The 72,089-nt window shown below is 43.3% G+C and overlaps 2 protein-coding genes across 6 annotated transcripts; both read right to left on the bottom strand.

Annotated features, from left to right (window-relative positions):
* Window positions 1–5,611: 5,611 nt before the first annotated feature.
* EXOSC9 (exosome component 9) lies at window positions 5,612–24,422 on the bottom strand. Of its 3 annotated transcripts, XM_085864146.1 has the most exons (13): window positions 22,849–24,422; window positions 22,532–22,611; window positions 22,232–22,326; window positions 20,058–20,177; window positions 19,080–19,182; window positions 18,849–18,986; window positions 18,640–18,722; window positions 15,516–15,648; window positions 15,318–15,406; window positions 12,689–12,835; window positions 8,168–8,379; window positions 6,897–6,981; window positions 5,612–6,785 (listed from the first exon to the last, which is right to left on the bottom strand). In XM_085864146.1, the coding sequence occupies exons 2-13, from the start codon at window positions 22,595–22,597 to the stop codon at window positions 6,665–6,667; spliced, it is 1,392 nt and encodes a 463-aa protein (XP_085720272.1). In that variant the 5' UTR covers window positions 22,598–22,611; window positions 22,849–24,422; the 3' UTR covers window positions 5,612–6,664. The 3 variants fall into 3 exon arrangements, with proteins under 3 accessions (XP_085720272.1, XP_085720271.1, XP_085720273.1); XM_085864145.1 differs by lacking the exon at window positions 22,849–24,422 and having other exon boundaries at window positions 22,532–22,796; XM_085864147.1 differs by lacking the exon at window positions 22,849–24,422 and having other exon boundaries at window positions 5,612–6,755; window positions 22,532–22,781.
* A 17,467-nt stretch (window positions 24,423–41,889) lies between these two features.
* On the bottom strand, window positions 41,890–64,852 carry MMAA (metabolism of cobalamin associated A). Of its 3 annotated transcripts, XM_085864415.1 has the most exons (8): window positions 64,546–64,832; window positions 60,145–60,279; window positions 52,315–52,542; window positions 50,793–50,915; window positions 47,163–47,333; window positions 45,579–45,664; window positions 45,313–45,462; window positions 41,890–45,062 (listed from the first exon to the last, which is right to left on the bottom strand). In XM_085864415.1, the coding sequence occupies exons 3-8, from the start codon at window positions 52,487–52,489 to the stop codon at window positions 44,712–44,714; spliced, it is 1,056 nt and encodes a 351-aa protein (XP_085720541.1). In that variant the 5' UTR covers window positions 52,490–52,542; window positions 60,145–60,279; window positions 64,546–64,832; the 3' UTR covers window positions 41,890–44,711. The 3 variants fall into 3 exon arrangements, with proteins under 3 accessions (XP_085720541.1, XP_085720539.1, XP_085720540.1); XM_085864413.1 differs by lacking the exon at window positions 60,145–60,279 and having other exon boundaries at window positions 64,546–64,852; XM_085864414.1 differs by lacking the exon at window positions 60,145–60,279 and having other exon boundaries at window positions 47,205–47,333; window positions 64,546–64,852.
* Between the last annotated feature and the right edge of the window lie 7,237 nt (window positions 64,853–72,089).

Below are 72,089 nucleotides of genomic sequence, written 5' to 3'. Positions count from 1 at the left end.
GCGGAGCAGTCGTGGCCAGGCATGCAGTACATATCGTGGTCGTAAAGTCGATCACTTACTGTATATATATTGTTGCAGGCCAGGGTCCGGTTCGGCCCACAGCCCACAGTGCCCGTGGAGGAACCCGAGCGGAGCAGTCGGAGTCCCAGGGCAGAGATCAGGGTCATGGACGGGACCCAACAAAACTCCAACGAACGTCAGCCAAATGCAGAACCCCACTCGAACGCCCCAGACTCCAGCTCAAACCGCACGACGCACACCAACCAACTCAACTCCCCCAAAAAACTTTTTTCTCAGGATCGCGTCGTATTTTTATTGACCTCCCCGAACGGGGCGGGGGCTCGGTGAAACAGACGTCACCCCCGCCCCAATTGGACAGGGTCTTCATGGGGCCCGCCCTTTCTGGGTGGGGCCTCGGCCAAACCGGGAGGTCGGCCAACCCCCCCCCCCCGTCCCCTCCACACGTGTGGACTCATCAAGGGGAAGATCCAACGTTGAAAAGGAACGTTTGTAGAAGGGCAAAGGAACGGCAGACTGGACGTTTTTGCCCCGTATGCTGTGGCCAGCGAGGCGAGGGTTGCAAGCGCTGGAAGGTACCATGGTTGGTTTTTGGATGGTCTGTTGGATGGTTGTTAGATGGTTATTAGATGGTTTGTTGGATGGTCGTTAGATGTAATAACCAACCTAAAAGGACATCGCAACGCACACCTTTGATTCTCTCATTAGACAAAAGGAAGGGACCTGTCTCACATGTACTTAACGGAATAGCTGACTCTTGGAACATCTATATGTTTGAATGCATATGGTTTCCAGATCCGTAACAATATATATATATATACACACACATATATACATATATAAACAAACATATACACTGATGAGCCAAAACATTATGACCACCTGCCTCATATGCTGTTGGTTCTCAGTGTGCCGCCAAAACAGCACTGACCCGCCGATGCATGGACTCCATAAGACCCCTGAAGGTGGCCTGTGGTATCTGGCACCAAAACATTAGCAGCAGAACCTTCAAGTCCTGTAAGTTGCTAGGTGGAGCCGCCGTGAATCAGACTTGTCGGTCCAGCACATCTCACAGATGCTCAATCGGATTAAGATCTGGAGAATTTTGAGGCCAGGGCAACACCGTGGACACTTCATCATGTTCCTCAAACCATTCCCGAACAATGTGTGCAGTGTGGCAGGGCGCATTATCCTGCTGAAAGAGCCCACTGCCATCAGGGAATACCATTGCCATGAAGGGGTGTACCTGGTCTGCAATGATGTTTAGGTAGGTGACACGTGTCAAATTTGCATCCACGAATGGCCGGATCCAGGGTTTCCCAGCAGAACATTGCCCAGAGCATCACATTCCCTCCACCGGCTTGTCGTCTTCCCACCGTGCATCCTGGTGCCATCACTTCGCCAGGTAAAGGGCACACACGGACACGGCCATCCATGTGATCTAAAATAAAACAGGACTCATCGGACAGGGCGACCTTCTTCCACTGCTCCAAGGTCCTGTTCTGACGCTCGCGTGCCTATTGTTGGCGCTTTCGACGGTGGACAGGGGTAATCATGGGCACTCTGACCAGTCTGCGGCTATGCAGCCCCATATGCAGCAGGGTGCGATGCACTGTGGATTGTGACACATTCCTCCTGTGACCACCATTAAATTTTTCTGTGACTTGTGCCACAGTAGACCTTCTGTCGGTTCGGACCAGATGGGATAGCCTTCATTGTCCTCCGGCATCGATGAGCCTTGGGCGCCCAACACCCTGTCGCCAGTTTGTGGTTTGTCCCTCCTCAGAACACTGTCGGTAGGTACTCACCACTGCTGACTGGGAGCACCCCACAAGCATTGCCGTTTCAGAGATGCTCTGACCCAGTCATCTGTCCATAACAATTTGGCCCTTGTCAAAGTTGCTCAGGTCTTTACTCCTGCCCATTTCTCCTGCATCCAACACATCAACTTCAAGAACTGACTGTTCACTTGCTGCCTAATATTGTTGTGGGGCCGGGTCTCGGTGGCAAGCACGACAGCTAGGTGGAGCAGTAGAGTCGGCTCCACCGAACACCCAGAATTTAGGTTGTACCTTTCAGATAAATCCGAAAGGTCACGGGTCCCTTATCGGACCGAAGATCACCAATAGGTTGACCACGTGGGATAGGGTCAATTGCCAATTTCAATATACCTAAATACCCACGTCGTCCAAACTACCGGGGAAATTCACCCTCGGCAGGATCTGCGCGATCCGGGCCGTTACCGAGCCGGATCCGAATCATACCCCGAGCGGAAAGTACCAGATTCCTGCTGGGCCGATTGCACGATTACGGCAACAATGAAGCCTCCTAATTCCCGTTCGCAGAGCGGCAAACCAATGATCGAAAGGACAAGGACGAGCTAGGACATTCAACAAAAGGGGAATTTATTAACAAGAGGGGGAAGGGAACACACAAAGAGCAGAGTCATCCGAATAAGAAATGTGAATAATGTACAACAAAAAGCACTCAACAATTCTACTTATAGACGGGGCCCACAGACACACACACACACACAAATACCCAGAAGTTATGATGGCCGCGGCCTTTATTGATACCGCCAGCTCAGAGGGAAGGTGAGCTGGAGGTAAGGATAACGTGCTGGCTACCTGGCTGCGTTCGCGCGGCTCGATGTCCGCTCCTTCCCGGAGCACCAGTCGCCAAAGGACGGACCAGGGTAGCCGAATCCAGAGGAGGCGAGACGACGTGATCTCCCTTGATGAAATGGTCGACCGCTTGCTGTAATGAGTCAGACGAGACACCTCTGAAGCGCGGGATGCAGTCCGCCACAAACCCAGGCAGACGTGCTTCAAGACACATGGGACGCAATCTCTCCACACTGGTCCCGACAACCACTCCTCACACTCGTCCCGACCACCACTTTTTAGGAGGGAGCCGCTTCTTCTCCTGGCCACTCGCTTCCTGATAGGTTGGACCCATCGCACAATTCCCTGGCAGTCTCCCATTGGACAGGTCCACGATAGGCGGGGCAACTCCCACCCTTCTGGGTGGAGTCCCGATCGGAGGTGTTTGTAGCTCCGCCTACCTCCTCATCTCCGACCACGTGCGTAATGGCGATGGTGTTGAGTGGGAGACGGGGCGGGTGAGACGCCCACTCCTTGCCGATTGGCCAAAGAGGGACGCCATGCCTACGTTAAACTCCGCCCACGCACGCGCTCGCTCGCCGACGAGCACACGAAGAATGCCACGAGCAGCGTGTTGTTGTTGTGAAAGCGAAGATGGGCGTTGTTGTCGTTGTTGGAAGTGATGTAAAAAATCCTATCTATAAAATAATCCACAGCGCATGTACACTTAATTCCCATTAGACACAGGGGACGGGACCCTAACTAGAAACACATACTTACTGATACAACTGATCTATAGGACCTGGTTGTTGTGTGCTCATGGCTGCCAGATTCGTAACAATATATCCCACCCCTTGATCGGTGCTATTGTAACAAGATAATAACACTGGTCAACAACAAATTTGTTGTCTGCATTTTTTAAGCTGATTTAGGACGAATCTGATGCGCTGAATCCAAAACTCACATTAGTTTTGTTCAATCAGGTCAAGTTTTTGAGATATGGCCACATGTCGTTTTTTACATTTTTGTTCACATGTACGCATGTGTGGAGCATTTTAGAAGAAGTTGGTGGGGGTAAAATGTCATGTCAAATAATTGTTTTGATTGGAAATAATTATTTTAATGACAAGAAGTATTCAGGTACGATAGTTCTGGGTGATTATGTCGAAAAGGGATCAGTTTGAAGTCATAAAACCTCAAAATCTTCCAAAAATTGGTGAGGCAAAGCATAAAGTTCGTGGATCAAAACTAAAGTTAATGGGGCAGATTTTGTAATAATGTGATACAAAAAAGTTGTATTTTGGTGACCAAAAAGATGGTGACTGCTTCACTTACTTGTGCCAGGCTTTTCTAGGATTGACCATGGAGAAGTTGAAAGCTGGCATCTTTGATGGTTCTCAGATCCGTCAGCTCATCAGAGATCCAGAGTTCAAAAACTCAATGAATGAAGTGGAACTGGAAGCGTGGAAGACATTTGTTTTGGTAGTGAAGAACTTTCTTGGCAACAATAAGGCCAGAAACTACGCAGAACTTGTCAACAACATGCTGACTGCTTTCAGAAACCTGGGCTGCAACATGAGCATCAAGATGCACTACCTATTTTCACATATGAACCGGTTTCCTGAGAACCTGGGTTCAATGAGTGACGAGCAGGGGGAGAGATTCCATCAGGACATGAAGGAGATGGAGACCAGGTATCAGGGTCGCTGGGACGCAGTCATGATGGCTGACTACTGTTGGAATCTGAAGAGAGACCTCCCTGCCGCTGAACATTCCAGGAGTTCGAAGAAACGGAAGTTCAAGCCCTGAAGTTTGAACAGTGGTGACGCAACATGCAATTTACTTGTACTTACCTTTATCAATGCCCACCATTCAGATGACAGTAATCTATGTTTCTATCATGTAATCAATAAATGTTGTTGGCAAAACATTTTTTTTTTCTTAAAAACATGTTTAGGATGATATGTGTTGACAAAAATCAGCTGATAATGCCACAAAAATGTAATTGATTTTGTCACAAGATCTGATTTTTTCAAATCAACTTAGCACAAAAACCTGACCTGATGGAGAGAAACGGATGCCATTTCCTGATTCAGCAGTGCCAGAATACCCTAATTCACTTGTAGAAATCTAGACAACATTCAGAAAGTAAAAAAATTGTTGACCAGTGTAATCAATGTTATTCACTTCACCTATCAGTGGTCATAATATGTTTGCTCATCAGTGTATGTATATATATATATACAAACACATATACATATTTATATATACATACTCTGATTCTTCATTTAACAGCAGCTTTAGTTCCTGCAATTTCCTTTTGCTTGGATAATCTTGTCAAGTAATGCAATTTTATTGCTCCTGACAGCAAGAAATCTACAGTCCTGTCTGATCAAAGACAATGGTAGCCGAAAGGGGGAGGAAAGCAAGCTGCTCGGACATGGGACAAAATGGCTTGACGCCATTTTGGGCGCATTTTCCCACGCAGTGATGACGCAGTTTGACGAACCAAGCTGCAGAAACTCATCTCTGGGCACACAGCTAAGTGCTGGGAGAAAGGGAGGATTTTTATTTTATTTATTCTGTTCCCTTGTCTGCATTTGAAGTCTGTATGGAGGTGCGTCAAATAGAAATTTAATTTTACCACAAGTTATGTTTTTATTTATTTCACTTTGAATTATTACCATTGTAAATATTTGATATATTTTCATTAAACCCCCGCATTTATTAAAGTGACTTGTGTTGTCTATTTGTCGTGGGTTCGAGTATAAACCCGTGTGCCTCCCGTGCCTCGCGGTCCAGTCGGCCATCATTATGAATGGAAAAATAAAACCATTCGTCTTGGGATTAACAACGCTGAATGAAGCCAACCGGGAGAATAAGGTTTTGTTGAACCTTTCCACCAGGCCATCACATTGGGGCCGAAGCAGAATCGTGCTCGTCTTATTCATATCCATGGGCCTGTGTCTTACATCCAGTCTTTAGATCAATGAAGCACCAAGCACTTACATTTTATTACAAACATTCATCTTAAAAAAACCAAAAAAACACTTACAATGAATGAAACACGCCATTTTAAAGTGGCCAGTTGAATTTATCGAAGCTTGTGGTTTGAATACACAACTACGTCTAATTTTGCATGGTGAGGTGGTCATAAAATCATAATAATGAAGACATCAACAATAGCAGCTTTTCCTCACAGTTATACGGTTGTAGTTATCCTGCACAGCTGCCTTCAAATCCTTTGGTTTTCGACAAACTCACATTCTCAAGCCATTTCCATAGGTGAGGGACAATGACATATTAAACATTCAGTGGGAAAGAATGGAGAGAAAGAATAGGGGAGTAAAGTCAGGGTCGGGGATGTCCAAGATAAGATGTTCATGTTGTCCTCATGGGATATTTAACATCGTCTAATCGGTGTGGGTCTTGTTAAGCTTGAACACGACTTGTGTGTTCATGTAACTCCACCCACCAACTCCCACTCACCCCTTTCCCCCCAAAAACATATAAAAATAAAAATTAAAACAGTGGTATCTTGTATGTTATGTACCTCGTCACACTTCCTTTCCTTCCTCTCCACCACCTCCTTTCTACACTTCTCCCCAACACAACCACGTTGCGCACATGTCAGAGAAGATCGCTCGAGTATCAAGAGTGCTGGCACGTGGTGCAACACAGACAAGATGGATTTAATGGCCTTTTCCGGTGCTCAGTTAACTGTGCAAGTCCAGGTTGGGGGAGTAAATCACTCATTCTGACAAATCTGAGTATGTAATAAGTGCATGGCACCAAATGTGGAAATAACTAATGCCGATCGTATCAGACATCCAATAAAATAATTGAAGGTTCCTCCAAGCTGTTTGTGCTGATATAATACCCCCAGACAAACGCCTCGTTACATCAACAAAAACCTCACCCTCCCAACATCCTTGGAATGGGAACTCTTCCCAATGACTTCACCTGCTTGAAGAATCACAATGAAACACTGCAGGCAGGCGCACTGTACTCATACTACATCCATCAAAGGCATCGTCTACACTTCACTTGCTCCTCTTCCTCGGCTTTTTGGTTTCCGTTATGATCACCTCCATGACATCATCACTACTGTTTGTTTCTTTTGTACAACCCTTGCTGTAACAAGGAGGGAGGGAGGGAGAGTGGCTAAGAGCAACAGGTAAAGTAATTTAGTTCACAAATTAACACTATAAACTGAAAGGTACACCACAAACTATTTATTATGGGGGGGGGGAACATGCTGATGTGGTAACTCACCTGGAAACATTCATGAGGTCTTTCCCAGACAGTATTATCACCTCATCCTCCTCGCTCCCATCCGAGAGCTGCACCACGTTGGGAGCTGTGTAACCACAGTAACATAGAAAACCTTTTTAATCTATATACTCTACAAGAGCTGTGTGTGTGTGTGTGTGTGTGTGTGTGTGTGTGTGTGTGTGTGTGTGTGTGTGTGTGTGTGTGTGTGTGTGTGTGTGTGTGTGTGTGTGTGTGTGTGTGTGTGTGTGTGTGTCCATTTTTCTCTCAGATGGTTGAACGGATCTGCATTAAACTTTCAAAGGTTCATGTTTGAGCGCTGGGAAGTGTTTTAAGGCAACAAAAGAAATGTTCTATTTAAATTTTTTTTTTTAATAATCTCTATCGAACTGAAGCCTTTGCAGCTTTGTGAAAGGTAATAATAAATGATCCCTGACGCCATTCCTTTGCAGGGAAGCGTTTTAGGCCCCCACAAAAAATATAGACCGGGCAACGCCGGGTACCCCTGCTAGTACAAAATAAAACCGATGTCTTACAGTTCCCTCTTACCCATAGTTTCCTCATATCGATAGTTTGTAAGGCCAAATTTTATTACCTTCGCATTCTGCGAAAGGTTATGTATTGGTCGCTGTGTATTTACTTATTTATTTATTTATGAATATGTGTGTGTGTGTGTGTGTGTTTGTTTGTTATTCGCATAACTCAGAAAGTATTAAACCAAATCGCTTGAAATTTGGTGGGATGATGGGTTATTATCCAAGGAACATTTGATTAGATTTTGGGAGCGATCGGGTCAAAGGTCAAGGAAAGGTCAAATTCGTATTTTTACCATAGCGCGGTCAATTTTGATCTCATTGGCATGCAACCGATGCCAAAATGTTCAGAATTCATTGCCCAATCTTGTGATGGGCGACATGACACAATTACGTCATTACCCTTGTTAGCGGTTGGGGGTCAAAGGTCAGTGGGGTCACGACCTTTCAAAATATGCGGTTTTTGTCATAACACGGTCAAAAAATAAATACACAGCGACCAATACATAACCTTTCGCAGAATGCGAAGGTAATCAAAACCGATTTGCATGAAACCAACACCAAAATGTTCACTGTTCTGTTCCCCCCGCTCTCATGCCAAGAACAAAAAAGTAGCGGAGGCAAAGGTATGTGCTCTACCGAGTGCCCATTCTAGTTTTAGTAGTGTGTGTGTGTAACAATGATCACTTCATCAAAACCAAACACTTTATAAAACCACAACTTATAACGTGACCCACCAACCTCTGTGCTGCGTTTCCAAAATGACCACAGAATCGTCGCTCAGCTCCTCAACCTCTTCATTCTCCACCTTTACTCCTTCCAAGTCACCGTCATCCATTGCCTCTTCCTGCTCTTCCTCAGATTTGGGCTCATTGTCGTCGACTACCCATGAATTGACCAGGCCTTCACCGACTTGGGCTGTGTGAGGTCCTCTATGATAGACAGCCCCCTCACTGTGTGCACCACAACACATGGGCTGTTTATTCAGACTATCGAGTCAGATAAAGCATTACAACAAAGCACAAGCAAATCAATTGTCAGAAATGGTGGCGTGGAACTGTAACCAATAACGCAAACCTATTGCACCACCTGCATGAACACCGCACTGCACCTCCAAACCCACAACAAACAATTCACCCGTGCACGTCCCCACACATTCTGGAATGGTTAGATTGGCTCGTGGGCAGACGATATGCATAGACCGAATTGAAGGCAACCCTGTGACCGAAAAGCTGAACCCGAACCTCGTTGTTTGACAGTTTTCTGATCGGTTTTGTGTGTGGTTTCACCGCATTTCCTCATTTGTTATAGGTGGCAATAGTAACAGTTGTATAAAGATGTCTACGTTTGAGGTGGTTGTAGATTTGTAGTGAGGGTTGGTGTAATTGTGTGCAGTGCAGTGTTTTATTGAATTATGAATAGGATTTATTCTAACCAGTTGTTATTGCCAAATCTTCCTTCGATATCCTCCCGATCATCATGAACGCCGAGAATTTCATCGCCAGTTTCCTCTGCTTGTTCTGCTTCGGGCTCAAACTGGTAAGGCCGTATTCCATTTCCAGCTGCCCGAACTTCACCTCCCGTGACTACGTTATCCGACAATTCTCCATCTGATTCAGACCAAAATCCTTCATTTCTCTCACACTCACTGTCGCTACCAGACAAATCAAAGTCCATGTCATCCATTATTCAAAACCAAATGTTTGATTTTTTTTAAAGCAGAAATGAATGAAGCGTTTGAGTCGACAAATCGAATGTGGAAACGCACAGGAAGCCAATACAATCACGTAGACCACCAACCCGAGTAATTTACGTGCAGCCTTTGTTGTTCTGGAGATGACGTCATGTGGGCGACGCGTCGTTCAGTAGATTTCGGCAGAATTTTTAGGGGCGTTCCCCAAGAGGTTTTTTTTTTTAATTTTACATTTTACAGAACGAGTATTGTGAAAAAAAAAATTGTCAGATCAGAAATCACGATGAAAAACTCCTATAGGACATATATATATATATATATATATATATATATATATATATATATATATATATATATATATATATATATATATATATATATATATATATATATATATATATATATGCAATTTCAGTACTTTTGTGTGTCATGGGACCTTTAAGTGAGGAAAACCTTGAGCTTACGTTTGTTACATGTCACCACACAGGGGGTGGTGCTATGTTAACTAGGTCGGGTCTATTGCTCGTTCTCCCAGAATGTGATGACCCCGTCAACTTTTCCTACATTTTTGCATTTACAAAGCAGACTATAAAAAAGGAACCACATTCTTTCAACAACAGAGCCGAACATTTCCAAGCAGGCAAAAAACCCCGCCTTCCCGGCTTCATACCGGCAGGCCACGCTGATGATTGGTCGGAGTGACGTCAGAGAGGGAAGAAAGGGGCAAGAGAGACAAGATGGCGGTTGGAAGCAAAGTGTGAGGCTCTGGTCCCTCTCGGCACAACAAAACAGCAGCGCAATTCTCGTTGTTTGTGCTAATGTAAATGTGCTCGTGTGCTGGAGCAAAATACTAGCCATTGTCTATTTGGCTGTGTCATGAAGTTTGTGCGCTTTGGGAGGAGAAGAAGAGCATGTGTCTCAGCAATATCCTTTTGTATGTTTGAGGAAGAAGGTGGCGCCATTTGCTGTGAGCGGGCCTAGTGCTGAGAGAGGAGCGGTATGGCAATCTCGATCATGAGAAGAAACTGTATGGTTGTTTGTGGGCTCCTGGCGTTGAAGACTGCCGCACGCATTACCTCATGGACGTGGCTGCGAGGAGCGACCTGGCGCTATTTTGCTGCGTTTTCCTGCACAGTGGCTTCAAGGCTCAACGACTGTGAGGCTCCAAAAGTTCGTCTCTGCATACAAAGCTGAGTGCCGGCATGAAGGGAGGAATTTCATTTATTTCTTATCTTTCCCCTTGTCTGTTTTTGTGATTGAGTGGAGACGTCTCAAAATAGGATTTAGTTTTACTTAACTTTTCATTATCTCGCTTTGGTTTATTTTGATTGCAACTCGTTGATTTTATGTTCGTTAAACCATCATTTGTTAGATTTACTTGTGTTCGTCTATTCATTGTGGTTTTGAGAATAAACCCATGTGCTTCTGTTCTGGTAAACACTCCATGGTGGGCGCGCCTCTGCTGTTTCCCATCCCGCGTGTGCCATAATCTCCAAGGGTTTTGTGCCTCCAAGGTAAAACCATTCGACTATCCGTCCAGGTCGGTGTTATCCGCTGTGGACACGACAATATTATCATTATCCTCTTTCTCTATATTGTTATGTTTGTGGGGTAGATGGAGGAATTTAATATTCAACGTAGGATTGTATAGTGTAGCATGGTCCGTGGACGAACAGGAGACATCTCGATGTAATTTAAATGTAAGAAAACTGTCAGCTTAAGATTGTTACATGTCACCACACTGAGGGGGGTGCTGTGTTAATTCGGTGGGGATTAAGGCTAATTTCTCGCACTTTGTGACCCCCCCCCCCCCCCGTGACCTTTTCCTATGTTTTTGCATTTACCAAGCCGGCGATAAAAGAAATAATGCTTTAACAACCAGCAGGCCACACCTCCAAGTCTGATTGGTTGATGTGACGTGAGAGATGAAGGCATGATCGGAGAGCAGATAGTTGGTGTGAGGAACACGGTTGAGACAGAGGGTCTTGTTTTTTGCTCTCCCCTCGGCACGACAAAATAGCAGCAAGATTCTCGTTGTTCACGTGGGGGTGAATTTATTCAAACAATGGCGAGCGTCTCATTTCAGCACGTGATCGGCTGAGTCACAAAGTTTGTTCGCTTGATGAGAGAAGAGGGCATGATCGGAGAGCAGATAGTTGGGAAGGTACGTGTTGGAGATGGAGGGTCTCACTCGCTGACTTTGCCTCGACATGACGAAGAAGGCTGCGCAATTTTCGTGTTCATGCTGTGTGAATTTGCCCATGTGCTGGAGCAAGATGTGAACTATTACTGTTCGGCTGAGTCACGAAGTTGCACGTTTTTGAGAGAGAGAAAGAGGAAGAGGACGAAGAAAAGAAGGCATCTCAGCAATAACTCGGCATTATCTTGTGTGTTTGAGGAGGAAGGTGGGCCATCGTTGTGAGCGGACCTGGAGTAAGAGAGGAGCGGGATCAGCATACTCGTTTGAGAGAAGAGACTGTATGGCGGTTGGTGAGCTCTGGTGCTGAAGACCACTGCACAAATTACCTCGTGTACGTTTGCCATGCAGAGAGCGGTTTGGCGCCATTTTGGGTGCGGTTTCCTGTGCAGAACGACGCGGTTCAATCGCCAAGCTCATAAAAGATCATTTCTGGACACCCAGCGAAGTGCCAGCATAAAGGGAGGGATTTTCTTACATTTTATCTTTCCCCTTGTCTGTATTCAAGTCCGTGTGGACACGTCTCCAAATTAGCTCAAATTTACCTCGTGTTTTTATGATCATGTTTTGATATATTTCCATTACAAACATTTCACCTTTGTTCATTAAACCCTTATTTATTAAATTTGCTTATGTCTGTCTATTCATCGTGGATTCGAGTATAAACCCTTGTGCTTCCATCTGGTACACGCCTTTGCCACCCTCCATTCCACACGCACTATAAGCTCCAAGGATCACATGCTCGCCTCCAAGGTAGAACCATTCGGCTCTCCGTCCAGGTCGGTGTTAGCCGCCCCCTCCACGACAATTGGGTCAGGGTAATTAGCTCAACCGATGTGCACACGACAATATGTTATCATCTAACCAAACATATTGTGGGACAACCCCTCTCACTCTTTCCTACCCCCCCCTCATATATCCAAGTATCCCCCTCCATTACCTCCTCATCCACAATAAAAACTTGCATCACAGAAAAAAAAAAAAACATTATTCTATTATGGTGTTCTAAATCATTCTTAATCATTCCCTTTGGTGTGTACCACTAAAAAGATTATTCCATTCTGGTGTTCTAAATCATTCTTAATCATTCCCTTTGGTGTGTACCACTAAAAAAAGATTATTCCATTCTGGCGTTCTCAACCACTCATTTAATCATTCCCTTTGGTGTGTACCACTAAAAAAAGATTATTCCATTATGGTGTTCTAAATCATTCTTAATCATTCCCTTTGGTGTGTACCACTAAAAAGATTATTCCATTATGGTGTTCTCAATATAATTAACAATACTTTTGCCTCCCCAAACAGGACAAGGTTTCATTTTTTCCTCCAAAACTCAGCCAAATCGATTGGAATTTTATGGAAGTGGACATACGTATCTGCCGGCTCTTCGGCACACTTCACCACTTCGTCTGCACGCCGTCGTGCCTCCTCGTTATTCACCACTGCGTCGTGCGCACATGCTACAGTCACACGTTGTACAGGTAGAGATTCGGCGAGTCCACAGCAACGACCCTCCTTTCTGTGGGACATATTGATAAACTGAGACATTGCATCTCATCTTTCTGCACTGTGGGGAGAGAGGGGAGAGTTAGGAGAGAGGGTGGGGAGAATGGGGAGAGAGAGCAAGAGCACCCATCTACATACATTATATGTGCAAAAAGGGTCGAGTTTTTGACATCTCTCCAACAGACCGAACCATGAATGACATAACATGGTGCTGTGTTTAATTTGGTGAGAACTATTGTTATGGATATGGTTTGGGAGTTAAATAGGGTCTAATAAATAACAAGTGTCTGACTATAATAGCATGTAATAAATGAATGACCAAGCAGTGTTGAGTGTTTTTAGGAGCTCCCCTTGTCGGCCATCCCAAAATGTTCATGTCCAAGACCCAACCTTCATACATTTGTGTTTTATGTGGTTCTACCCATTGTGATCTGTCATGAAGTGGTTTCCTTTTCGATGAAATACCAGCGCCAAGGTTCCTCTTGACGTACAGGTGCCTCCACATCGCCCAGATACAGCAAGGGTATGTATGGGCTTGTGATGCCCGACAGTCATATGCGAGAGAAGCGTCGATAATAAAGGTAGGTCCACATGGCTGGCAGGGGCACTGGCAGTACAGGACCACGAGGCTCCGAGAAGATGGGGGCAATTCCCTCAAGAGGGCGGCCAATAAGCATGCAATCGGCGGTCCAAAGCTCAACCTCATCAAGAACTATAAAAGGTAGTTTACAGCTTGTAGCTGTTCCCCCTCATGTCCGAATCAAAGTCCCGACACTAGTGTAACGGTCGTAAGGTCTGTAATCCTGACACGCCCGCCGGGTGGGAATGGGTCAAATGTGTCCCTCTTCTGCCCTTAATTTGCACACGTTCTGGCGATCGCGAGTCATGCAGCCATGCTGAAACTGCCCCTCCAAGTCGGCCGAGAGAAGCCGAAGTGCAGTTTGGGTTCAAATAATTACATATAAAATGCACACAGTACCAATCGACCCACGTATGGGTTTATTGTGCCAAACAATGACGCACTCAGAATTCTGCATCCTGAAAATGGCCACAGCACATAGAATTGCATCAACAGAAGGCTTTGATTTACAATGAAGGGGTGGGGGAGAGTGGAAGAGAAATGGCCACAAGTGGCAATCACAGACATAAACCATTGAATGAAAATAATTCCTTGAGCCCACGGTGCTAACAACACACTTTTTTACGTAACTTATTTCACTCAGACCAAGATTCACAAGACAGATGGAGAGAAAGCTGCGACAGAACGAACATGAGGTGCAAGCAAGTCCTGCTCGCGCCCGATTTTGGCGCCAAAACGACCCCGAGGCACAGCATGAGGGCTTGTCTGCTTGCCTGGAACCACAGCATGCCTCAAGCAGTAGAGCGAGGAACTTCCAGTGATGGGGAACACGTTCGCCCACAGAAAGGGCAGCCCAGATGGTATGATGACGGTCAATATCCCTGGGTGAGGATCAAGAGGACTGCGAGGATTACAGAGAGCGCTTGCAGAAGAGGGCTTCAAGGACACAGAGATTGAGAGTGAGATTTTCGCTCGTAGAGGCCCATTGCAGTTTTTCATGGTTTGGCACTTTGGACCACCAGTTGACCACTTGCTGGCCACTCTCCAAGGGAGCCTCATGATCCTGAATGGCCATTGCCCATGCCAGTCACATGTGGCTGCCTGGCACAACAAACACATGCGTGCCGTTGCGGTCTCTGGGCCACGTGAAACCTTGGCACTGGTATTCAAGAGAAAAGGGAAACAATGACAGATCACAACGGCGAAAACCACATAAAACACAAAGGGGGGGAGGTGATTGCTTAGACATGAACATTCTGGGAGGGGAGACAAAGTGAGCTCCAGAAAACAGATTTGACACTACATGGTCATACACTTATCATGTACTATTGAAATAACTATTTGTAAACCAAGCACCACTTAATCCCTAAACCATATCCATAACAATATATTTGACTTAAATTCTTGGTTGAAATATAACAAAAAAAAATTTGAATACTCTGAATTTTTTTTTATCCCATGAGGTCACCCGTTATAATTACATTGTAATAACTTTTTAAAACCCTTTAACAACAACATCCATGAGCTTTGGAAGCGAGGCAGTCAAATCACATCCATTTTTTGAAGTCATCATTCATAATCATCCAACTGATTGTTGGCAATCACAAAACATGGTAAAAGAGCACCACTGATAACAAACTCTCCTTTAAAACAAGTCAAACATCCACCATATTTATATAAACCGACCACAGCTGCATCCGATAATCGAGCTAAACATGTCATGAGGTCAGTATGTCGATGGGCCATTCACACCATCATACCCTGACCTGTCCCTCCTCTCAAACTGCTTCACCTACTGCCCTCTTCTTGCATTTTTGTTAATGGAATAAACATCTCGCTTTCCATCAGTGTGACCGAAAATACATAGAAGAGATGATGTTGCACCTTTGGATGAGGTGAGTTGTGTTCATAGTACCTGGCCTGTACATCATTCTCGAGAGCACGCTGGATTATCTCCGTTAACTCCAACACCTTGACGCTCGCCACGTGACTGCAGCGAAGGACCTGGTACCACAGTTGTCAAAAAAAAAATAAATCTAATTTTTTTTTTTTTAACAATGACATCATACGATGGCTAAAATGGGCCATGCGAGGTCATGGTAATAACGATTACCTGATCTTGCAGCAAACGAATACCGCCAGAGGCTTGGAGAGCACACAACTCTCGATGTTTGTTCATGGCAACCAGAAGCCGGCCTTCCATGACCCTCTCCTCCAGCCTTGTAGGGTCCACCAGAAGCCGAGAACTTCGGAAGGGCAGTTTGGGAGAGGAAGAAAAAAAATATATACGCTTAATTTTTTTCCCGTCTGTGGAACTGTGTGCAATGCTAAATAGATCGACAGATCCAGACGTTCCAGAAATCGACACCAGCGGTACAACTTACCATGAAAACAACGCCTCTTCGTGCATTACCAGGCGATGTCGGTCATCCAACAGACATTTTCGGCTATCAGTGGTGACGTGTACAGCATTTAGCTAATACCTTCTGGTCACGATGGCGCAAAGAACATCATGCGACCTTGCAGCCCCATACGCGATAGTAAGTCAAGAAACGCAACCTTCGGGTCAGTTGCATTATTCTGCTGATTGTGGATGCGCACAGGAACGACTGTCCTTATGGACGTGTGGTTGGGACATTGCCAATGCAGACGGTCAGGTTCGAAAAGTGCAAATACACACCGTGAAGGATGGTAAACCCATATCTACCTGTGACCAGTACCTCAGGTTGTACTGCTTATACCAGCGGGGAAAGAGCGAATTATTTCATTGTTTCTATCGATTGAGTTATGTATTCTCATGTTATTTTCCACTATGTCCTGATCCGTTTGCCATAATCTGGTCTATCGATTTCATGACTGTATATGTACTATGTAATCAGCTTATTTCATTTTTGACAAATGTTCAACATTTTTCATAATGTTCAATAACAGTTTGAAAAATGTTTCGAGCAATCAGGGCTACCCTGGTTTTCGTGTTCACGTAATTGTTTTTGCTCAATCTATTGCTGTGGTTTCTCTCCAGGCGATGAGTGCGATGCAACCAAGTTTGAATGTAAAATGTCTGTTCATGCTCCGTCCATGTTTTGCCTCATGCATATTCATGAATATGCCTGGTATTGGCTTAATGGTTAGGGTGGTGGGCTTGTGATCATAGGATCCTATGTTCAAATCCTCCTCGGCTGTTGAATTAATACCAGGTGGGGTTGACTGCCTGTCATCCTCCTGATGTCCGCAAAATGAGTGCCAGCTTGCTGCTATCCTGTGTCGGAGTGACGACCAATCCAGGATTGTGCTCAATAAGCAAGGAGACTGCTGAGGCAGCACCAACGCTATGCACAGAGTATTGTCCAAATGGATGGATGCACATTCATGTTTTTCCTCATACATATTTATGCTCTGCCCATGTGTCGTGTCATCTTCTAAGCAAGCAGTGAGACCAGCACTGCCCTGTCTGGAGAGACGTGTGCATGTACCTGGAAAGGCATGGTTTTTACCGTCGCACTTGGAGTGTTTTAAATTAAAGAAAAAGTGATTTAAACCTCAAAGTGTTGGTAAGCTTCCAGGAACATTAGTTATTCAAAGAATCTGGACACACATGCCATTCCAGGATATGCATCATTTATTTTTTTGCATTGCTTCATTTTTGTTTCCTTCCACCATGCAATCTGCTTGTTTATAAATACTTTACCTTGAAATGTGCTCCTTCGTTAGCTGCATGTTGCTTATCTTCAAATTCCGAATGCACATTTTAATAGGAAATTTGTAATATTTATCCCGGGGCATTCCCCCAGACCCACAAAGCATACTCATTATCCTGTGTGCCCCAAGGATTGAGTGTCTGCCGATAATCTCCTGATATTTGACAATATGAAGAGGAAGATCTCCCTATTTTTGACAATCTAAACTTGAAATATCTTCCAGAAAACCATGCATCCAGAAGTTTGGACTTATTGCATTACTGTTCAAGTAACATAAAGAAGAACTGAAGATTTGACTGCATAATCGAGCATGTGACTTCCGACAATAAAATTCAACCACAATATGCTTTACGTATTGTTGTGAGAATGACTTTGAGGGGTTAACTTTGCATAGGATGGGTTTGTTATCTCCCATATTGAATGCACTGTATTAGAATAAGCATGAGATAATTAAATTATCATGCAAGAAAGATGTCGTCTTCCAACCTCCAATGTTTGAGTATATACCCGCCATCCCTGGGAACCCCTTGATAATGTTCTTACCTTTGTAATCCATCTTTGATGTGCTTTAAAACAACCTCATAGGCCATCAAGTGCAAGTTTGTGCAGGGAAAGCAGTGTTTCGGTCCCGACCAAGACAGAGGAGGACCACCATCTGAATGACAAAATGATGAGTGGTGCCCCCACCCATAAAACTGGGGCCCAGATCAAGAGAAGCTGAGTGGGGAGGGGCTAAGTGCATCATCAGAGCAGGTAGGAGCGGAAGCTATAAAGGCAGGTGTAATGCGGGTGGACCATAGGAAATGCCAGGAACTTCACCAGGGAACCTGCACACGAGTTGCTGCAGGGTTTCCTCCTGAACCATGCCCCACCCTCTTTGCTGTGGTGGTCTCCACCACTCCCCACCCAGCAAGCCGCACCCACTCTCCTCCTCGTGCCCAGGATCTGACTGCGGCACAATTTGTTCCTTTTTGCCTGCTCGTGTCTCCACCAAGGGGTCATGTTGTGTCCTGCCGGGCACAGCCGGGGTATTTTTCATTTTTGTCAGCCTCGCTCTCTTGTCTATCTCCTGTGAAATGTCTGTCTGAGGCCTTAAGATTACATACTTAAGATTCCCGTTTGTTCATTTGACTCATGGGTTGAGTGTTAAGGTGTGTTTATTGTTCATGATGGATTGCTTTGCCTTGTGTTCCTGCCCCGTGTTCTCCGAGTGAATTTGGGTGGTTCTGATCGAGATTGCAATTGTGCACTATGTTCAAGGAAAAATCAGACAAGGGTGATTCGTGTGCATAACGAGGCCGTGCCAAACTCCACTCAGTCGTACGGCACCGAATAGGAGCTCGGTGGTCCCACTCAGGATGGTATCTTGGTGGACAGACACGCAATCCGGCCAAGGATGACCCAATCAGTTAGCTGCCCCGAATGCTATGACATGGTTCGCCGGAATATGAGCCGGGCAACTGGACAAACCCGACAACTTCAATAATAGTATAATACACCAGTGATGTACAAAATAGACAAAACCAACTCCAGGCTCACCCTTCGTGGAAGAAGGCAAAGGTCGTTGTTAGTGGCATGTGGTGAATAGTTAGAGGAACAGGATCACGGTCTTCCACCGAATACTACAATAGAAAAACAACAGGAAGTACATGAGAGCAAGGGAGAACTGCACTGATCATAAAGTGGCACCAAATCATGATGGCAAGGTGATGAAGTGATTAATCGTAAGACACTTTTGGTGTCATTACCAGGGTTACTTCCTCGCCTTGCACAGTGACATCTGGCCGACGGAAGTGCGCCAGTGCAGCATTGGCAGCGATAACAGCTGCATCCATGATGTTTCCGTCATGGTTCAGGGCATGAATATCTGTGCGCACCTGCCACACCTGCAAAGGAGGCAGCCATCTTGGAATACCAAGCCCTAGTTCCGCTTCCTAAGAAGGCCGTGCGAGATGCGGAGGCTGTGTGAGATCACAAACCTTCTCTCCAGAAATAACACAGAGGGACTCCGTGTCGACAGAGCGAGAGGAACGCAGACACCTTTCCAGCAGTCGATTCATCTCGATGGCCATTTCAGATTGCCTGTGTTGAAGACATATTCACATGGTACTGCGTATTATCCGCACAACTTGGAACAGGTGACATATCAGTGTTAGAATGTGGTTTCTCAAGTCTCCGATGACATGCAGCGTCGACAAACATGAACACTAATTTATACAAAACATCTAGGTCATAAAACAGTAATTTGTTATGAGGGACGGGGGGGGGGGCTGGTGTTGATTGCACAATGAATGATAACAGATCACACAACACCGTTTAGTCACCGGTTCGTCGTACACCTTCCACAAGTGTTATGCAGTGGTTCAGAAGTTACAATTACTGATGAAGTTTACAAGACAAGCAATAAAGAAATCAGTGGTGGCAGATGAAAGTCAAAACTGTGTTTTCACACATTTAAAGAAGAGTTTAGAAAAAAAAAAAAATCACATGAGGAAGTGAAAAGTTGCACTGCGTACTGAAAAACACAAGACATCGACAACAAACAGCTTTGTACGTGTATTAAAGCTGGAAAAGTGGAAGGAGGTATCTGGTGTATATTTTGAGTGTTTTTGTATTTTGTGAAGAATATTTGCTCTTCAGGCATTCCGTACTTCCCATATCAGAGCAAGCTGTTAAAACATTGAACAGTTGAAGCGGATGAAACGGCATTCATCATTCAACCTGACCAACGTGATGAGAATAGTCCTGTCCATTTTGCAGTGAGGGGTGGGGGGGTAGGGAGGAAGGGCTGGTCAGGGGCCCTTTAAGATGAACCTACTATTTGTTGATTGGAATGTGCAATGTCTGTAAAATTGCCAATTACTCGTGAGCAACTTTGTTTCCTCTTGTTGATTTCATCCAAAACACACACACACGATTTCTATCAAAAGAAAACTCATCAAGAAGTAAAAGCCCACCTGCCCTGCTCAAAACCTGGAGAAGCCATTGGAGACAACTCCAGATTGAAAAAAAGGACTCCTTCAGATGGTCTGCTGGGTTTAGGGGACACAAGTTCGCATGATACTTGAGCCAAGACCCTAAGGGAGGGGAGCGAGGGAACAAGCAACACAAAAATAAACCTGGATATCCCTTTCGATCATGGGTCACAGCTTCTCAAACAGATGTGAATGCACACCGTGGATCACCGGTTAAACAAAAACATTTCAAACATGTTTTTTGCATCTGTTGCATCGAGAATGCCCAAGTTGGTTTTTGTACCGATCATTCGTTTTGCCGTAGCCGTGTGCAGTGGTGCGTTCTCACGTTTTCCTGGGGAACACTAAAACAATGGGTCACAGAAGTGCTTGCCGACTTGACATCATGAGGGTCACCCTGATTGACAAACCTTGTCCACAATTTCAATTCATAAAATGATATTAAAGGGCATGGTAAACATCAGAAGGGGAAACTGGAAAATTCTAATTACCTTGGCCACAGAGGGTGGGTGCACGTTATATTTTACCCACGTCTGTCTGTCTGTTGGGTCGCCGAAATAGGTGACCCTTATTGTCAGTAATTATGTCTGTCTGTTTGGATGTTTGTTCGTTTGTCATCAGCATAATTGGTAGTAAACGTGAGCGGATTTTGACCAAACTCGGGTGGTAGGTACATCTTATGACCTCGTGCTTTGGAAATTGTGATTGTTGCTAGCGACGCTTTGGTTCCCCAGCAACAACCGAAAAACCTTCAAAATCGGTACCGTTCAAGCGAAATAAATTCCAAAAGCCATTATCCCACGTAGGGTTATGAAATTTGGCATGAATGATCTACAGGTGATGCTCTATCAAATATATTCCGGCTTTTGTGATATATGGAATACTTTACCTGCAGCGTCCCCTACAATTAGGGTATGCGCGAAAATTGAAGGCCCCCGAGCGACCAGGTGAGTGCATCGATACGAATGAAACTTTGCAGGTTCATGGTACTCAATGACTACAACTTTGCCTCAGGACATATTGACCGATTTCGCTGAGGTCAGGGGTCAAAGGCCAATTAGTGCAAAAATCGATAATATGCGAGAGCTGGAGGTACCTTCGCGCCAAATGCTACTCCACCTAGGGTTATGGTCGGATGGTCATGAAAATTCACACTAATCGTCTGGAATACATTGTGCACAAACGGTCGAGCCGGATTTTCGATTTAGATCTGTGTTCACCCACAGCACCCCCTCGAACTTTGGGGATTTCCGATTTCAAACCGCATTTTCGGTACTTTTCATTCAAATGGATACCGAGTAGTTATCAGCAGATGGAATTGGATGAGATTTGATATGCATAATCTTAAGGTGATTCTCTATCCACTATATGACATCCATTTTGCTCTATATCTTATAGTTTCCATGCTCGGCGACCCATCGCCATCTACCGGCTTGTCTGTTTATTTGTTTGTCTGTGTGCAGGATATCTCAAAAAGTTGTGGACGGATTCGGACACAACTTGGAAAGGTCAGGTGTGTGACAAGGACAAATCGATTCAATTTTAGTGATGATCTGGATCTGATCTGGATATAAGTTTTCTAATATTTTTTTTTAACTTTTCAAGTGTTTCTTCATCATAGAGAGATGATACCAAAAACGACATAGAGCATGATATTAAAAAACGTTGTGGACGAGTTGTGACAAAACGAGGTGGAAGAGTTGGTTTGGTGACACGAACAAGCGGATTCGAGTTGGGTTAAGGTCCGGATTCAGATCCGACCCATCAGTGGCAAACAAAATGTAAACTATTCAGCCTGGCAGAGGTATGTTCTCCACTGAGTGGCGTTATAGCTATAAATCGCACTCAAACGTGTGTGTGTGTGTGTGTGTGTGTGTGTGTGTGTGTGTGTGTGTGTGTGTGTGTGTGTGTGTGTGTGTGTGTGTGTGTGTGTGTGTCAACACCACAGGGGAAAGGTCGATCCCCAAAACAAGAGGAGTCCCTGAGGTGAAAAAAGAAAGAAGGATGAAGAGAAAATGTGATAATTAAATGATCCAGATTGAGCAAGGAATGGTCTGGGAAGGAATGTGGGGAAACTGTCAGGATGGAAACATCTGTGGGTGGGAGGGGTCGAGTTCAGACACAGACACAGACACAGACACAGACACAGACAGTACCTCGTTTTTCCCAGCTCCACGACACAGCAGCCATACTCTGTACCGAATGCGATCCTCACTTTGCGGTAGTCGTACGTTTGCCGTCCGTCCAGCCTCTACGACCAGGGACAGGGACAGGGACAGGGACAGGGACAGGGACAGGGACAGGGACAGGGACAGGGACAGGGAAAACTTGCGGATCAAAATGGGATTTGGGGACAAAGCGATAACACCGCCATCGGACACGTTAACAGTGATGTCCGAACGATTGTCCACCATCAATGTTCAACCATTCCATTGACACCTCCTTGTCTCTCTTACCTTCTTTTCCCGCACGGCCAAAAGCACGAAGTCCCGCTCGCAATTAGACAACGGAGTCTCTTTCATTGCGTCGTCTCAACCTGCTCCCTCGTGGTGAGAACAAGCACAGAGAGAATGGAGATAAATAAATAAATAAATATACAGGACAAGCACGTGATCTCGCACGTGTTCGCGCACATTGATGACGTAGTCCATCACGTGGGATTTTAAATGCTCTATTTTAACGGGCTTCGACACAACAGCTTGTGTTTAACAACTCCAGCAGTGTGTACAAAGTTTAAAATAAACTAAACATTCATGATTAGGGACCAACGTACACGTGAAGGTTACAAACTGGAAAACCAGCTCGACCAAAAACAATGCCGTCAATATGGAACAGAATCATGAACACGTGGTGTTCGTGGTGCCGTGAACCAACCGCATCACTTCACCAATCACAACAACCACATCACCATAACCACCAACTCCAACCTGATCACCATTCACAACAACCACATCACCATTACCACCAACCCCAACCTGATCACCATTCACAACAACCACATCACCATTACCACCAACCGGAACCCGATCACCATTCACAAACACCACATCACCATTACCACCAACCCCAACCTGATCACCAATCACAACAACCACATCACCATAACCACCAACTCCAACCTGATCACCATTCACAACAACCACATCACCATTACCACCAACCCCAACCTGATCACCATTCACAACAACCACATCACCATTACCACAAACCTGAACCCGATCACCATTCACAACAACCACATCACTTCAACAATCACAACAACCACATCACCATCACCACCAACCGGAACCTGATCACCATTCACAACAACCACATCACCATTACCACCAACCCCAACCTCATCACCATTCACAACAACCACATCACCATTACCACAAACCTGAACCCGATCACCATTCACAACAACCACGTCACTTCACCAATCACAACAACCACATCACCATCACCACCAACCAGAACCTGATCACCATTCACAACAACCGCATCACCATTACCACCAACCCGAACCTGATCACCATTCACAACAACCACATCACCATGACCACAAACCTGAACCTCATCACCATTCACAACAACCGCATCACCATTACCACCAACCCAAACCTGATCACCATTCACAACAACATCACCACCATTACCACCAACCCGAACCTGATCACCATTCACAACCACCGCATCACCATTACCACCAACCCAAACCTGATCACCATTCACAACAACGACATCACCATTACCACAAACCTGAACCCGATCACCATTCACAACAACCACATCACTTCACCAATCACAACTACCACATCACCATCACCACCAACCGGAACCTGATCACCATTCACAACAACCACATCACCATTACCAACAACACGAACATGATCACCATTCACAACTACATCACCATTACCACCAACCTGAACATGATCACCATTCACAACAACCACATCACCATTACCACCAACCCGAACCTGATCACAATTCACAACAACCACATCACCATTACCAACAACACGAACATGATCACCATTCACAACAACCACATCACCATTACCAAAAACCTGAACCTGCTCACCATTCACAACAACCACATCACCATTACCACCAACCCAAACCTGATCACCATTCACAACCACATCACCATTACCACTAACCCGAACCTGATCACCATTCACAACAACCACATCACCATTACCACATCGAACACAGGAATGAGACAGAAACACAGGAATGAGACACGAACACAGGAATGAGACACGAACACAGGAATGAGACGGGAATACAAGAATGAGACACGAACACAGAAATGAGACACAAACACAGGAATGAGACACAAACACAGGAATGAGATGGGAACACAGGAATGAGACACAAACACAGGAATGAGACACAAACACAGGAATGAGACACAAACACAGGAATGAGACACAAACACAGGAATGAGACGGGAACACTGGAATGAGACACAAACACAAGAATGACCGGTGGTGTAAAAATGTAGTCGTTTAATCTGTTCATGAAAAAATATGTGGATAAAGATGGTAATGTTTTTTCTACAAATTAAATACGATTCATTATTTAAGTGAGGATTTTGAAGATAATGAGAGTGATGATCGTATCTCTGTTGGAACAGAAGACAGTTATGATACTGAGAGTTTGTGTTCAAACGCGAGTTATGAAAGTAGTTTATTCGAAGATTGTGAAAGCACCGATGAAAATAATGAAGATGACACTGGAGATGAATATTATTTGAAGTAAAGCTTTACTTTATAAATATGAATAGTATACGAGATCTTGAGCCTTTTGAATTCTCTGAATCTCCATGTGACAAATTTGAGAATTGTCCTGCGTGTGAAAGACGGGGATTAAACACAGAGTCAAAAGCCCATAAACAATGTATATTCTGTGATTATCTTCTAATTAGTAAAAATAAAAAAACTTAAAAAGGAACACAACTGTTTCAAAATTACACCAAAAATGAATTACTTTACAAGATTAATTTGAGAAATGAATGTTAAGTACAAGGGTGATAATACACCTTTTCTTACAAGAGAAGAGACTGAACAAATGACGGTAATGTTTCTTGGATTGATGATGTATATTATTCATGATTGTCATTTTCAGGGAAATATCAACACAAGATATTGTATAAATAAAATAATGGATTATCTTGTAATTCTGCTCCTGGAAAAAACTTTCATCAATTTAGGTTCTTGAAAAGTGAAAATGAAAAGATCACGTTTTTTTGAAAAACATCCTGTGATACGTTTTGTATCTACAACAACTAGAGTAATGCGACCAGTAGAAGTAGAAGGTGAAGATTATTACTACATTTCAATCAAGGAACATATGCGATTGAGGAACGAAGGTCAAATATTTGAGGAGGTCGCTCTTGGAACAACAAAATATTCACATTGTAAGAGTGAGTTAAAGAAACTAAAATCTGGTGGTCTTGGGTTATTAGAAACTAATCCAGAAGGAATGAGACAAATTATTAAACATCTGAGTAGTAATGGAGTTAAGATTTTATCATTCAGTTTTGATGTTGATAAAGAAACTCAACACAAACATATGAAAATCAGAGATCAAGTATTCATGAAGAAGAAATTACAACTCCTATGAATGTTAACAAAGAATTTGATGAAATATTTAAAGAAAATAATTTATTTGAACACATCTACTTTAATGATGAAGAAAAGGAAAATTTCCCTCTTGACTGAAACAATTCATTAAATTATATTTTCCAATAAATGAATGCATGCGAAAGAATGAGCAAGAAGATTTAAGGAACATCAAGAGTTGGTTTCAAAAGTTGTAAAACAACAGGAAGGCAGAAAGAAGAAACACAGATAGAAACAAACGGGTGAAGAAACGTTTAAAAGAAAACAAGAGAAATTTTTTAAACCATTAAAAACAAAAAAAACTCCCCAACAAATGTCTACAGTTCCTGTGACAGACAACACTCCTAAAAATTTCAAATGATAAAAGATTTTCATCAAATGATGGAGCAAGAACTAGAAGATATAGGAGAATTAGAGGATGATGATGGAGGATTATTTCAACAACTGGAAGAGATAAATCAAGCCCCTGATTATGTTGTGAATGCTCTCCAAAACAATGAATATTCAACAGATTAAAAAACCATAGCAGGTCTCATTCCAACAGAACAACCTTCAATATTCCATCTTGTGAAAGAAAAGGGATTGATATTTAATGATGACCTCAGGTTCTTGAGTTCTGTTCAACCACCTGTTAAATTAACTCTGAGATTAATGTTTCTTCTTACAAAAGATGGAAAACAAGGTTCAACTGTGATGGGGAATCAAGTTATTTCAATAAACCATTGAATATGAAAAATGAGGATGATAGAGCATGTAATGATTTACTAAACTCACTTGATTCTGGAGTTTCTGTTGCTAAGAAAGTAAGGAAGAAATAAAAGGAGAAACACATTATTGAGGCTTTAAGTAGGCTTGGGTCAGGTGTTAGTTTTCTTCCAAATAACACATCACAATTAGTTGTTAGTCGACACATCAACAGTAATTGTTGTTAGGTCGTAAGAAGTCAGGAAATAACAATTGTTTTAATGAAGCATCAGCCATTTTAGACCAGTTAATGAATATGAAAATAATTAATAAAATTGTATACAGCGCACGTGCTGTAAATATCAATACAAAGATATTTTATCCCATGTTAAATGACTTTAATTCTCTCTCATGATGAAAATGAAAAAACATCATCAATTGTAGATGCTAATGAGAATTATTATTTATTGTTGAAAGATGATAAAGAAGTATATCTATTTTTATTGATAAGATAATGGTAGAATTACTGCCACTGAATGTTGGAAGAAAAATGATTTGTGTTATCTTCTTTTCATGACTATTTAACAAGTGTGGTGTTTCAGAAAATAAAAGAGATTTATAATAATTATACACAGACTTTTTAAAACCTATAAATGAGAAACACAATCCTTAGTTTAAATTTCACGAGTGATCACACATCTTCTTTCCCATATCCACTACAACTTGACGCAACGAAAGAATATGAGGTGTCTTTATCGTCAATGGAAACTTATAATACCTTGTTTAATATCACAGAGAAAAATGACAAGTTTTGTTATGATCCGGGAAGCAGTTACAAAACTATAACAGTTTCACTCGGAGCATATGAGATTTCTCAAATATCTTCCGAAATTGCTCGACTTATGAAAGAACAAGGTGATGAACCAAAAATATTGTTATAGATATTCAAAAACACACTTTAAAATCAACGATTAAACTTAAAAACAAGGTTGATTTCACAATTGATAATTCATTTAGAGAGTTGTTGGGTTTCTCCTCCAAAAAGATTGTAACTAATGGAAGGTTTTATAGTGACAATGTCATTCAAATATCCTCAGGCATAAATTCGGTATTAATTCACTGTGATTTGATTGATGTTGCTTTTAATTATGGTATGAGAACAAATACAATATTTTCATTCAGTGCATACTCAAACTCAATTGGTTATAAATTCAATATGGAACCAAAAAATCTGGTTTATCTACCCGTGCCTAGAAAAACCATATACAGAGTAAATTTTAGGATAACCAACCAAGATAATCGCATGATTTATTTTACTGGAGAAATTATATCCATCAGAATTCACCTCCATGGAGTTTTCCAATACATAAATGTGATGGTTATTGTAAGGAAACACGAGTTTGGAAAATATACAATAATTACAGGGGATGGGATGTTCCTTTCCCCAAATTATAAGGGTAAAGGTATGTATCTTGGTAGAGGACACTATAAACCTAAGAGACAATGGGGTGTGGGTCATCAATTTAGAAAAAAAGGAAATGGGATAATTGATACTCTCATGGGTATAGGTTCAACTATTCTTAAACATAAAGACCAAATTGGTTCAACTGCTTCTGCTGTGGGAAATATAGCGGGAGCTATAAAGAGTATGAAAGATGCCAAAAAGGAATCCCATAAATTGCAAGCAATAAAAGAAATTAAGAAAGGCAAAACTCTATTGTTTCCCCAAGAACGACAGAAAACAATTCAAATACTTGAATCAGCGTTTCAAAAGTTTTCACATCTTTACTTTTTTAATGAAATAAATACAAATATGGAAGCAATTGATAGTATCAATGATTTGGATGATACCATTGTCATCTCAAACTCAACAAAAAATGAAGACTACTTCAAGGTAAATGCTATAACAGGAACAGACTGGAATATGAATGGAATTAAAAGTTTTGAAATAAATAATCAACAAACAAACTTGAATCAAGCTGAAAGTTTCTTGTTGTGAAAATTTACATTCACTAAGGCTGGGAATAACACAAACACTGTGGTTTTGGATGTGGATGAGTGGTTTAAAGAAGAAGAACTCGTAAATTATTTCTTCTGGAAAATGTTTGATGGTGCTCGTTTGTATATTGAAACAGAAGAAGTTGAAGCGGTTGATTATGTCTGCTACATTTGAAATGATGAAATTTACACGATATTCATTTTGTGATAGAATGGGTAAGGGGACTGTCGAAGGTTTTATTCTTGACATGGCAACAGAAACAAACACAGACCCTGGATATAGTCAAAGAAAGGCAATATATAATGATGACACAAAAGCAGGTAATAGTTTTACCGTGGCAGTTCCTCTTTAAGATATATTTGAATTTTGTGATGATGATAAAGTTCTGCATTGACTTTAAATTAGATTTCAACCACAAAAGAATGATCATGAAAATAGATTGCTTTTGGTGATCAGAATAAATTTGTTATTGATGAAAAGAGTTGGTATATTAGTGAATATGCTCCTAATCTTAAAACAGAAGAGATGTTGAATGGAAGACAACTCAAAGAAAGCACTAAATGTATCATACCTTAAAAGAAGATGTCAACATGTTAAACAGAACTAAACCACTTACACGTGGAATTTCGGTGTTCTCAAAGTAAAGCCACAAAATCTATGGCTCATTTTTAAGAAATCAGATGGAGATACTGCTACTGATAAGAATAATGCGTTGAGTGATAATGCAACGGTGAAACAACCGTGTTTCTCGAGATAGAATATTTTATTCATGACATAGATTGGAAATTGATTGGGGAAAAAATGATGATGCTGAAGCATACAAGTCTTACCAAAAGGTGTATGAAAGCAATGGAAATAAAGAACCCATTTTGGATGTGGTTGGATTTGAAAGCCCATATACAATCTACACAATTGACCTAAGTGCTCAAAAGGAAAGTATAGAGTCAAGTAGAGTGGATACTTCCCTATACATTGAAAGCGGAGAGAGTGAAGAAGATGATACATATTGTTTGCTTTTGGAAGAAACAGAATTGCAGATGAATACAGAAAATGATGTTATGATTAGTCTCACATAATTTTTTGAAAAATAAATGAGTAGTAAAGTGCCAACTGGGTATATGTTAATCAAATCAATCTTCATAAACTATCATCTTATATTCAAAATCAAAAGCCTTGTATGATTAACATGAATACAATTCAGAGCAAAGGAGCAGTATGAATTGATGTTTTGCTCCCAAGAGAACAGGTGAAAATCTTGAACGATACTGGCCCACTTAAAATTAAAATGTCAAAACCAATGTTGAAGAAATAGTCAATAAGAGAGACGAGTGGAGGATTTCTCCCATTTCTAATTCTTTTATTTGCTGGTTTAAGTGAGGCTGGAGCATTGAAGAATGGTATTTCAGCAGCGGTGAAAACTGCCAACGAAAAGAAGGCTCAAATACGGGCTCAAAAAGAGTTGGAAAGACATAACAAAGAGTTGGAGAAACAAATTAGTGGAAGTGGTGTCATTGTAGATTTTACTGAAAAACGTGAAAGCCTTGCTGATAAAGCAAGATTGTTATTTGGAGATAATATGCTTTCTTTTATCACACAAGCAGGTGTAAAATTAACTAAAAGGGGTAATGGATTATATATTTCTCATAAATAAATGAGCATTGATGAGTGGTTTAAAGAATTTGGAAAGAATACAACATCAAATGTAGAACTTGCCAAATATTGTAAAAAATAAAAAATTGATGTGGTTTTTTGTATGAGAGATGTATTATCAAACTTGTCTAAATATACAAAGGATATTATTATGAATTTCGAAGATCATAATGGAAACGGTTCTCATTTGGGTTTGTATTTATAATAATCAGGTTAAATATTATTTTGATAGTTATGGTCTTCTACCACCTGTTGAAATCATGAAATTCTTACAGAATGGTGGTTATCAAACATTTCAAGTCCAAGAATTAAAGTCCAAGTGTTGTGGTCAATTATGTCTGTTTGTGTAATTTCAACTCAACCAAAATAATTTTTATTAAGATGTTATTTTCAATCTAATATAAATGACTTATGTTGGAAAAGATGGTTCTTCCTTTGGTGTATCCCAAGAACTGGACATTGATTTATCAAGTTATTACACAAAAGGACAGGCTGAATGACAGAAATATCGTATAACAAAAAATATGAATGTGAAAAATGCTTATAAATTAATAAATTATCCAAGCTTGACTGAGGCGAATGACTTGGTGAGATAAAGTGATTTAGATATATATATATCCCGAAATAAAATGGCTGTGTATTCCAAAGATACAGAAATGTTGATTTTATTTCCAGGTCATACAGAATTCACAGTTCCAATTGAAATAATATTTTATAAAAAGGGCGTATCGTTTGTATGAGAATGGAACAATGTGGATATGATATCAATGAGCCAAAAAAAGATTGGATTTAGGGTATAATTGGTCATTTAAAATAAACCCAGAAGACCTGAAAGAATTAAATCAGTCTTGTAAGAAAGAATATTATCCACTTGGTGCCGATAATGAGATGTGTGGAAGCACGATGAGCAAACAACAAATAAAATAATTTAATCAGGCTGAAATCAATAATGGTTTTGCTGTAGTTTATATCATGAAAACACAAAGAACAGGAATTTATACAGTATGTAAGGGAATACAAACTGATTTAACCAAAGGAAGATGGGGAGGTATTGTTGCGAATCTGGAAGCTATGATCACACTCAACATTCAGGTCCTTTAGCTCAGTTATCTCGGTAAGTACGTGTTTTATAGGTAGCTCCCCTTCCCTTGTTTAATGGGTAAATCAATGTAAATGCGCTGCGATTTATTTTAGGAAAACCTCATCTTCAACGACAGCCACAAAATGCCTGTTGGTTGCGGACACTCTGCAGAACAGCAAAAGCCCTCAGCTCCCGGCATCCCCCGCGTGCTTATTAGGGGAGAGGTCAACTCCCACCTCTCGAAAAACAAGTGAAAGCCCTCAGCTCCCGGCGTCCCCTGCGCACTTACTAGGGGAGAAGTCAACTCCCACCTCCCGAATACCGAGCGAAAGTCCTCAGCTCCCGGCGTCCTCCGTGCGCTTACTAGGGGAAAGGTCGAGCCCCCACCCACCGATGCGCTGGGCGGCGCGCCAAGGGGGGAGGGGTCGAGCCACGCACGGAGCGAATAAAAGGGGAGTCAGTGGATCGGACTGAGAGCTGTTCCTGTCGTGGTTGTTTTGGCCTGAGAGGTACATCTGGGACGTCAGGGACAACACGGTACTTCTGGTTCTGGCAGGGAAGTGGACATCTGCGCGAAAGATGGTTCAGCGCAAGGGTGTCTGCGCATGGAGTGGGCAGTGCCATGGAGGGTCTTCTCCCGCCAGCCTTCGCCTGCCGACTTCACTCGCTTGGGTCATCCGGATCATGCTGGGGGTCCAGTTCGGCCCCGAGGACCTGGTCCTTGAAGACCGCACGAGGCGGGCAGGTCCAAGATAGGTCAATAAAGACCACCTGATCCAACCATTTTTGGGTGTGTGCGTATGTGTGTTTGTGGCGCCAATCAGTAAGTAGTGAATTGTATCAGTGCTTTCTCACTGTATATCATTGCCTTGCTATATTCGGTTGAGCTCTGCTCTTATGTGCTTCCCTCATTCCCCACCTATTGCATTATAAATAAACCCCGATTGTTAAATGTTTCAGTTCGTTCACGTCCCTTCTTTCATTGACTGAGCGTGTCGTGTGTGGGGAAAATTAGTAAGGCCGTTGTGCCGCCGTAAGGGGACATTTGGCCCGACGGTTCTTGGCAATTCAACCGCTCGGAATCGCACACGGAACGAGCGCGCCAAGCGGCTCGTTTTCGTTACGAGTCCCGTCGAGGGTGTGAAGACTCGGTAGATTGCCATGTGGTCTCTAGGTATTTTGAGATTTGGCGAATAACCCTGTACCACGTGGTGGAAATATTGACCCTTCACGGTCCAAAAGGGACCCATGCTCTTCGGAGTTTTCTGAACAGGACGATCTGAATTCCGGGCAATGGGTCGAGCTGACTCTACTACTCCATCTGGTGGTCGTCCTCGCGGCCGACATCCCGGCCCCGCAACAGTATTACCTGTCATCATATTGATCTACAATATATTTCTGATACATAAATGACAGCAAGAAGGCTTCAAGAAAATTATCATTTCTGTATCCAAGCATACCTCCAAGAAAACGATATTTGGTATTTTAATAAACATTTTCTGCAAGATAAGAATGGGGTGTTTTCAATAAAAGATTGGCTTTAATCTGATGTTGCTAAACCAACAACTTTGGATTTAACTAAAATGTTAAATAATGAAAAGGTTTTAAAGTTGAGAAAATACAAGGCTCTTAGAAATGCAGCAGAAATTTTATTGGTTTCCTGTTGTAAAAAAACATTATTTTGGTTCCAGGAATATCAAGAAATCCAGATGAATATATGTATGATATTCTATAGGGTGAAAGTGGTTCAAGGGTAGTCAGGGATGAGGAAGGACTTGAAGAAAATGAGGCAAGAGAGAAGGAGGAGAGGGAGAAGAGAGTGAAGTAGGAAAGGGAGAAGAGAGAGAGAGGAAAGGGAGAAGAGGGAGAAGGAGGCAAGGAAGAAGAGAGAGAGATGCAAGGGAGAAAAGAGCGAGGGAGGAAAGAGAAAGGGGGAGAAAAGAGAGAGAATAAATAATTATAAAATTATGGAAACCAGTGAGATTAAAAAAACATTGGAGGTATTAGAGAAAATAAATCCATCTCAATGCACTGAGGAGGAAAACAAAGAATTAACAAGTCCAACAAAAATATATGGGTCAAGAGTATTAACACCGATTTCATGGAGAAGATTTAAACGAGAAAGTGGAGATAAAGAAGAGAAAGAAGGAAAAGATTATATTATTGACGATGTTGGTATAATTGACTTTGGTTAAATTTTACATTTTTTTTTCTTCAATAAATGGAGGAGAGAGTGAAGATATTTCTAAGGATTCTTGATATCTTAAAAATTAAGATTCAAATGTGCATGTTGGAAACTAAAAAGATTTTCGCACTCTGTAGGAATTTTTCTCATAAATAAATGAGTGATTGTCTCAAATGTAAAAGGAAAACCAATACAAAAATATCTTGTATGTTAAAAGTAAAAGTAAAGGGTTATACAAAAAGAGATATGTTCGGTGTGTGGCTCTAAAATAGTAAATTCATCTCCAAACAAAAACGTGGGCGAGTTTTTATCAGGAAGTAAATTTACAACAACTGGAATACCAGGGGAATTACATCTACCAGGGTATTCTTTCTGTGGTCCTGGAGCAAACTTGGATGAAAGATTAGATGAGGCTAACAATCCAAAACCTTGGTCTAAACCTAAAAACAGAGTTAATGAAGTGTGTATGAAGCACGATATTGATTATGGAAATAACACGACATTGGAATAAAAACACGAAGCAGATCAATAAATGTATAATTTGTCTTCGATACAAAATCCAACATTGAGAAAAAAAGTTGATAGGTTCATCGTGAAGAAGAGATCAGTGCTAAATTGAAACTTGGGCTTGGGAATTCAAAAAACTTACAGGCTCTAATGATGTCATTAAGATTGTAGAGCAATTCGCTGATGAATTACATAAACCAATACAGGTAATCACAAAGTTTAATAGAAAGATTTATTCCAAGGAAGTTGATTATATCTGGTCCGCTGATTTGATTGAACTCAATAGTGATAAGGGGTACACGTATGCTTTAACCGTTATTGACTTGTGGAGTAGATATGCGTGGGTTGTCCCTTTGAAAAACAAAACAGGCAATACTCATATGTCAGCATTCCAACGGATATTTAATAAAAGCAGGAAAAAACCGAAAAAAACTGTGGACTGATGAGGGCACAGAGTTCTACAACAAAACATTGATGAATTTTCTTAAAGATAACGGTATTACATGATACAGCAACTTTAATGAAGGAAAAGCGGTAATTATTGAGCATTTTAATCGCACTTTAAAAGAGAGACTACATAAAAATTGACTCAACTCGGTTTTCAACAATGATTATCTTTAATTCAGGACATTGTTAATAAGTACAACGACACGATTCATCCCTCAACAAAATTCAAGCCTCAGAAACATTTACAAAATTAGGATATGAAAAAGAGATCAATGTCAGAAAGCCTAAGTTAAAAGTTGGTGATATCGTAAGAATATACAGGTGGAAATCTCATTTTGAAAAAAGTTATGCCAAGCGATGGACAAATGAACTTTTCAAAATTGTTGATGTAATAGATACGGTTCCTTGGACAACACTGATAATGTAGAGTACAGCACATTTACATTGACAATGTCGGGTGCAGCACATTTACATTGACAGTCGGGTACAGCACAATTGCCCTGATAATATGGAGTACGGCACATTTACACTGATAATGTCGAGTGCTGCACATTTACACTGACAATGTGGGGAACAGCACATTTGCACTGATAAGGTAGATAATAACACATTTACACTGACAATGCGGAGTACTGTACATTAACACTGATAATATAGAGTATGGCACATTTATACTGACAATATAGAGTACAGCACATTTACACTGATAATGTATAGTACAGCACATTTACACTGATAATGTATCGTGCAGCACATTTATACTGACAATATAGAGTACAGCACATTTACACTGATAATGTAGAGCACAACACATTTACACTGATAATGTATAGTACAGCACATTTACACTGATAATGTATAGTACAGCACATTTACACTGATAATGTATCGTGCAGCACATTTATACTGATAATATAGAGTACAGCACATTTACACTGATAATGTAAAGTGCAGCACATTTACACTGACAATGTATAGTACAGCACATTTACACTGACAATGTAGAGTACAGCACATTTACAGTGATAATGTAGAGTACAGCACATTTACACTGATAATGTAGGGTACAGCACATTTACACTGATAATGTAGAGTACAGCACATTTACACTGATGATGTCGAGTGCTGCACATTTACACTGACAATGTGGGGAACAGCACATTTGCACTGACAAGGTAGAGTATGACACATTCACACTGACAATGCGGAGTACTGTACATTAACACTGATAATATAGAGTATGGCACATTTATACTGATAATATTGAGTACAGCACATTTACACTGATAATGTAGAGCACAACATATTTACACTGATAATGTAGAGCACAACACATTTACACTGACAATGTAGCGTACAGCACATTTACATTGGTATTGTAGAGTGCAGCACATTTACACTGATAATGTAGAGTACAGCACATTTACACTGATAATGTAGGGTACAGCACATTTACACTGATAATGTAGAGTACAGCACATTTACACTGATAATGTAGGATACAGCACATTTACACTGATAATGTAGGATACAGCACATTTACACTGATAATGTAGGCTACAGCACATTAACACTGATAATGTAGGATACAGCACATTTACCTGATAATGTAGGATACAGCACATTTACACTGATAATGTAGGATACAGCACATTTACACTGATAATGTAGGCTACAGCACATTTACACTGATAATGTAGGGTACAGCACATTTACACTGATAATGTAGAGTACAGCACATTTTCCCTGATAATGTAGGATACAGCACATTTACACTGATAATGTAGGATACAGCACATTTACACTGATAATGTAGGGTACAGCACATTTACACTGATAATGTAGGATACAGCACATTTACGCTGATAATGTAGAGTACAGCAAATTTACGCTGATAATGTAGAGTACAGCACATTTACGCTGATAATGTAGCATGCAGCACATTTAAAACTTCATCAAACACGAGAGGAGAGGATGGCACACCATCATAATTCAGATCATCTGTGGTGAGGCCTTGGAGGGCAATTTCATTTGATTTCTCTTTCATATTAATTTACGAGCAGATGCAACCTGTCTCTTCGCTAAAACAAATATAACTAGCATCCGTTGAAGACAAAGTCTTCGACATCCCCACCATAGTAAATGAGGACAAGTAGCAAAAGGCACCAGTTCAATTTATTCTTGATGTGCGTACCAAATTTCATAAAGAAATAGTTAATAGTTTTGCAACTATGCTCTGGAAACAAAGGTTAACCTCAATTATTTCTTAATACCCAACTTGTTTCCACGGAAAGTGACAGAATTTTATTAGGGGGAAATCTCTAAATATCAAAAGGCACCAGTTCACTACTTGCTTGATATGTGTACCAAATATAGTAAATATATCTTGAGGGGATTTGTGGTTAAGCGCCGGAAACGAAATGTGACGGACGGACGGACGGAACCCATTTTTATATCCCCCGCCAACTTCGTTGGTTGGCAGGGGATAATAAGAAGCAGGGAGTAAGAAGGAAGGGGGAAGAGAGAAGGAAGAGAGGAGGGGTTGGGTGAAGGGAAGGAGAGGAAAGAGGACAAGTGAGAAGGGAGGAGAGCAAGGATGGAGGGAGATCGAGGCGGGGTTAGGGAGCGAGAAAGGAGGGCGGAACAAGGAGGGGTGGGGGAGTGAGGAAGGAGGGGAAGAGTGAGGAAGGAGGTGGGAGGGAGGGGGGAGCGAGGAGGGGTGCAAAAAGGGAAGACAGTGTGAGGGGTGGAACTGTTTGCACATAACCACCACCTGGACATGTCCGGAGATTTCCACCGTCCGAATATAACCACCATCCAGATACGTCAAGTTAAGGCAGCGTGAGGGAGTCAGTTTGGACACACCTACTGTCCGGACATGTCCAGAGATATCCACCATCCGGAAATACGGTGGTGGGTGAGGAGGGGATGGGGAGCGAGGAGGGGCAAAAAAGCAATAAACAATTCGTAAATAAAACATATAACAAATAAAAACATTAAAATGAATTACTTTTTGTTGCCATCATTGAGGTTGAATGTAGTACATATTTATTGTGGCAGGCTTATTCAGGTGTGGCAGGCTGTCCAGTTGAGATTGAAGGCTCAGAAGATGAAATGGAGGCTGATTCACTTGGGATTTTTTTTGAAGAACTTCACAATGGTGGCTGTCTTCATTTTCTGTTCGTAGACCTTGTAACATTTCAGGAAATTATCCATCTCCCTCCACACATTGGAACTTGTTATGCAGTTGGGATCGTGCTTGTCACGAATGACTCACTCAGAATGACGGAGTACGAACAACTCGCTCGGAATGACGGAGCATGAAAGACTCACTCAGAATTAAGGATCACAAATGACTCACTCAGAATTACGGAGCACTAACGACTCACTCAGAATGACAGAGCACGAACAACTCGCTCGGAATGATGGAGCAGGAACGACTCGCTCAGAATGACGGAGCATGAACAACTCCCTCGGAATGACAGAGCATGAAAGACTCGCTCAGAATTAAGGAGCACAAATGACTCACTCAGAATTACAGAGCACGAACGACTCACTCAGAATTACAGAGCACGAACAACTCACTCAGAATAACGGACCACGAACAACTTGCTCAGAATGATGGGGCATGGTAAAAGCGTCTCCAGTGAGTGAACGATTCACTCAGAATGACGTAGTGCAGTTGTAGTTGTTGTTGAATTAAATCCGTGCTGTAGCGAAAACTCATTTTCAAGACATACTCTACCTTGTAGCAACTGCCGACTGTACATCCCGATTGGGACACAAACTGGACCGCCATTGACTGTACAGCGCTCAGCAAGCCGCTTAAGAACCCAAGCAAACACTCCATTAAATGGTTGATCAGGATAGCTGGATTGGCAAGCGATAGCTATGTCCGAATGTCCAAACAAGGTCCGAATTGGACAAATAAACACTTTTTTTTTAGCAGTCAGACCTGCTGCTAAGTTCAATTCTAGAGCTTACATTTTGTAATTCTGCTGAGTTGAACAGATTTTAGAGGTTATTGCAAGAACGGAAATGAAATAAAGCCATGAACGTTGGCGTCTCCAAGTATTTATAAGCATCGCAATGTACCCGGCAATTTGTAGCTATGATGAACAGGCATTCGAAAATATGAGTGAGGAAAGTGAAAAAGAAAACTTTATCATGAAGAAAAAGGCATGGTTGAGCAGGCCAAAGACATGGCAGCTTCAGACCCAAGCGATGTTACCCAGGATATGCCTTCAGACCCCATAGAGAGCGAGTTGGCCGAGGATCGCCCTATAAAGGACATAATTAAATAAGGCTGTTAATTATCTTCAAAAGGGGTGTTTTAATTAACCCAAACACCCAATTTTCACTCGTGCACTTCCTTGGAGTTCCCTTAGTATACATGCAAAGTTTCAGTCTGCGAGGTTTCATGGTTTTGGAGTTATGGAGGAGAGACAAACACACTGACACACACACACACACACACACACACACACACACACACACACACACACACACACACACACACACACACACACACACACACTTATTACCTCTGCCACCGAAGGCGAAGGAGGTTATGTTTTCACCGGTTTGTCTGTTTGTTACTTGCAAAATCAAAGATTTTTCAAGTATATTGGTCGGTCGATTTAAAGTTTTAATAAAAATTATATTACTGAAAATCGTGCAAAGAGACCACAAGCAATATTGAATAATACCTATTATATTTGTGAAAACTGAGCCGATGCATGGCTTCCAATTAAATGGACAGGTGTGTGCTTTTTGGGTTATGTGGTACCTCAGGTACATATACTCACGCATTCCCCATTTCAAGTTTTGCAATGAAGTAAGCAGGGTATTTTTAACACTGACTTGACCTTTATGACCATCTTTCCTCAGTACGGAAGTGCTCAGGTCGCTGGAATAAATAAATAAATAAATAAATAAACATGGCCGCTGCTTTGGAACTGCTTGTGGATGGAACTGTGGATAGTTTAACAGATATTAATATTGAAATGAATGCTATGCGAACAATAGGTATGCAAAATCAAATCACTTTGGATTTCCACTTGCTCTGCAGGGGGGGGGGGGAGTCTGTGCTGTAATTGGGTCTGAATATTGTACTTGTATCCCAGACAAATTAGAACACATTGCAAGTTTGACAAAAAAGAGGAATATCAAAGAAGAAGAAGAAGAAGAAGAAGAAGAAGCTAACTTTTATAATTATTATACAGATGATGGAATATTTTCTTGGCTAAAAGGGATCTTTGAAGGATGGTGGACAAAATTGTTGCATTGGATTTTTTTATTGGACTGATGTTATTTACTGTTATCATCGTACTTTTAAATGTGCTACTACAACATTGCTTTCACTGATTTCCTCGTGCTTTGAGAGGAAAACTACACCTGTAATGGTTTCTCAACAAATGTCTCCTTTTGATGATCCTGATATTGACGAGGAGTTTCATAACTTGGGCAAAATTGTGATTGAGAATGCGTAGGTCAATGTCATGAGTAGATTATGTGAGTATGGACAAATGTTATCCTTAATGCACTTATCAGCCTTGTACCCTGAACCCGACACCCATGTGTGTTGAAAATGGCGAGATCGCCCATGTCGGGTCGATCCCCATTGCAATGGCCTGAGGGCCTACCTCTACCCTTAGTACGGTGGCCGAAAGCAGGCACAGCCGTGCAACCACCTGAAGCCCCCTAGCTCGTCTGGAGAGGGATCACTACATGAAGGGAGAGGCTTTGTGATTTGTGCTTGTAAATTGATGCCCAGGAAACTGAGATGCTCATGCGGGGAGGCTTTGTATTTTCAATTATGCAATAAAATAAAAATAAAAAAGGAGGGAATGCCAAAGATTTCCTCTTTGAGCATTTGTAATTGGTGTTGCCAGACAAAGTGTGAATGAATAAAGACTTTGTTCCTGACTCATAAAATATTACTTGAACTTCGGTAAAATGCTGCAGTTGAGAGGATCCCCTTGTAAACATGATTAACCATGTATACTTTTACGTTTGCTTACTGTAAAACATACATCTGCCTTCAGTTGATATTGATTTGTCATTTTTGATAAAAACTATGTAACAACCTGGAAATGTTGCATAAGTTCCAGGAAGACTTCAGTATATCAATTAGTTTATGATTAAACATAACTTTAGATATTTCTTATTTAGTTCGCAAATTTAAAGAATATAATGCATGGCTTTTTGTGTAGACACATTGTGGGAGCTGCCGAGGTTCTGTGAGTAGCGCTAGTCAATGTAATGTTGTTCTTTATCAACGCTGAGAATGTGCCGAAGTAATGATTCACTCCCTTGATCTGTGTAACTATCTGTACCTCCAAAACCTGGGGAACCTTGAAGGGGCTGTTGTGCTCTTTTCTGAATGGCTGTACTTGGGCCTTGCCTGCATTGTTTAGAATGTTCTCACTCCTTTCCCATTAGCAAAAAGCAGTTATTTTGATATCGAACTATGGGAATAGTTACTCTTTCGCAGATGAAAAGCTATTTCTCTTTTATCCTGCTTGTTCAATCATTCCCCCCACTTGTCCCCACTCAATATATAAGACTTGGGTTGGGGTTTCTCCTTTGAGAGAGTTTCATTGATGGATTTTTTTTCTCCCATATGTGCGTACGTACGTAATGTTATTAAAATTCTCCTTTGTATGCTGAACCTGAGTGGAAATTGAGTTCATTTCTTCCACAGATTCCATCGTTGATACTGACAGCAGTCAGGATTTGTGCAGCAGACTTGTCGTTTGGCATTACACCTCGACAAAACAGCAATCAAGTCACCTGCATATAAAAATAGGACCGTGCGTCCTGAAGCTCACCTGGATCGGTGGCAACAGTAACTCAAACCCCTGCAGATCCCAATACAGTGTTTTTTTTAATACCGTGAACAAACTTTGGTGCATCACAGGTGATGAAGGTTGGGGTCAAATTTCATTGAAATCATGTGTATAGTTGTGGAGAAAAGAGCAAATACCTATTTTGGGGAGTCAAAAAACCCCCATATACCCCCTCAACGAGCGCAGATTTTGATGCAGTCAATACATCTTTGTTAGGCATCAGATATGAAGCTTGTGGCCAAGTTTCATCAAAATTGTGTGTTTGGTTCAAGTGATAATGACTGAAGTGTTTACAGACTCACCGAACGACTGACACCTGCAGACACTGCTCAATCGCATAAGCTCACCGGATTAAAGTCCAGGTGATCTAAAAAGAACGCTGTGGTCAACAAGCAAACATATGACACCAACATAATTATATTATCTGTATTATATTACATGTTCGTATAAAAACCTGTCAAAAATGATGGGTTGGAATTATTTTATTTGAAATATTGAAGGAGACTGGAAGATATGATGTTTCGGAGCAAGAAGCATTATTTTAAAACACTACATGTACAAATGTGACCACGGTTTCTTTCTCTTCTGGGACGTTTAGTTTTCGACAGTACAGCCTCGTGAGCATGCCAAAGTCTGAAGACTCAGCCAAAGGTCAGGTGTGCTTATATCTATATTTATTTGACATCCGACGGACATAAATGATCACTCGTTTTACTCTGCGTGTGTTCCACGTCATTATGCAGATAATTTCACCTCCATGCGCCTTGTATTTATTGTTATCTATCTATAATTCCAGCAATGTGTGTGTGTGTGTGTGTGTGTGTGTGTGTGTGTGTGTGTGTGTGTGTGTGTGTGTGTGTGTGTGTGTGTGTGTGTGTGTGTGTGTGTGTGTGTGTGTGTGTGTGACCGCTGTTTCTCAGCAACCACTGGTCCGATATAATTGAAACTTGCCAGGTATATTGCTGGGGCCCTGAGGATGTGCCTTTTCAAGGTTTGATATTAATCGTACAAGTGCTTCCCAAGTTATGGCCATTTATTTACCAACCAATGAAAGGACACGTTGCTGCGTAGGTATGGCTGGAGAACCTCAGCCGCGTTCCCCATTACGGGTTACAACGTACGGACTTCCGGAAAGTGATGACTTCGTGTATTCTAATAATTTCTCGATTTCTTATGCGCATTTATAGATAAACAAAATGCCCAAATCCAGTCGTCGTTTACGAGAGCGAAGGAATGGCCTGTGTGTTTGTTTGAAAGTTTTTTGTTGTTTTTGGGGGGGGGGTTGCACGTACGGGCACGCAAGAGCGAAGGAACGGCCTGTGTGGTGGTTTCTGGCTCGCGGTTTCAGCTTTTGTTTTTTTTTTTGGTTTGCACGTTTGGCCACGCACGTACAGGCACGCGAGAGCGAAGGAACGGCCTGTGTGGTTGTTGTTTCTGGTTCGCGGTTTGAACGTTTTTTTTTTTTCTCTTTTTTTCTTTTTCTCTTCTCTTCTCTTTGTGTTTTTCCTTGCGATAACATTGGGAAAAGGCAAAATACGTAGGCGCTAATTGAATAATTGGCCATTAAAACTAAATTGCGAATAATCGTAACTGCGATATGCGAACTTCTGGACAGTGAGGACTTAACTTCCGGACAGTGACGATTACTGTATTCTTTCTCGATTTATCGACTTACTGTATTCTTTCTTTCTCGATTTCTGTTCTTTCTCGATTTCTGTACTTTCTCGATTTTCTTAAACACAATGCCCCAATCCAGTCGTCGTTTACGACAGTGAGGAACGGTCTGTGTGGTTGTTTGAAAGTTTTTTTTGGTTTGCACGTACGGTCACACACGTATGGCCGCGCACGTACGGGCACGCATGTACGGGCACGCGAGAGCGAAGGAACGGCCTGTGTGGTTGTTTCTGGCAAGCGGTTTTAAAGTTTGTTTGTTTTTTGTTTTTTTTGCACGTACGACCACGCACGTACGGGCATGTACTAGTTTTTAAAAATGCTTCTGTACACTGCCCTTGAGTCTCGGTTGCAAGTCACCGTCTACATTTCCAATAAAAGACAGGTAATTACGCTTATGAAAAATGTTTTTCGAGTTTTTTTTATCCTGAAAAAATAGACCTTGGTGAACATGCAGTAGTGTTAAAAGATTGGCCTTTAAAACCCTTCTTAACTCGTCCTTATGAAGGGGGACAAATACACAAATTCAGACCTCATCAGTAGATGAGGAAGGCTGCAAAATTATATTAAAATCCATATTTCAGAGCCATTTTTGTAGCCGTCTTAATTTATGTTAATTAGATGACCTTCCAATCACATAAATGATGCTGCCAATCGATTACGCATGGTCAAAACCCCTATATTAGACACCAAGATCATGTTTATAGCACTACTACTTCAGGACATATGCATATTAAATATCTTTTCAGAGATATATGCAAATCTTGGGGTAACTGAAAATCTTTGAGAGCGGTTGTGGAGAAATGTGGGCTTGATACCCAGACTGGTAGGGGCTGTAACACAACCAGGGTTTGTAATCTACACGTAGTCTATATCCTTATAGTCTATATCCCCTACAAGTCTGCGTGTAGACTTGTAGGGGATATAGAGCAACATGGGCTCGACACACAGACTTAAGCGACTGTGGAGCAACGTGGGCTCGACACCCAGACATATCGGGGCTGTAGAGCAACCTGGGCTTGATACTCAAGCTTGTTTCAGAGGTCTTGGCACATCGAACAATAAAATTTTTGGTGACGCCAAACAATGGACATGAATGCCCCAGAGCCAGGATGATATCGAACCTTTGTTGGAAAAAAGTAAACGAATAATGGAAGCCATTAGGCCCATCAAGCCGGCACTATGGTTGCGAACCCATGGTTGTTTGTCCATGATCTATCCCTTGTTAAATGTTCAGTGTCAAGCAACGAAGCAGCACGTGCCATTCTTAAAGTCTTAGGCCATGGTTCGAACAGCTGACCTCGTAGTTTTTCGTTTGTAGTATATCGAAGGCCAAATAGTGAATTCAGTAGATTGTATACCAGATGAGATTTACCATACTCTAGTGACTAGTCTTTTGAGTGTCTGTGCTGCCAAAGCAGTGTAATGGCTCGGCCGTTGTGCTGGGTGGTTTGCCGTTACCTTCCCAGCAGTCAATCAGGGCAACAATTTGTCGTTTCTCAGTGTACCGGACATAACTCGCCTTCGCTTCGCGAAGGACACCGTGGGAAGGTAATTGTTTTGTTTTAATATATTTTGGCTCCAGATCGGACATGCACAGAGTGGAGTGAGAACATATTTTTTACTCTGTCTCCCTGCTCCCTGCCTGGCAGTTAAAGGCAACTCCACAAGAACGTAGGGATAATTCGGGCCATTAAAGGAGTAGTTGAAGATCAAATGGTAATCAATCTGACTTACATTTTATTATCCCAACACCGATTGTAATGCACCAACTGCTTACCACGCAGGTCATGACGTTCCACCGATATTCTTCTTATGAAGATTACTGAAAGGGTAAAGTTTACCTTGTCAACAATAGCAGGTTATTTCAGTACAGATGATACCTATCTTACGAGAGTCTCAAGTTAACTGTAATCAAATGAAGACCATTGTATATGTTCTCTATTCTTTCATCTCTCACTCGTACTCTCATCTGGTTTTTCAACGTGCTGCTCCATTAATGGGAATTCCCGACAAGTGGCTCCAATAAAGGCCTCAAGCAAAGTGTCAGCCGCCACCCCAGGTGGAAGGTCTCCTTTGGCCACCCTCTGCTCAAGTTCTTTAGCTCTACGTCGTACCGCTGGGTAATTCAACAGCATTTCCGCCGCACCTTCGCGCACGAGTCCCCACATCCAGGAGACGCACTGGTTACGTCGCCGCACTGTCAGCTCTCCACTGACACGAGCCAATCGGCAAAAGTCCTCCATCTTTTCCCAGAGCTGGGCCATACCTTCACCGTTTTGAGCTGAAACACTGAGCACCTGCACAGAAGTGTATCAACTTGGGGTAAACCATGGTCTCTCAACCACTTCCTATGCAGTATTTGATTTAATTTCCATTGACCTATTCAACAGATCGTGCATTGAACAAGTAAAGCATGATCTTTTCAAAAAAAGTCACAGAACTGGAACTCTACTACAAACCAAGAGGTCCACACGAGTGTAATACCAAAGTAACCACATTGCACCATAAATCAACATTCATTCAAGGTCAAGACCCAAAAGTACAGACCTTGGGTTTCCATTTGGACCAACGTGGTCGCAGAAACTTAAGAGCACTGGTATACTCTGCCTGCACCTGACGTGCTGGAACAATCAGTTCCCCATCAGCCTTGGTCACAACTATCAGGTCTGCCAGCTCGACAATCCCCCGCTTGATGCCCTAGCAGGTGTGCAATGGTGATGAGAAGGAAGTGAAAGACAATTGGCTTCTGTATTTGCCACTTCAATCTTAACTGTATGGAAATCAGAATGGAGTGTGACATTTCAAAGGTATACCTGGAGTTCATCCCCACCAGCTGGTGGGATAAGGAGTACAAAGATGTCTACCATGTCTGCCACAGCAAACTCTGACTGACCGACACCTGCAAGGAGCACATCTTGTTACTCGTAAATTCCAGCATCACTCATTGCAAACGATTGGATACACACAGCATTTTGGTCTCGTGAAGAAACTACACATCCTCAAGAACCACCATGTCCTCAAGAAACTACACATCCACACTCAACTCTTCCCTCCACTGCAGCCACCCCATGCCAACTTGTAGTCAGATTGGTGACACATGGTGATGTGTTAAGACAAAATCTTCATATTTAATCTCATCTCATATTTAACCCTTGCCAAAATCCATGATTATTCAAGGTGCCCTGAAATTCTCTTGACTCTGCCACTGCTTCAAAATACGAGACTCCGCCATTACTTTGTGATGCCATTGCATCAAGTGATGTTTGCGGATGGCCCAGAGTGGTTCTGCTTGGTTTAAATCAAGCTACGTACGGAGCTAGTCACTGTGTATGTTCAACGATGCTCTCCTTGAACCAATTGCAAACAGACAACATGATGAAAATGTGCGTTGTCATCATGGTAAAGGCAAGGATCCTCATGCAACGATGCAGCATTCTACAAAATGTCATGATAAGACATGTCGATGAAGTACGAGTCACATTGTATAAATAACACTAAAATCGGGGGAAATATTTGCAGGATGCTCCAGGTGAGCCACAGTTTTCCACATTTATTAATTGCAAAAAAAAACATGGTGCCACTAAACAGTGGGAAGTGTGATGTTTCGCTTTGTGTGCACACGTTATCCATAACTTTTCCCAAAGTGTCTCGGCGAACATGACATGAGCATTCCTGGATTTCCGCTTTCAGGTTGTCGACAATCCGGGGGAGGGTTTCACGTATTAAGGTCCGGGGTGCGTTTGGTCGCCTGGGGAGGCCTTGGTCAATGCATGCAGGAAAAACGTTTTTGGATGACCCTGCCACCGAGTAAGGAATTGAGGTGATCCAAGACATTACCTGTAGTGTACGGGTGCACCACATCCTGCTGAAGCCATTGGCATCTCATCAGAAAACGTCGTTCAATTTACGAATTGTCATCGCCATCAAAAACGAAGGGGTCTATCACTCCGTGTTTGGAGACAACACCAGCCAAATACCTGGACATGAAGCAGCTAAACAAACTGAGGAATGAACTTCCATTTTGGAGGCTATGGGGTATTGAACTTCCTGAACTTCGACGATATAGTCACAACCAACGTCGTTTCAATGAACCACTCGACAAGTTTGGTTTTCTGCTGCACAGACAGCCTGCAGTCTGCCATCCAAACGTTTCAACCACGAACAAAACATGGAATATTCAATAAAACTTTAGTGGCACCAGTTTGATATGTTTGTCATCAACTACTTGCAATTAAAATATGTGCAAGTCCCGGGATTTCATGTGGAACACCCTATACGTGCAGGTTGCAAGGATTCCATTAAAATTTGGGTGTGCTGCCCCAATACTTTTGGTATTGTAATGCATTTTTACGAAGGAGCACAATGTAACCACAAGAGGTGGAAAATAAGTGATGTACCAACTGTTTCCACGAGAACAATGTTAAAGCCAGCAGCCTCACAGAGAACGATAGTATCACGTGTGGAGCGTGCCACACCGCCGAGCATCCCTCCTGTAGGTGAAGGTCGGATGTAAGCTCTCAGGTCTCGTGTCAGCTCTGGCATGCGGGTCTTGTCTCCCATAAGTGAACCTAAATTTGAGACACGTCCTCACGGATTACTTCTTCTCCACACTCGCCTTGACGTCCAAAAAGACAAATTACGAAAGGGAAATGGACGACTTAGAGACATAAACTGCAAAAGGAATCAAAATAAAATTAAATAAATGAGTTTAAAATTTATCGATGACATGTTTGAGATAACTGGGCCGGTGTATACCCCGGTTAAAATAGGTGTACCATATCCCTGTGTCATAAGAGGCGACCAGGGTTGCGTCAGGAAGGGCATCCGGCGAAAAACCTGTCCCAAATCACTATGCGGATCATACGGATGATCCGCTGTGGCGACCCCGAACGGGAGCAGCCGAAAGAAGAAGAAGAAGAAAGAAGATGTTTGAGATAATTGTTAGGCATTGATGATGGCTCGACTCAGTGTGCAAGATGGTATGGTGTATGGTATATATATATATATATATATATATATATATATATATATATATATATATATATATATATATATATATATATATATATATATATATATATATATGAATGGGTGTTGACTGATATTGACATTGCACAGGGTACATAGTTGGGAGCCTCAGTCGTGTGCATTTCTGTCTACGCTGTCATATGTTAGACAGTTAGAGTGGAGAAGTTGAACTCTGAACCCCCATAGGTTAGAACAGGGGTCGGCAACCTTTCAGAAGTGGTGTGTCAATAGTAAACTTATTCATTCTTATTTACGGATGTGAGTATCATTGATACATTTTAAACATCAATAACAGTCATACTTACATTTTAGCAGCTTCATTAAAAAAATAAATTAAAAGGAATATCTTACCATTTAGTGTTATCCTTGGCCTTACCTTTGCCTTGGTGAGTTCTCCAATCTGGGGTTTGTAATTTGACTCTTAAAGCAGCACAAAAGCCTTTGAGTGTTCAGTTGTTAACCGGCTTCGGGAGGTACACAGAACTGACTTCATATGTGAAAATATCCGTTCAAAGAGGTATGTCGATTGAAATACTGAGAACAGTGAAAATGCCACTTTTTTCCAACTGTCAAATTTCACAGGCAAGGACTTCCAACAGGTCAGGATAGAGACCCTGTGATCTCTCTCCGTGGCCTCAAGTATGCACTGCAGATCCCAAAACTTCGAGGCCCATAAGCCTGAGCATTGTAACTCAATGAGCTGCATTTTGAAATCCTCAACAACCATCCACTGAAACACTGTCACTGCCATCAAAGTTGTTATTTTAGTTAGAAAGGAAAACATCACACATAACGTTGGAAATCTTGAAATCTGACAAAATTCTGATGCGAGTTCTGGCATGCACATTCCTATCTTGGCACCACTGACGGTGCGATGTGTCGATAGTTCTTTAACATGTTGGAAATAGTAGAAAGTCGAGGTGTCAATGTCCTGAGAAAAAATTGCAAGTTTTGCAAGAAATGCCTCCCATGTTTCAAAAAGATCCATAACAATTTGGCCTGCACCCGGCAGACGTTGGTTGAGTTTGTTTAGACGACCGGTGATGTCAGTTGGAAACATTAGTTGCACGACTCATTTGTCATCAACCAGTTCGGAGTAGTTTTGACCTTTTTCTGACAATAATATCTTGATTGCATTAAGACAGTTCACAAAGGATGCCAAAACCTTCCTTCGGCTTCGTCAACAAACATTGCTGTGAAGCAGAATGCCCTTGTATGCACTGTGCATGTCCTCCAGCAGAGCTTGAAACTGCCAAGGTTTGTCAAGACAGATCGAGCAACAAGAAAATTCACTATGAACTCTGAACCCATCGAGGTTAGAGTGTAGTCAGTGAACTCTGAACCCCTATAAGTTAGAGTGAGAGTGCAGTAGGTGAAATCTGAACCCCCATAGGTTAGTGTAGGAGGTGAACTCTGAACCCCTATAGGTTAGAGTGGAGTTGGTGAACTCTGAACCCCCATAGGTTAGAGTGTACTAGGTGAACTCTGAACCCCCATTGCCCGTATATTGGAAATAATTTCGAGGAGCCATGATGTGGATAATTCGCACGATGATGTAATCTTAATACCTTGGTTGTGTGCACTGAAAAATCGTCACAAGCGTTTGACACATTTGGTGTCAAAACTTTACCAAGTGATCCCTCGTTCCAGTGTATTAAACACTACTTAAGTTTACATGTAAATAATGAGAATAAGCCATGTTCATCTGATTGAGAAATTCGATAGTGTTGGCTTTGATTATTTATCATTGTGATTGCATGACTCTGTTCGGATGAATATTCATCAGAAATGCACATTTGACACACCATTGAACGGGCCATTGAATAATCTTACAAATGATATAAAACATTCAATGAATAGTTTATTCAAAATAAGAACGGAGCCTGCGAAGCAACCAGAGCCCAAAAATTTCAGAGTATGAAAGCCGCTTAACGTGATTATGGGTACCTGTAAACAAGGTAAACAAGGTGTCTCAAGTCCAGTGTTTCATAAATAAAATTTTTAAAAACGCAACCCTATTAAAGTAACGTGAAATTTAAATTTTTTTTAATACAATTTTCTTTTCTATTGCAGGTTTGTATGACGCATAGTTCAGAGGAAAATCTGTAAACATCAGAGAGTCCTAATGTTAATTTTGAACATGCCACGGACGATTGAACAAACGATCTTTATTGTGCACTCTTACTTTGCACACAAAGTCATTTAAACAGACTCAAACAAGATTGACAAAGAAGTTTGAGACAAGATTAGCCCCAGAAAAGTGTGCTATTTTTCAATTGATAAAGAGCTGTCCCCCGGGATAGTACAAAATCTTAATTGTTCAAAGTCTGGTCGCGCAAGGACTGCAAGATCAGGAGAAAACATTGAAGCAGTCCATGAAGCAGCTTTGAGAAGTCCCAGGAAATCGTTTCATTTTTGTGTGTTACTTTATTATACATACGAACAGAGTAACTGCCCGACGGGCGATCTTGGTCCAGGCATGCAACACGTTCTTCTGACTCATACCTTAATTTGGGCGGTGTGTAGGCAACTGACAGCTCTATATAGGCAATAAAAAAGAACCCGGTTTCTGTGCAAAAAGCAAAAACATACCTACTGCTTATGATTCAAAACACCTCACTACAGTAAAATGTGGGGACAGGAATACAGCACTGTAAATGGTGGAGACTGTAATACCATGGGAAACCTGGAGGTGGCGCTACGCGATACACATTCACATAGAAAATGTGTAGCCCCATCTCACCCTCCAAGACCACCTGAAAAGATAAAGACACCCCTCTACATTAATTGGGATCAGCTGATCCAATGTAGCAAGTCTGGATGTAATCAAGCTAGAACTGTACGAGGAGTAGCGCGACAAACACACAAACACCGGACCGTGAATTATAGTAAGGATATTATATATGTATATGCAGTTTGATTGACCAAAACAGTTATAGAAGAATCTGGGACAAGTGTTGGCAGAAGGACAACGGTTCTTTGTAGACAATGCTACTTACCTCCACTGGTGTGGGATGATGGGTCAACAGCGAGAACTGCAACCCTGTGCCCACGATCGGTTAACGCCTTTCCAAGCACTTCGATGAAGCTGGACTTTCCCACACCAGGTGGACCTGACAAACCTACAAAAAACAGTCGATTACAACCAAAGAAAATTACCTTACAGGATCAAGACTAATGATCGATAACTTCAGAAAGAACACTGAGGCAGTGGCGTACCGAGGGTGTCTGGGGCCCGGGGGCAAAGCATAACCCCGCTCAGCATACACATCGGTCAACGTTCCGTTTCGCCCAAGTGTCACTCATTGAGTGATTTTTCATGTTAAAATTTCGATCAATTGACGATTGATTACTCCACTCGATGCAGCATGCCCAAAAAAAATTATAAAATAGCACCGCATAATCCTGAAGCTCACCCGGATCAGGAGGAACAGTCACTCAAACACCCCACAGACAGCCTTAGCCACTGATATTTTTTTAAGCCATGAAAAAGCTTTAGTACATCACGGGTGATGAAGGTTGTGATCAAGTTTCATCGAATTTGTGTCTGTAGTCTCAGAGAAGGGAGCAACTACCTATTTTGGAGGTAACCCCCAACCCCATAGACCCCCTTAATGAGCACAGATTTTGTTGTGGTCAATTCACCATCGTTCGGCATCAGATATGAAGCTTGTGGCCAGGTTTCATCAAAATTGCGTGTTCGGTTCAAGCAATAATGACTGAAGTGTTTTCGGACACACTGACTCACCTGGACATTGCTCGATCGCATAAGCTCACTGGACTAAAGTCTCGGTGAGCTTATGAAAGGAACACGAAATGTCCGTTCAAATATTTATTCAATTCAGAGTTAGAGTGGGCAATCCCCTGTTCTGTACGATGCCAGTTAGCCATAGGATGCATCAAATCTGCCACCCAGAAACCGTGACAGTGGAAGGTTCATGATCACGTGGTTCGCTTTCACTGGAACACCTGACTGGAGAGGGTTCGTGGTCACGTGTGTAGCACCGGTACCTCGCTCTTATTTTATTTAAATAAATCTAACACTGAAAAACAGGGGATTTCCCCAAGGCATGATATTTCTTCTGATATAATAATATTTGATGTCACATTATCACGTATAACACAAACATCTCAATGATCCATAATTTTATGAGAATAGATAAATTCTGGGCAAACTTGTTAAACTGGTTGTGAATTCCCCCCCCCCCCAACCCCGAAACCCAGGGGAAAATGTTCCTCTTCTGCACCTCTCTTCAGTACACCACTGCTCTGAGGTATCACCAATTTCAAACCCTGGCCGAGTCATACCAAAGACTAAAAATGGTATGTGCTGCTTCCTTCCTCAACGATGAGTATTTAAAACGATAGAGCACAGACAAACAACCATAGCTTAGCAACCATTGTGTCAGCTTAATGGACAGAGTGGCCTCCTCCTGCATTGAAGTTCCTTGTAAAAATGTAAGGGAACAGGTATTAAAAAAATTTAAATTGAAATGAGGATTCTTTTGGGAGATGATGTACCAACACGGAATGATTCTGATGAAGCGCCGTGGGTTTGTGCCGCTAAGAGGCGATCAAACAAAGCCGCAGAGACTAGGCGGCTTCGAGGCAGACGACTCTCCAACAGCGTGATGGCCCGGGCCAAGCTGGCCCGATTCTGAGCCAAAAGGCCTTCGGCCAGGCGACGCACCATCATCTCCTCCTGATGGCTCAGCACCGGCTCTTGAACTGGCTGTGACCGTGCCCCATCTGCCAGCACCGACAAGTCATCACAATCAATGCCAATAATTATCCAAATTGTCAATTTTTTTTATCCGAGCATGACCAAAGAGCCCATTTAACATTCACATCAACCTAAACAGTTTGGAACTGTGACCTTGAACCCTTGGTTCAGCAAACCATCGACAAAAATTGCACCAAAATAAGATTGGATTGATGAAAACCTGAGTGAAGGGTTCAAATCACAAAGATTAAACTCATTCAGTGTCACCTGAGCTGGAAGTTTAAGTGGTTCACCCACTATGCATTGATGTCAAATTCTGAAGTGACCACAACTTGTTGACACAACTCGTGAAGGTGAAACGGACTTCTTAAGGGGAAATGGAAATCTACAGAGGGATAATATTTCATCAAATCGTCACAACGATGTCCTGTGCAAGTATAAATGGCACTAAAACACAACCAACCAATTGTAAAACCTGTGTGTTTGGATGGGCCTGTCAGTGTTGCCATCAGAACCCTGCCTCATCATGTCAAGGATCCCAAAGGTTCAAATCCCATATATCATACATGTTTGTCCATTGTCAACAAATGTCATTGAAATTTATACAAAAACTAGACATAATTTCACATCGTGACGTCAACCGATATGTCTCGAACCACATTAAATCTTATTTCATCCCAACTTTGACCAAAAACTTCAAGATTTGATGCATATCCTAGAGAAAGGTGGGTCTTCATTTTTCATGACATATATATATATATATATATATATATATATATATATATATATATATATATATATATATATATATATATATACATACACATATATACATACATACATATACAGTATATTGTTGTGGTTCTGGAAACCGCATCTCTCCAACACCAATGGCATCCAACATCCAGTGGTTCCCAGACAGTTATTTCATTAATATATATATATATATATATATATATATATATATATATATATATATATATATATATATATATATATATATATATATATATATACAGATAGTCCCTACCTTCTTGTCGAATGGGACAAACGGGACAGTGCGTTGTGTGAATCTCACAGTTAGGTCTGATTATATCTGTGAACTCATTCCTATTCTTTTTCTCTATTCCTGAGGTAAATACAACCAACGGGTCCTCGAGAGGGCCAGCGGGCGCTGCGCTCGGACACCCGTCTGTAAAAACCGCGGGTGTGCGCCCTTCGCTGTGAGAAGGGGTCCTCGCAAAGGCCAGCAGGTACGACCCTCGGACACCCACATGTAGAAAAACTGCGGCCGCACCCTTCACGTAAGAAAGCGTCCTCACAGAAGACCAAAAGGAACAAAACATCAAACGCCCACGCTGCACGGAACATGTGCAGCATAACGGTGATTTCCACCCATTGGGCAGAAGAGATATTCAGGGTAACCAACACGACGGCGCCCTGCAGGAATGCCGTGCTGAGGAAATAGAAGGAACAACCCATCAAGTGCTAACAAATTACAGTACGCACGTGGCGCACTCTTTTCAACCCATTTCTGAGTCTAATAATTATATCTATCCTCTTTTTAAACCCAAACCTACATATAATAATTTAATCCAAACTTTTCCCTCAATTCTTGACACAGATCAGGGCCGGCACCACGCACACCACCGCTTTTGATAAATGACCGCATGCTCAATGGCGGCGGACCTACGCGCAGCTCCGGAGTAATTTACTATCGCACACAGAGCAGGGCACGAATGGCACACATCTTGTTTGGGTCTGCGCATGTGTTTACCATTACATCTTACTGTCGGTCTTCGTTGACCACCGTTGCTGCAGGTGTCTCCCGCAGACGGCGAACGTCCTCTCGCCTCTCCGCCCAGTGAGGCTGCAGCCAGGCAGAGGTGCTTTGGCTTACATGCCTCGGGCCGCATGGCTTACAGACAGGCAGCGCATTGACCGGCGCTGACCGCCAGTCGTCGTGGATGGCCCAGGAGTTCGGTGCAGGGCAATTCGTGTCACGGTGATCGGAGTGAGACGATTCCGCAGCTTGGAACCATCTGGCCGGAAGTAAAGTGGAGCCGCTTCCGGCCATCACGGCTGGGCCGTGTTCTGGCCGGGGTCCAACCAGAGCGCCCGATTCGAATGATGACACATCGCTTCAGGTCGTCGCCCCCGCCACGCACCACAGGATCAATAAGAGGACGGGTCGCTGGGCCGTTCAAGCATTCTTCGTCTGCAGCCTCTGGCTTCATCACCAACTCGCCTGCTGACTCCACCCATCCACACACCCACCTGATCCTGTCTACCAATCCACCCACTGGCTTCTGACTCAGCCCAAAGTCTCTCATTCACGCCCGACAGTCGCGCCCCATTCTCTGGATCGACGCTTAGCTGCACGAAGTGCCTCGAAGCAGGAGACGACGTGCCAGCTGTCAGGGAGGTATCGCCCAGCAGAGCATCCCCCCAAAACATACTGGTGGTGCGGTCGGTCAATCGCGCAAGGTACTGAGAGACAGTTCGCCTCATCTCTCCTTTTTCTCTTCATTAACTCTTCTTCGTCGGGATGTGTGTGTGTGTGTGTGTGTGTGTGTGTGTGTGTGTGTGTGTGTGTGTGTGTGTGTGTGTGTGTGTGTGTGTGTGTGTGTGTGTGTGTGTGTGTGTGTGTGTGTGTGTGTGTATGTGTGTCATGGTGCCTGTCCTCGTTTAAGTTAAGAGTGCAGAAGAATTAAATCGGGATAACTCTGCTCTGTGTCTGCTTTTGTAAGTTGCTTGTATTATTGTCGCACCTCACATTTCTTCCTATCCCTGCTTACATACAACAATAAACTCTATTCACTGTGCCACATATTTTTCTGCGCCTGCCTGTTAATAAATTATTCGTAGAAATGTTCCCAGCTCGTTTTTGTCTTTTCTTTCATTGATCCAGCATGGTCCATATCCCAACCAAGCCGGTACTTTATTCCCAGCGATCCGTTACTTTTAGCCGGTACGTTTGTTTGGTAACAGAGTTTGGTGTCTGGAACGGGATTCGAACCTGGGGTGTGCTTAGCGCCCCCCCCCCCAATTTTTTTTAGAGCAGGCTACGATACAAATTTTTATTTAATTATTGGTACGGACCATGGCGGACCAAGCCGAACTGGTTCGGGTGTATTCTGAAACAATGTTAGAGGAATCCTTGGCCCAGGACAACAGCTTTGAAGGAGGGCATTCCCTGCAGCCATACCAGAGGTAAAGGAACAAGAAAAGAAAATCTGTGAGTGGATGAAAGAAATGATGAGACAAATGAGTGAATATATGGATGGCCAAGATCGAATGTGTGAAGAAATGCAAAAACACCACAGTGATATGCAGAAGATGAATGGACAATGGAGAGAAAAAAAATGATGAACAGAGTAAAATGCAGAAAACGGAGAAAGACATGGCATTAGAAGGACAAATCCATGGAATGGAGAATGTGGAAGGTGTTTGGACCGCGATGAAGATGGGTAAGGTCGAAGTGACGAATAAAACAATGGCGGTTAAGAGAGAAGTAGATAAACCCCAACAAGTAGAGACGAAAATCCAGGAATTGGGGGATGCAAAGAATGAATTAAATGAGGTAACAGAGACACAAAGAGACATGGAACGGGTGAAAAATGAATTACATAAAATGAAAGAGGAGCAAACACAAATAGAAATGGTGAAGGATGTTAACATTGAGCTTGTGGAATGTTTTGAGACCCGATGCAAGGGTCAGGATAACCTCCCTCAGGAACAAAGGGAGACGATACGCTCCCCCGCAGCAGACCGGAACCAGGTGAGTCTGGTAAGTCTGTGTGAGGTGGAGCGGTTGCATGATGGGAGAGTACATGCCGAGTTTTTTGGGGGAGGGGGGGAGGGGTAGAAGCCCCGGGATCTCTTTGGGTAACACAAGCCCCCTGGAAATTGGAAAAAATTGAAGAAAAAAAATTCCCCCATGGGAGCCCATGTTCGAGGTTAGACGTGCTCAACAATGCGAGTGGTGCTCACGAGATGCGCGGCATGGATGGAAACGCCTAAGTGACTACCGTTCGGCCCGTGTGCATTTTAAGAGTGGGCATAGCGAAGCTCGCATGGTGGTCCCTATCTATGTGCATGATATCAGCGTGGATACCGCAGCATAAATGGTGGGTGTGTCAAACACGGCGTTTCCCGTGCGAGGTATCCAAAAGTCAATGCAAACATTTAATGCGATCGACAGGGCGACCTTACACCCTCATGGATTGGCCAGACTGAAGGCGAGTGTGCTTTCGACCACCGCCGTGGAGGCATAAGGCTCGCTGAGAATTGCCACGATTAGACAAAGCCCAGCCAGAATATAGTAAACATCCTCGTCCCGGAGCCAAGGAGCACTAGTTTGGGGAAGGGTTTAGCGTTAGATAGACCGGCCTCATGGGGGCATTAGGAGTAGTCCCCCATGTGGGCCCGGGAACATCAGTTAGGGGGAATTTTGGTGAGCAACTAGAGGTGATTGGAAACATGGACAGACATGGAACATGTAGTGGGGACGTCGATTAGCTACGTAGAGTTAAATGGAACTGCATTTGAATAAGGGATGACGGGGAGCACGAGTTAGTTCGGGGAACGTAGCTAGTAGAGCATCGGTGTGAGTGGAAAAATGATGAGTGAGTGTGGGTCAGCGGGCCTGATTGTAAATGGAGTGAATGTGGAATGCATGATGCGAACGAATGATTGGGGGGAGGAGTGAATCCCACCCAAGGGAACCTGGAGTTAGAGTAATATTAGTTAGTGGGAGAGTTAAATTAACAAAGGGATGTCGTTTTGTGGTTGGTGTTGAACGAAGGCACGAAAGGTTTTGCAGGGTGCAGGAGACGATTGACCGGCTGGGAGCGTGGCTTGTGAAATATGAGTTTTGATCAGAGGGCACCCTGGGCACCAGAGTAGTCAGCCAGAGCAGGCCGTGGGTCCAAGGGACCGAGGATTTAGAGTTTGTAATGGCCACGGGTACCCAGGAAAAAGGGACCTGCAGAGCCAAAATTCCATGTGGGAATCGACGGGGAAATGCCAGTGAGGGCATTCCCCACGTTAGTGAGGACTAGTTAGGCTCGAAAATAGCCTCAGCGACCCGGGGGTGCTGAAGATTGATCTTGGCAGGTGGGCAGACCTGCCAGTGGAGCCATGCCGCTCAGTCACGAGATTGTGCAAGAGCACGGAAGAAAATTTGTGAGCCAGGCCCAAATTAATAATGAGCACCAACACAGGCGACGGGAATCGCGGTTGCTGGAACCGATAGTTTGTTTAAAGAGACAAGCATGTTTAAAGAGACAAGCTTGTTTAAAGAGACAAGCATGTTGAAAAGCCCCGGGGATAGTGTGAAAAATAATAACTGGTAGGATAGATAGAAAATGTGTACCCCTTCGCACCATCCATCACTTCACTGGCTGTAGGCTGATGGACTCATTGTGGAAATGCTGAGGCCTGTCAGGGTTATTCTGAGCCTGCATTGGACCTCTAGACGGGTTTGCTAGTCTTTCTCAATCCTCTTTAAAGGGATCTTGGGGATTGGGAATAGACGATTAGGACAGGTTAGCCTAACACAGACGATAAGAGGCTTAGGGACACATGTATTTGGGAAAATAAATAAATAAATATATATTTTTTAACATTCTAAATCTGGTTAGTTTGTCATTACCTAAAGGGGGTGGGTATTGACAATGACAAGCATAGGCAATAGGATGGGGGAAGACCGTAGGGCAGGAACGAACCCATCTTCGGACCGGCCAATGCCACCACACTCCCTCCACAACTCCACGAGACCACACCGAGGCCGGCCATCTTCATATACCGACCTGTTGCACCTTACCTCATCTGCATTTGCCCTGCCTTTACTTTGACTCCACTTGCTATACCTTGCCCATGCCTTTGCCCTTGCCATATCACTGAACCTTGCCATGTGCACCAGGACCATCTGTTGTGAAAGTGTTTGCAAGGACTGCTATGTCGGCAGCCGCATTACCGGGGACTGTATTTGCACAGCCCGGACATGTTTTTGTTGATAAAGGCCGCATACATATTGTTACAGCCACGGGAACCGAGACACCCGTTTGTTACTCATGGGGTTTAATCCCCGATTGTCCTCGGAAAAGCCGGACCTTGGGCCACCACTCACAATTAACTTTGTGGTACGGTGGGTTGCTTTAGAACCATGAACGCCACCCAGTTAACCACGAGTTCCAGTGTCCACACCGTCTAATCATGCCGTTTAACTCGAGGTCACGTGGTTACCTGAACAGGGAGCGCGCCCTCGGCAAAGCACCAATGCTATCTATATTAGATCTTAATTAAGGCGGCCGAGCATTTAACCGCTGGTGTGTGACGACTATTATTGGTCAAGTCGTGTGGTAATTACCTCCCAGTCTATCGAGGTTCGGACTATGCTGGATCAATGGAAGGAAAGGACAAACACTGACAGGTTGGAACATCAACAAATAATTTATAAATAAGAAAATAAATAAATAAAAAGAACTTTTTATTTACGTGAAGTAAAAATAAATAAATTAGAAATCAATAAAAAATGATCGCACGCAAATAAATAATTAATCAGGCAAAATCAATCAAAGTGAGAGGAAAAGAGACAAAGAGCAGATGTTTATCGGGGATTGACTTACTTAACAACTAAACACAGACAAGGGTACCAGGCAGATCATTCGGGGGGGAGAAGAGTCTCGCTCACCAGAGAGTAGTTGTCCGTGAAATGAAAACGTCCTGAAATGTGTGCGTGCGTGTCACGTCCGTCGCCAGCACCCAGCCTTGCCGTGCACCCTCTCTTGAACAGGCTTGAACGCCAGTCGACGTCACTCCCAAGAAACAGGTACGCCAAGAGTGTCTGTCTGACTGGAACCGACGAAGCATCCGTCTGACTGGAACCGACGAAGCGTCCATCTGACTGGAACCGACGAAGCGTCCGTTTGACTGGAACCGACGAAGCATCCGTTTGACTGGAACCGACGAAGCGTCCGTCTGACTGGAACCGACGAAGCATCCGTTTGACTGGAACCGACGAAGCGTCCGTCTGACTGGAACCGACGAAGCATCCGTTTGACTGGAACTGACGAAGCGTCCGTCTGACCGGAACCGACGAAGCGTCCGTCTGACCGGAACCGACGAAGCGTCCGTTTGACCGGAACCGACGAAGCGTCCGTTTGACTGGAACCGACGAAGCGTCCGTCTGACTGGAACCGACGAAGCGTCCGTCTGACTGGAACCGACGAAGCGTCCGTCTGACCGGAACTGACGAAGCAGCTGTCTGACTGGAACGATGAAGCGAAGTGACCGTCTGACTGGAACCAACGAAGCGAAGTGTCCATCTGACTGGAACCGACCGTCTGACTGGAAAACTGACTCATTGTCGACTGACCCACGTGCACGCGCCGCACCCAAGAACGGACCTCGCCCTCTTTTTATTGGCGGCCTGTCTCGGTGGCACAGACTCCCCCCAAATCCACCCCACCCCACTTGCGCACTGTTACCGTGACAACCCGCACGGTTATTCCTCGCTTACGAGGCCATGTCTGTGGTGGTGGACGAACGGCAAAAAGCAACCATTTGTCAGAATTACCGAGCACAAACGTGAAGCACCATAAAACGTCAAGAACAATTATTACCTCACTGTTCAGCCCGACATGAACACGAGCCAGTTAGCATCCATAGAGTTGCAGAACGGGGTGTCGAACGTCGATGGAAAAAGGCGGGAGTCAGCGTCAGTGAAAGAAGCAACTATCTCAAGTGCACGAATGTGTCTGTCGTAAAGAGAAAAAGCTTCCCATAAGAGAGGGGATCGATTCTTCACCATTCTCAACGCATCACATTTAGAATCCTACCAGACATGGGGATGGGTCTATCCTGGACATGTATTGAGGGAAACAACTATGAGGACCTGGATGTTGGTATGCATCCGTCGGATCAGATTCTGAAATTCGTTACAATATATATATATATATATATATATATATATATATATATATATATATATATATATATATATATATATATACATATATATATACACTGTATATTTAGATATACATATAAATATATATTTGGATTTACATTTACATATATATATAAAGATATACATATAGATATATATTTGGATTTACATTTACATATATATAAATATATACATATCCATATATATTAAGATACACATGTAGATATATATTTGGATTTACATATATATATATATATATATATATATATATATATATATAAATATATATATATATATATATATATATATATATATATATATATATATAGATGGTTTGGACATGTGTACAGGAGGGAAACGGAGTATATCGGGAGAAGGATGTTGAAGATGGAGCCGCCGCCAGGCAGGAGGAGGAGAGGAAGGCCAAAGAAGAGGTTCATGGATGCGGTGAGGGCGGACATGCGGGTGGTTGGAGTGTCAATGGAAGATGTGGAGGATAGAGCGAAATGGAGACGGTTGGTCCGCTGTGGCGACCCCTAACGGGAGCAAGCCGAAAGAGGAAGAAGATATATATATATATATATATATATATATATATATATATATATATATATATATATATATATATATATATATATATATATATATATATATATATATATATATATATATATATGTATCCGAGTTTAACATCCATCCGAGAGAGTTTCGATTTACTTGCCGATCACATCAAGTGCCTTCTGGTTGAATGTTTTGCCTTAGCGGGAACAATCATCTGGTAGTGTAGTAGAGAGTAGAAAAATCGTGCAAATGATGATACAAGCATCAAATTTGGCATTTCCGTTCTGCAGGGCTTTCTGATCAAATCTGCCCAATTGGCCATTTGAAAATCCAAATTTTGAAAAATTAAAAAAAAAAAAAAATTTCAAAAAAATTTGAAGTCACAGCTGGCTGAAATTCTTGAAGCACAAGTGAACATCCCAGACAGAGAACCAAGGGAGATGCAGTCATCATTGATGGCTCAGCACTTATCAATGCCCTACCTCCACGCACTTCAAAGATATTTGATGACTATGCTGAAGAAGACATCATCCCAAAGGTGGAATCCTATGGTGCCAGGTACGAGAGGGTGGACGTCGTGTTTGATGTGTACAAGAAGTCAAGTCTGAAGTCTGAGGCAAGGTCGAAAAGGGGGCAAGGAATCAGAAGAGTGACAGGAACCAGTAAGACCCCAAGTAACTGGAGAAGCTTTCTTCGAGATGACAGCAACAAGACTGAGATGTTTCACTTCCTTGCGGCAAAGATGTGTGAAGCACAGACGACAAGCACAGTCATTGTCACAAAAGGAGAAGATGCCATTAGCAACACAAGGAAGTCACTGGATGCTGTGTCTCCATGTTGTCATGAAGAAGCTGACACTCCAATATTTGTACACGCCAGGGATGCAACGACGGATGGTAGCAAGTCCATTATCATCAAGGCTAATGACACGGACGTACTCGTCATAGCAATATCTGTACTGCCATCCTTACAGGAACTAGGTCTTGAGAACATGTGGATTGCCATTGGCCAAGGAGCCAAGACACGATGGATTCCAGTCCATGAGGTAGTTTCTGCAAGAGGGCCTGAGAAAGCTAGAGGGATCCTATACTTCCATGCAGTCACTGGATGTGACGTCGTGTCTGCCTTCCGCGGTAAAGGGAAGAAAACTGCATGGCAGACTTGGAATGTCTTTGATGATGTTTCTGAAACATTCACCAATCTCAGCCCAGCATCCAACATCGATTCGTGATCTTGACTTTTTTGAAGATTTTTTTTTTTTTCAAATTTTTCAAAATTTGGATTTTCAAATGGCCAATCAGGCAGATTTGATTAGAATCCCCTGGAGAACAAATGTGCCAAATTTGATGCTTGTATCATCATTTGCACGATTCCTCTCAAAAATTGCTGTTATCTGCCCCACTATGGGTGGCAGACGGATGGTTGTTCTGTGCGGATTTTGCGGTTTTACCGTGTGAGACATAATCTGCGTCAATGCTCACCACAACACTCATATCAGGACGTGCGTCTGATGTGTGTGTGTGTGTGTGTGTGTGTGTGTGTGTGTGTGTGTGTGTGTGTGTGTGTGTGTGTGTGTGTGTGTGTGTGTGTGTGTGTGTGTGTGTGTGTGTGTGTGTGTGTGTGTGTGTGTGTGTGTGTGTGTGTGTGTGTGTGTGTGTGTGTGTGTGTGTCTGTGTGTGTGTGTGTGTGTGTATGTGTATGTGTATGTGTGTGTGTGTGTGTGTGTGTGTGTGTGTGTGTGTGTGTGTGTGTGTGTATGTGTGTGTGTGTGTGTGTGTGTGTGTGTGTGTGTGTGTGTGTGTGTGTGTGTATGTGTGTGTGTGTGTGTGTGTGTGTGTGTGTGTGTGTGTGTGTGTGTGTGTGTGTGCGTGTGCGCGTGTGCGTGCGCGTGCGTGCGTGCGTGCGTAGGCACGGTTGATGACAGATTGTAGAAGAGCAAGGGGAAAGGATCGGATGGGGAGGAGGACAAAGGGCTTGGTGGTGAAGGGATGAGTATCAGTGGGGATTAATAAGAGAGGGGCAAAGGGAAGTGGGAGATTGGAGGAGGTGGAAAAATGAGCTGGAAGAAAGAGGGGGTGGAGGAAGGAGGCAGCTTTTTAGATGAGAAGGGGGACAGCTTTGAGAAGGGTGAGTGGAGAGGGAGATTACAAGGGCAGAGGTGAGGGGGGAGATTTGGGTGAGAGGGTTGAGAGGGGGAGAATTGAGGGAGAAAGATGAGGGGGGTTGAATTGAGGGAGAAAGGTGTGGGGGGAGCTTTTCAGAATGGTGAGGGGAAGCTTTTGAGGGTGGGGAGGAGGAGGAAAGAGAGTGAAGTTTGCTTTGAAGAAGGGGAAGGTGGCTGAATTGAGAGGGAGGGTGACAGGGAAGCTTTGAAAGGGAGGAGAGACGATGAGAACAAGCACGGTCATGGGGAGGAGGGAGAAGGGAGGGATGGGGAGAGGGGGAGGATGAGACTGGGTCGTGGCATGGTGGAGATGGGAGCGAGCAGGGGAGGAACAAGATTTGAGAGGGTGTAGGAAGAGGGAGAGTTGTGATGAAAAGAACGAGAGAGTGTGTTTGAGATATTGAGTGGTGTACTGAATGAGAGTGTGAAACATTTGAATATCATACAGTTTGGGATCACAGAGGGTCATTGAATTCAAACATCATTTATATTTGAGGTCAACATAGGCCAAAGGTCAACAAGTAAGGTGTTTTTTCTAAAATCCTCAATTTTCATCCCATTGAGTTGAAATTTGAACAGGATTTATATTTCATGTCACTGAATTCAACCAGCCAATTATTTTTGATGTCAACATCGGCCAAAAGGTCAACACAGTCATTTGTTCGACATTTGAAGAGGATTTGTGTATTTTGTCATTGAATTGACCCAACAATGATTTTTTTTTTCGGTCAAATTTGTTTTTCTGGATTTTGCGAGTATTGAGCTCTCTGTGAATGACATCTTTCTTGTTTATGTATTTGTTTGTGAGCATGATATCTCAAAAGGCTGTGTGGCTTGGTTGTTGTGTTGGGTGGTTTTGGTTGTTGTGTTTGTGGTTTAGTTGTTGTGCTGAGTGATTTGGTTGTTGTGTTGGGTGGTTTTGGTTGTTGTGTCGGGTGGTTTGCCGTTGCCTTTTGAGTGATCAGTCAGAATGAGTAATTTGTTCATGGTGCCGGCGATAGCTCGCCTCCTCTTCGCGAAGGACATGTCCGTGGGATGTTTAACGTACACCATGGGACGCTGGTAGACGGGACGTCCAGTTTAACGTCCGTCCGAGGGACGGTCCCACCCATTGATGAATCACCTGTGTGTGAAACACCGGGATGAGAGTTTACACCGGGTTGGGATTCGAACCCAGACCACACAGCCTCGAGGTTGGTGAGTGTGAGTGTGTCCCTTCCTCTGTCCCACATCACCAGACACGGAGAGTTTACATCCCGACATTGAATGTAAAAATCCGGTAAAAATGAGAGAAGATCCGAAAGGAGATGAGAAATCCATTCACATTCACATTGACATTGACCCCGTTACCGGAACTTGGAGCGCCCGTCGGGCCGAGCTTGCTCTTTAACTCGCACGCTGAACTATCCGAGGCCGTGCTTCGGCAAGGCCGTGTCGGTGAGAGGCCCAAGGACCGACCGGTAACCAGAAGTCTGCCGTGCAGGACGAGACCCGCTCTCATGGACCTCATGGTGCCGGGCTCAGGGTCCGGGACCGGGACCGGGTCTCGGAGATCGAAGCGATTCTTCAGGAGGAGCGAACCATCAATGGATGAACCTCAACCTCAAACATTTACTTGTTTAATCAAGTGTTTCGTGCGGTGTATGGTGTGTTGGATGGCGTCGACGTGTATAAATAATGGATGGATCAGGGATTTCGTGAATTAATATCACAATTACTCAAAGGTGTATTCTTCGTACCAAGGACACCTGAACGAGCCACAGTTTCCAAATGGAAGTGAAGAGGAGCTGAGGACTTTGAATGAACCCTGGTCAAAAACAATAAAATAAAAAAACGAAGTTCGTTATATCTCAGAGACTATGAGTCAGACATACATGAAACTGGTATGGCAGGTTCATGGTATGTCCTAGTTATGTGTGAGAAAGAACCGTTGCCATGGACCCCTCCGTTGCCTAGCAACGGCCGAAAAACCTCTAAATGTGGGGGTATTTTAACGAAAAAACAATCTGCAGCATTAACCCTTGAAGCTAGAATCATGAATTTTCTTGTGCTTAATCCTCAGGTCATTCCCCATCGAACGGGCCCATCGCGTCAGGTTCTATTGGGTAGTCGACTACCCATGTCCACCTACCGGCTTGTTTGTTTGTCTGTCTGTCTGTTAGCAGCATTAAGGCAAAACGGCTTTAGCAAACACTATCAAATTTAATCCACAGGTTGGAAATGAACCTTGGACGACCCCTTTAACTTTTGGGTCCAATTGGATCAAAGGTCAAGGTCAAGGTCACGAAAAGATCAAAATCATTTTACGGTCGTAACTTCGTCAAAATGGTTTAATTGACTTCAAACTAAGACTAAAATATTCCTTATAATCAACATTCAGGTTAAGGATGTATCAAATTTAAATTTGATCCCCAAAATAACTTTATGCCTTAAATGGGTGGGATTTGTTGTGCCTGGCACCACTTGTTTTATTTTATTACAAATCAAGATGTCCAGGAGGCTTTCAGACACAACCTGAACTTCTAAGGGCTAGTGGAGGGCTGTCCTTGTTTGCAACTGCTGTAGGTTTCTCAATAAGGGGTACAGAGTCAGAAAGGAGTTGAGGTACATTGATGGGTGAAAAGCTTTCATGAGGAAACACCTGAGGTTCAAACGCAGATGGTGTTGATACAGTAGTGGGTGACAAAGGCACTTGAGCCGATTGAATGTTTCGCTCCCCATGACGTAACCTGAGTTGGTCACCATGTTTACTTATGCATCTTCCATCACACAACTTCACAAGAAACATCATTTCACCAATGTTACCGATAATGATGCCAGATAACCACTTGGTTCCACATCAGGAGTTGAACACGTATACGGGATCATTGATCTGGAAGTTGCGGTATTCAGACGTTTGGTTGTGATTACGTTTCTGTTGATACTTGTTATTCTCAACCTGGACCATTACGGCCGGGTACACTAATGATAACCGTGTTGTTAATTAACGACCCATCAGAAGCTTGGCAGGTGAGTGACCGGTGGTTTGATGTGGTCTGGTACAGTGGTTGAGCAACACATGAACTAAACGACATTGAATGGAGTCTTCCTTGACGTGGCTTCGACCATTCTTGATGATCTGAAGAGCACGTTTGGCTTGACCATTACTGGCAGGTTTGTAGGGGGCAGAGGTGTAGTGCTTCATGCCATTCATTTTAATCAGGTTCTAAAACTCTGAACTCGTAAATGATGATCCATTATCTGATACAATGGAGTTTGGAATACCATGCAATGCAAACATGGTACGTAAAGCTTCAATTGTTACAGCAGAGGATGAGGATGGCACCACATAAACCTGAACTAACCTGTCTCATGGTCAGGTTGTCGGTGAAGAAACAGCCTCCCCCACCTGGTTTCCTGGTGAGGTTGGTGCATGGTTCTGTACAGCCAGCACGGTTAAAAGCAAAACCTGTCAAAGGGAGGAGGAACTCCTTGCGAGCCAACGGCCATTCATAGCTGGTGCCCACCTGTGTCTGTGGAAGTCATCCTGAAGGTGGGTTACCTTTTTCTAGGAGGTGGGTGGCAGAATTTGTACTCTGCTCACCGTAAAACATTTCATTCTGGAAAAACACATTAAAAATGCAAATAAAACTGAAAATCACTCTGTGGGAGTACCTCCTGTGCAGGTGCCCTCCGCAGGGCAGCTCACCAGATGACGGGATGAGGCAAAACCTTCAGGACCCCCATTCTTTTGATGAGTAAAAGCATGGGGTAACCTTCCGAGGTCGGATTGCGGTGGTGTGCGGCAGGATGGTGCTGAGGTGTCGTCTACGAGACGGTGATCTCCTCAGGTTAACCTGAGGCAATCGCTTTGGGTGGGTGCCTGGAATGTCCAATCCCTCGCAGACTTCCTCTCCTGTCACAGCCAATGTGTGGCCCTTAATGGAGTTCTCTTATCCCCTCTTATTGTCCAAGCTGCAGTTCCTCAAGGTAGTGTTCTGCACCCTGTTCATTTTCTGTTTTTTATCAATGATCTCTCTGACTCCATGGAAAATCCTCTTTATCTCTTTGCTGATGACTCCAACCTTTGCCTTACCATCTCTAATCCCTCAGATTTGCAAGCAGCAGCCTCTTCACCATCTGCAGATCTGGATAAAATCACAAACTGGTTCAACACATGGAACATGTCTCTCAACCCTGACAAATCTCACACTCTCACGATGTCTCTCCGAAAGGTATGTCTGGAAACTAACCCCCCCCCTCCCAATCTACTTTCTCAACAGTCTTCTTGAAGAAGTCCTCTCCTTTAAGCTTCTGGGTCTCTTGATCTGCCATGATCTTTCCTGGGAAAGCCACATTTCCGAGCTGGCCTCCAAAGCCAGTCTTCCGAGGTTGGATTCAGGGACAGGTGACCGACTGGGCATCCTCCATCGTGCAAAGTCCTTCCTTGACGCACCTTAGCTCCTGACCACAAACAAAGCTTTCGGCCGCAGCCTGAGGGAGTACTGCTCTCCCGCCTCTCACCTTTCTCAGCTTCACGCTGTGGAAACCAAGGCATTTTGCATCATTGGTATCTCCGGCGATGACGCTGAGACTACGTCTCTCACTCTCTCACTGCAGACAGGTCGATGATCTTTCTGTCTTCTCCAGTCTCACCTCCTCCCCCCTCCTGCTCTGTTTGAGAAATGTGCCCCATACATTTCCGCAGGGTGCTCAAGGTCCTCCAGCAACACCCTTCTGGTAAAACTACCAAAATCAAAAATCACTGCTCCTCTTCACCCTTTCATTCATCTTTTTCCCCACCTTTGGAACAAACTCCCACACTCTCTTGTGGGGTTACTTTTTTTTTAGGAGGTTGGTGGCAGGATTTGCACTCCGGCCACCGTAAAACCCTTCATTCCGCAAAACGTACCACAAAGAAATCTGAAAACCCACTCCATGGGAGTACCTCATGTGCAGCTGCCCTCTGCAGAGCAGCTCACCAGATGACAGGATTGGGGCAAAGCCTGGTGGACCCCCACTCTTTGATGAGAGGATGAAAACCATGGGATAACCTTCACGGGTCAAATTGCTGCAGTGTATGTTGGGGTGATGCTGAGGTGTCATCCATCAGACGGCGGTCTCCTTGGGTTAACCTGAGGCGGTCCCTTCGGGTAGGTGCCTGGAATGTCCTATCCCTAAGAGAGGATGATCACCTGTCTCTGATGTCATCTGAGCTCAAGCATTTGGACATAGGTATTGCAGCACTCTCTGAGGTTCGGAGACAAGATTGCGGCGAGATCATGGTGGATGATTACACCTACAATTGGTTTGGTCGCTCTGAAAGTTACCATGCCTGTGGAGTTGCTATAGCTGTGTCCAATAAGCTGACTCCAATGACGATTGAAGTAACACCGGTCAACAAGCGTATGAGACAAAGGATTTGTCACTCCTTGGGTGTCGTTTCCCTCGCGTCTGGATATGTTCCAACTGAGACGAGAGATCTCAATGTGAAAGACGCATTCTATGCCACGCTCAAGTCTGTGGTTGATCAGTGCCCCAGGCGAGGTACTCTTCTTGTCTTGGGGGATTTCTATGCATCGACCGGAACTGGTGGTGGTGGTTATGAGACATATGTTGGTCCCCATGGGTCTGGACTGTGAACCAGATTAGCACCAAGTTCCTTGACTTTGCAAGAAGTCACGGACTTAGTGTGGCTGGTTCATGGTTTCAGTGCCCACAGGCTCATCGCTGGACTTGGTATTCTAACACTGGTGGTGTGGCAAAGAAGATTGAACATGTGCTCATTGATGGTCGCTGGAAGATGCTACAGAACTGCAGGGTATTGCTTAGTTCCTCAATACCGACCACAGGCTTGTTGGAGCAACTCTGAAGTTGCAGCAAAAATACGGGAGAATGGTACCATCCCAGCCTAAGCTGGATGTTGGTAAGCTCAAGGATGAGAGGGTAGCTGAGGAGTTTGTGAACAGGCTGAGTTGAGATTTGGGGAGGGGGGGGTCTGGGTGCTTTGGGGAATCCTGAAGAGTTGTGGAGTGCCTTCAAGACCACCGTCCTTACTGTTGCCGGTGGATGTCTTGGAACTCTGCTTCGAGCGAAGAAGCATTTTGTCTCTCAAGGGATACTGGATACCATTGACCAGAGTTGCAGGGCCAAGCTGAATGGCAGAGCTGAGCTGTTCAGGCAGCTGAGCCGTAAAACTGTACGTGCACTACGGGTGGACAAGGAGGCCAATGTGTGAGGAATCTGTGGGTTTTGCATCACATGTGGTCAAGTGATTCTTGTCCTGCTTACAGGGGAATTCCCCCAAGCCCATCCCAAGGTGCGCTGCAGATAGAACGGAGGGTGGTGGGCTCTTGACAGACGAGTGAAGTGAAGGTCTGCTGAGCCGGTTACTTTGAGCGGTTGTACCAGGCTGATCCACCAGCTGTTGAGTTGGATGTCAGGGGTGTTACTATCCCCATTACTGACCCTCTAATCAAATGTGACCCACCTTCATTTATGGAAACATAGGCTGCGGTGAACCGATTGAAATGGGGTAAAGTCCTGGGATCTGTGGCATCCATGCTGAACTTCTCAAGTTTGGTGGAAATGATGCACTCGTGTCGTTGCATGCAGTTCTGTGCTCTGCCTGGAACACAGGCATCATCCCAACTGACTGGAAGAGGGACCTTGTTGTCCTTCTCTGGAAAGGGAAAGGTGATTGCCAGGGCTGCAACAATGACCGAGGGGTGACGCTGCTCTCAGTGCCGGGCAAGGTCTTTGCTCAGATAATTCTTCATCGGGTTCGCCACCATCTGCTTGAGCACCAGCATCCAGAGCAGTCAGGCTTTACACCAGAGGTCAACAACTGACCATATCCTTGTTTTTGGGTCCTCACCAAACGCAGACGAGAGTTTCGGCAGGGGCTGCTTGCAGCCTATTTTGATCTCTGTAAAGCGTTCGATTCAATGAATCAGGATGCCCACTGGAGGAGTCTTGGTCTTCGTGGGGTGCCACCAAAACTGATCAATCTGATGTCTGAACTACACTCTGGTACTGTGAGATGTGGTGATACCATATCCGACTTATTTTCAGTTTTTACTGGAGTTCATCAGGGGTGCGTACTAGCCCCCAACACTTTTCAGCGCTTGTATGAACTGGATTCTTGGGAGGATGTCAGAGAGATCAAGCTGCGGTGCATCGTTTGGGAATGTCAAGATATCTGACCTTGATTTTGCAGACGATGCAGTCATCTTTGCAGAGACTCTCAATATCCTTTTGGAGGCCTTAGAGGTGCTGAATGACGAGTCGGAGCCGCTGGGATTACTGGTTTCCTCGGTCAAAACGAAGATCCAGGCTTTCAATGACATCTTGGATGCTGCTGTCCTGTGTGTGCCTGTTTGTGGTGAGGATGTTGAAGTCACAGAGAGATTCACTTACCTAGCCAGTGATATTCTTGTCACTGCTGGCTGTAATGGATTCACTGGGGAGTTGTGTATTCACTGGATCATGGGGTGTGGCACCAATGGTACCTGTGCAGGACAAAAGTCCGAGTCTTCAGGTTCTTATAGTCTTTCTCTACGGATATGAGACTTGCACTTGCAGGTTGATCAGCATCTCAAGGAGATGGGGAAGGGCCAGGCATCTGCCTGGGGTATGGCCAGACGGAGGCCCCTCGAGTATCGGCAGAAAGTGGACGCAGCGACGCGCTGCTCCGGAAAGGTAAAGTGGGTCATAGAGGTGACAGGGTTGCATTTTCTCGTCTAAAATAAAGTACAAAGCATACTATATATTTCTTGAAGGTCACCTCTGCACAGGCATTCCTTGAGTCTTCCACGCATGTTTCCCATGACTACGTGGCATCTCCAAAGAAATTCCGACAATTTTTTGCGGTATGATGTAAATGGTATGGTGTGGACAAGAGGACGTAGGGTGACGTGTAATATTCCCACCGTATATTGGTTGGTCTGTTATTCCATCTGTCTGTCTGTATGATAATCACCTACAAGTCACATTTTTACTCCGTTCTTCATGAAATGTAACCACTTGGTAGACGTAGTGACAAGCTGGAAGCTTATAGTTTGAGGTTCATGGGTCAAAAGGTTAATCACAAATTTTCAATTCCCATCCGATTGACGATATCTGCATTTCGAACCGAAAAACACGGGCGGATAGTGAACCGTTGTTGAGGTGAAACCTCAGTCGATTCATGTGAGTATGTCTATCAATTACCGCTGCCGGAGGTTATGTTTTCACCAACGTCTGTCTGCGAGCCGGAGATCTCAAAACGTTATGGACGGATTTGGAGGACAGGTTGAGTGTGTGACAAGGACAAATTGATATGAATTTGGTGAAGATCTGGATCCATTAATTTTTTTATTTCAAAGTGATTCTTCAGCATTGAGAGTTGGGGCCAAAAACGATAGCACGACATATCAGTTATTCACGGGTTATGACAAATTTGGGGGATTAGTTGAGTCGGTGGCAAGAACAAGCCGATTAGATTTTGGTTAGAGTCCTCTGGATGCAGATCCAGCCCATCAGTTGGACACAAAATGTATGGGCTCTCCCTGATGCCATTCTCGTTACGTCCTGTTTCAATGCAAGTATGCTATTGGTTACGTATTTTTGGACCGTGACTACGTCTGTTAATTACGAACTGGAATGTAAATTTTAGACATTAACACTCCAGCCCCCTGAGAACTTTTAAGATGCTTTATACCCCAAGATACTTTATATACTCAAGATGCTAATGAGTACCAGTATACTGGGCCGGTGTATACCCCAGTTAAAATAGGTGTACCATATCCCTGTGTCGTAAGAGGCGACCAGGGTTGCGTCAGGAAGGGCATCCGGCGTAAAACATGTGCCAAATCACTATGCGGATCACACGGATGATCCGCTGTGGCGACCCCTAACGGGAGCAGCTGAAAGAA

This window comes from Eptatretus burgeri, chromosome 18, assembly GCF_056783735.1.
Source record: "Eptatretus burgeri isolate ZD-2024b chromosome 18, Ebu_testis_v1, whole genome shotgun sequence".
Taxonomy (NCBI): domain Eukaryota; kingdom Metazoa; phylum Chordata; class Myxini; order Myxiniformes; family Myxinidae; genus Eptatretus; species Eptatretus burgeri.
This window is presented reverse-complemented; position numbering and strand designations above follow the sequence as displayed.

Excerpts from the sequence above, each read along its gene's own strand:
- MMAA (XM_085864413.1), bottom strand. The coding sequence starts at position 64,705 with ATGAGGTCCATGAGAGCGGGTCTCGTCCTGCACGGCAGACTTCTGGTT. Across the intron at positions 52,543-64,545 it reads GACGGGCGCTCCAAGTTCCG|ATGGGGCACGGTCACAGCCA; the intron begins GTAACGGGGTCA and ends CGGTGCTGGCAG. Across the intron at positions 47,334-50,792 it reads ATCATCCCACACCAGTGGAG|GTTCACTTATGGGAGACAAG; the intron begins GTAAGTAGCATT and ends TCTCAAATTTAG.
- EXOSC9 (XM_085864146.1), bottom strand. The coding sequence starts at position 22,597 with ATGAAAGAGACTCCGTTGTCTAATTGCGAGCGGGACTTCGTGCTTTTG. Across the intron at positions 18,987-19,079 it reads GTGTTATTTCTGGAGAGAAG|GTGTGGCAGGTGCGCACAGA; the intron begins GTTTGTGATCTC and ends CCTCCTTTGCAG. Across the intron at positions 15,407-15,515 it reads TTCGTTTGCTGCAAGATCAG|GTCCTTCGCTGCAGTCACGT; the intron begins GTAATCGTTATT and ends CTGTGGTACCAG.